We start from the raw sequence: 72,089 nt of genomic DNA, 5'->3' as shown, positions 1-72,089 counted from the left end.
CAGAGGCATGCTAGCACGGGAGACCTATTTCCGCTATACAATACTAGAGTACTCATGTTCCTACTACTACTAGTAGTAGTACAACTATGGTACACTTGATGGTCAAAATACTATTCATCCGGTCCTCACAGTGAAGTGACAACACCTTGCGCCTGACACTAGTCCAGGTGACGTGTTCAGGTTACCAAAGTCAGCCTCACCTTGTGTACTATGCAGTCTGTCACCGCCACTGTATAACACATTAGCATGCCTCGCCTCGTCTCCCTCTCCCCTAGCACCACTCCATCTCCATCTCCATCTCCATCTTACTGTGCCCCCACGTACGTCACCTCGCTCGCCTCCCCCAGTACCACTATTCCCTCGCTAGCCGCTCCAGCACCAACAACCTTCTCCCACGTAGATCAAGCCCCCCAAAAACCCCACCTTCCAAACTCCACCATGGCCGAACATGAACTGCACAACATCCATATGAGCCGCGATTGAAGCAATCTCCCCAGTGACATCCTTGACCTCTGTTGTTCGTGTATGGATATGTTGAGCGCCCTATGGCAGGCTGCATGCTCGAGGGACATGCACAAGGCCATTTTCGAAGCGAGGCCTAAGCTTTTCAAGACACCCTGCTTGCTGCTATCTGGTCTTGCGAGATTTGCTCACCATGATACGGAGGCATACATGGTCCCCTCGATTTCAATCCGATCTCCATTAGCCGAAACTTCTTTGCAGGTATGTAGTGTGTCGCCGTACATCATTTCCCTCGACTTCGATCCGATCACCATCACCGAAACTTCTTGGTAGGTATGTACTGGGTCAGCATGAACTCCCACTGGATGGCTGCCATCAGAGAAGACGGGAAAAAGTTGGTGCTCGTGAACTTCCAGACCTCCCATGAGATTATCCTTCCTCCGTTGGATTATATAGAGTTTTACCATCGCGGTCCAAGTCATCTAGATTACCACATTAGTTGGACAGACCTTGTTTTGCAGAAGATTGTACTCTGCCAAGTGCCCACACAACATGCGAATTACACAGGCTTCAAGCTAATTGCCTTTTTCGACCGCGGACTCGCCTATCTTGACATCGATGCCTTCTTTAGCTGGAGACAATGCATCTCGCAGTGGATCATCGTCAAAGATGATACACACTTTTGTGATGCTATTGAACACAATGGCATCATCTACGCGATCGACAAAGCAGATGGCACCACGTATTGCTGGGACGACGCGTGTAAGTTGTTTCCATCTAATGTTAATGATGACGCCATGACACTGTTTGAACTTTTTGTGATGATTGGCATATCCCTGTTTGAGCAGAATTTGAGTAGAACTATGGCAATATATTAGAGACGCCATAAATCAGGTATATTTGGAATGAGTTAATTCATGCGATTGTGACCATGTCATTACAACCAATTTGTACCCCTGAATAATCAAACGGTTAGGAATATATGCATATTCTCCCTATTTTACAGTAATCTATATACTACTACTAAATATGAGTGTGTATCAATGGCCATGTTAGTTTCCTCATTTTCATGATGTAGAAACATGCACCACACTGTTGGTTTCATCTAACCATACATTAGGGAAGTAAATGTACATATGGAGAACTCTATATTTGGAAGTAGTGAAATTCTGTAATGCTTACCATGTGTACGTACCTATATTCGCCCTTCAGCAATCAATGGCTAGAATAATACCCTCACAAAAAATTAGCCCATAGAACACAAGTATATAAAAATGCATGGTCTGTTAGTTACCTTGAAGAATTTGTTTGTGACGACAGAACATGATTACATAACATGCATGACATGGTAGTTTCCTGTGAAGAATCGATTGCGAGATAACATGAGTATAACCATGCATGGCACTTCTATATTTTTGAACCCATTATACATTTCCTTGTATTTTCCTCCCAGTTCCAACAGGGACATATCAATGTTGTTTCTTGCATTATCCTACTCATACTCTGAACAATGCTGATCTTACATTAACAATGTATGTCCTTTTTGATATGATGAAGTGTCCCTACATTTACTGCCCTTTGTAATCACACCACCTTTGCCAAAATCAGGGAAGCACAACTGGTTCCTCGCTCGATCAGACGACGACAAAAGACTGATGATCATTCAGACACATGAGCCAGAAAAGTTATATTGCTAAAACCCCACTATATACAAGCACCGTGAAATACGTGAGTATCCGGATAGTGGCTGTTATATCTATGAGGAGGATACCAGCTTGTTGGGGCCTTCGGGATTTTTGAGTTGGAGGCGGGTAAACAGCCTTGGTTCACACTCTCTGTTTCTCGGACTCATTTATCCGCTTAACCAGGAGATCACAGTTGGTAAGGACCTTGATGGCAGAGAGGCTCTGCTTGCTATGGAAAACTGTGTCTACATGGCGAGCCCTAGGAGTTTGGGAGCAAACTCCCCTGATTGTCAACGATACAACCTGCAGCCAAAAGAATGTGAGAATGACAAAGGCATCTGGATTAACTTTGATCCTTGGATGTCTCAAGTACGACAGGTAGTGATGTGGTTCAAGCCTTCAGGTTGATAGGTAACTGGGTTGTTGCATCGAAAGGGTGGAGTACTGGTGTCTCCGGATCACTGGTCGCTGAAGCAGGGCTGCAAATTATGATGGTGTTGGATCATCCCTCTTCGAATGACTTGTTGTCTTTCCTGCTTGTTCTGGCTTGGTAGTTCTCTCTTTTGTTATGCATATTCCTTATCATTTGGCCATCCTCGTCTATATCACTCTTACTATGTAATAGTTGCCTCTATTTAGAATGTCATTCTCGTCTGGATCAGGAGAGTCTGAGTGCTGCAGATGGGTGCGTTTTGGTGGTGTAGAAAGACTTCTTATGAACTATCATGTCTTGTTGTTTATGTCAGAAGTGGTCACTAGTCAGTGTTTGAATGTTGTATATATCGTTGTTTCGAACTGTTTATTGTCTTGAACTGCTGGTGGGCTAAATGAGGGCATAACCATTCTCCAGTGTTCAGAGTATATCTCCTTTTTTTCAAGTTATAATTTGAGCTCAGTGTCTTTTCGATGATGTACACTTGTTTGGGCCAGTGAGGTGTCGTTGAATATGGGCCGAGTAGTAATGCAATGCCAAACAGGTCAATTATGACTCTCAGGCCGGGCTTTCAAAAGATCCTAAAAAAGGCCGGGCTCCCCAAAAAAGAGAGAATTAGGACTCTTAGGCCAACATGTGGGCGCCACCGGTGTTTTTGTGCGCTCGCACGCCGAGAGCCTATTGGCGCATGTTCGTAACTCATGCTACATTTTCATCCCCAATCTCCCGCCCCCCCACCTCTGGAATCTCGATTCCTACTCCAGTTCCCCCAAATCCCCCTCATGTACTCCCTATACTCAAGCGCACTATCATGTCGCCGGTCAACACGGACCTCCGGGCTGGAGATCCTGAGGTCCGTCCTGCCTTCAGTCGCTGTGTGCTGTCGCTCAATAGTGGCATGTCGACGCTTGATGACTAGTTTGCCGGCAAAGTGCTGATGGTAATCATCAACAGCGACTGGCCTCCTGTCTCACCGGACGACCTTGTCAAAGCTCTTGGCATTGCGCATGACATCCAAATAAGTGACTTGCTCGTCGAAGTCTGCCCGCCACCGGCTGATTTCTTTGTCAGGTTCCGGACAACTTTCGACTTCAGTCGTGTATTCGAATCTTCCCGGCGTTTGTTCTGCGATGGCGCGCTGGCGAGCTTTGATCGGTGGCACCCAGGATGGGGCTCGGTGCCCTCTGAGGTTGAGTTTTTAACAAAGCTTACCTTCCACGGCATGCCTCGACGTGCTCGGAACAGCGAGTCCATGAATGAGCTTATCAACGACTTTGGAGGTGAGCTCGTAAGTATGTTTGTTCGTCCAGATAGCTGTGCTCTAACGGTTATGGTATGAATGAAGAAGCCGTCCACCATATAGAAGGTGATTGGTGTTGAGATATCGGTGCAGGAATCGGGGTTGTACTATTCGTCGCCACCAAGGCCGCCGCGGACCATGTTAGGGATGTACCTGTATCGAGTGTTCATGCATGTCGAAGAAGTGGTCAATCCATCAATCGCAGTCCTGCCGCCGCTGCTGGTGCCAGGGTCCATCGACGACGTCCATTACAGGAGTCAACGCCAGACTTTCCCCATGTTGCTCGGAACGATGGATGGCACAGGGCCTCCTCCATCACGCGACGGAGGCCACTGCTTCTTTCGGAGAAGAGGCAAGGCTGGCTGCCCGGATGTGCTCTAATTTGAGGTAACAACTGGATCTTGTCAGATACTAGTTAAATCCGAGCTATGGGTCTGAAGCACTGATGTGCCAGTACATTTGATTGTGACCTGTTCTAATTTTGTACCTGAACTTTTTTTAGAAAGGGCTATACGTCAACTTAATGTGCTAGCAGAACTTATTGTGTTGTCTGTCTGTTTTCTTGCACAACATTTAAGATATTTCCCCGTCATTGATAAAGACGATGAACCATTATGTACGAGTTCGTTTGTTTCAACATATCCCTACCCATAGCGATCCACTGCTTCCACCCTGATTGTGCCGCCTGTGTGAAATTTTTCTATGCAAGTTTAGTGTGCTATGATGTTCTATATGATTTTGTCAACTATATAAGTTTTTACTGAGCATCAGCAATGCATATGGCTGAAAGATGTATTTACGAGCATCGATCGATGGGTCTCTCTCTCTCTCTCACACACACACACACACACACACACGCACGCATGCACACACGCACACACGCACAAGTGGGACCCGTTGAATTATTTCTTTGCTCATGACAACTTTTAATTAGGTTCCACTGTACTCTAACTTTTTTCTTAAGTTATTAGTTGAGCTCAGTGACTTCAAAAAGTTGTACAAAGCCTTGTTTGGGCCTTTCCGGCGTCGCTGAATGTGGGCTGAGTAGCCATGTAAGGTTGTATTGTACTACAGAGGCCTTTTTTTTCAACATCAACAATGCAACTGGGCCGACAGTTGTACACAATATCCAGGTCAACTTGTTATTCTCTGCCCCGTTGGGCTGCAAATCTTTCCTAGGAGGGATGCATTAGGGTTAACAAGAAAATGGACTTTAAGAAATAATAAATGGGATGTAATTATAATAACTGGGCAGTAACTATAAAAAATGCACCAAACGCATAATTAGTTTAAAATATATATTATTTTGGGGATTTGTAATTTTTAATTTCATTACTTGTTGCGCGCGCAATATTTCGTTGGATTTTTATGCAATACAACTTTATTTTGAAATTATATTTAATCTGACTAGAAATTTCGGATCCCATCAAAATGTGGAATTTTTTTTGAATTCTGTTTTGAGCAGTTGGTTGAAATTATTAATCATTGTCCTAGCTAGAAAATGGGTTGTACTTTATCAAACTATAAATGGGCTATAGTAAATTCCATTAGAATTCAAAAATGGGTTGTGCATTCTTAGAAATCACAAATGGGCTATATGTTCTCTGCCACATACTTGCGGGCCTTCTAAGTTGACGCGTCCCCTAAAAAAACTAAGTTAACGCGTATGCAAGGCTTTGTCAGCTTATAGTCAACACACGGTTCTAGCAGCAGTGGCCGTTGGATGTCCATCCAACGGATGTCGTGCTTCTTCTTCAATCTCGGATATTCTTGCTTCAGCCGCCCAAAAAATGATTCCTCCCCCTGGCATCTGGGGTGCACCGTTTCAGAGGCTGACTTGTGGGCCTACTAAGTTGACGCGTACCAAGGGCTTTGTCAACTTGGTCAATATAAACGATTCTAACTACAATGACCATACGATGTCCATCCAACGGCCGTAGTACTTCTTCAACCTCTGGTCTTCTTGCTCCAGCTGCCCAAAGTAGCGCCGGTCGTGATGCGTGCTCCTGCCTCCCGTGGCCGGCTGTGATGCCGCGGAGGCCTCACCGCACCTACTACTGTCACCGCTTGCCAGGCCATCCCTCTACTCACTCACACCCCCTGTTATTCTGCGGGGACGGTAGCCTCACACTGCAGCCGAACCAGTGAACCGTCATACTCCTCTTCGCGTGGGCTTCCACTCCCGCGTCTTCCCGGGCTCCGCGTTGTCCCCTTCCCAGGCCTCGCCGTCATCCACCGCCCTGGTGCTCTCGGCGTGGCGTGGTTAACATGGTCAAGGAACGACTTCCATCGGAAGAGTACTGTACGTGGAGAGGTTGACAGCTAGTGTCGGTGTAAAAACCGGCAGATCTCGGGTAGGGGGTCCCCCCCTGTGCGTCTAAGGTCGATGGTAACAGAAGACGGGGGACAGGATGTTTACCTAGGCTTGAGCCCTCTCTACAGAGGTAATACCCTACTTCCTACTGGATTGATCTTGATGAATATGAGTATTACAAGAGTTGATCTACCACGAGATCGTAATGGCTAAAACCCTAAAAGCCTAGACTATATGATTATGATTGTGTCCTACAGACTAAACCCTCTAGTTTATATAGACACTGGAGGGGGCTAGGGTTGTACAAAGTCGGTTACAGAGAAAGGAATCTTCATATCCGAACGCCAAGCTTGCCTTCCACGCCACGTAGAGTCCCATCCAGACACGGGAAGAAGTCTTCTATCTTGTATCTTCATAGCCCATCAGTCCGGCCCATGTCACATAGTCTGGACGGCCGAGGACCCTCAATCCAGGACTCCCTCAGTAGCCCCTGAACCAGGCTTCAATGACGAGGTGTCCGGCACGCAGATTGTCTTCGGCATTGCAAGGCGGGTTCCTTCTCCGAATATTCCAAAATAGTCTTCGAACACAAGAATCGTGTCCGGCTCTGCAAAACAAGTACTAGACACAATTGCAGAGAGTATAATATTTCACGAGTTCAATCCGCTGACAATTCTTGTAGCGTGACATTATGTCATCGCCCGACCATTATTTCGAATCATTTTCTAGCCTGTCGCTCCATGTTTCGAGAGGCGGTTTCATTGGCACGTCTTCTCAAAGCAGAGATCGTGTCCCCTTATTGCGGGATTCACATCAACACGGGCGCGGGTAACCCAACCGTTCTATTGGCATGATTCCTTGGGAATAGGCATGTTTTAAGGCCGAGGAGGGGATGTTTGATATTTGTCGCCTTTATAAAGGGGCTAGGACCTGCCTTTTCCCTTCTACGCTAATCCTTTCCCCATCCTCTCCCACCTCGAGTTCCAGTACCCAAGGTTCAATCTAGTCTCTTCGCGCTTCCCCGTCATGTCCAGACCTAGCCTTCAAGGCCAGTGGGTGGCCTCCTTTGTCATAGAGGAGGATATCGCGAAGCTCCGGGAGGCAAGATATTTGACCATGGATATCCTCCACAGGCTTCCTGCTCAAGGGCAGGTTATTCCTACTCCCTGATCCAATGAGAGGGTCATATTCATCTCTCACCTCCTACGAGGGCTAGGGTTTGCTCTTCATCCCTTTGTTCGAGGGCTTATGTTTTATTACGGGCTAGATTTCCATGATCCAGCTCCGGATTCCTTCCTTCACATCTCGTCATTCATCATCGTGTGCGAGGCCTTCCTCCGTATTTCCCCACACTTCGCTTGTGGCTCAAGACCTTTAATGTGAAGCCGAAGGTAGTCGACGGGAAACAAGCGGAGTGCGGGGGTGCTGCAATAAGCAAACTCACCAATACTCCTTGGCCAAATGGCTCCTTCACAGAAAATTCCGACCTATGGCAACAGGAGTGGTTTTACATCACTAAACCCCGTGGTAAAAAGTGGGCAGCTACACCCGTGTTCCGATCTGGCCCTCCATTACAGCTTGCATCATGGATTAACAAGGGGTTGGACTGGGGATATATTGATGAAGTGCAGACGTTGCAAAGCCGCATTCGGAGCCTCATTGAAAAGGATACCGGTCTCCTCAATGTAATCTAAGTAATGCTAGTTCGTCGGGTCCTACCATGACAGCAACGTCCTCTTCGCATGTGAGAGTTCAATCCGGAAGGACCACGAACCCTTCAGCAGTTCTCTGGCACGACACTCAGAGGAATGTGGAAATTATTCTTCGGCGCACGAAAACAGTGGCCGGATACTACTGAAGACATCGGCCTTGACTGCAATCATCCGGATACCTTGGTAAGAACTTAACTCCCGAACACAGTTCAGTCAACTTCCTCATAACAATATACTGAGAAAATCATACTCGGCAAGGGCTGGATAAAGAAGGCGGAGAGAATTAGGTGTTCGGCCCCTCTTCCCGAAGACTTAGCTGATCCGGTGTTAACAAGGATGCTGGCTCCGGCACCCTATCAAGTGCCAGTGAGGGAAGACAAGGAGGAGAGCAAGGAGGCCCAAGGAGGACCTCATTCTAGAGGCATGCCCGACATCTTGTCCGAGGAGATCGGAACTCCCTCTTCCGAAGACGGAAGGGAAGGAAAAACTGACGCCCCTTCTCCTTGTGGGAAGAAAAGGACCGCCTCCGAAGACCTAAAGATAAGGGCTTCTAAGCGAGGGAAGATATCCCTCTTAGGGGGCTCTTGTTTAGGAGGTGACGTTGACACGCAATCTCTCCATAAAGATAGGCCCCTAGCTGAATCGTAAGTGAACAAGGGTGTTTTAAAACATATCCCGTTCTTTCCTGGTTGCAAGGGTAACATTTGAAATATATGTTTGCAGTTCGGCATGCATCCTTCATCATTAGTTCTCCTCTTTGGGGGATCTTCTTCCGGAGATGATGGAGAGCGAGACCCCTCCACCGACTTCTCCACCCAATAGGGCAGAGGACCCCGAGGTGTCGTCCTGGAGGATCTCTCCCGACCAACAAGCGGTGCGAGGGACAATGAAAACTAAGCCCGATGACACTTCGGTTGTCCAGGGTCCAGGGTGTGCGGTTCCTATGGGATCCAACAATAGAGGCCCCTGACTATCCATCTTACAGCCAGAGATGACTCATAAGTCGAGCAAACATATTCCCTTGAAGGGAATCTGTACCCCTTCAGCTGTTTCCAGGGATCCGGAGTTGCCGGATACATTAATGGACGCATTGCAAAATGCGTCTGTATTAGAGGAACATCGTACCTTGATGGGTACGGTAGTTGGAAGGATTCTGTCTGCGAAAAGCGGATTGAATGAAGCCTGTTAAGAGGCTTTGAGGTACGTAATGTAATATTTTCAGTTATGCTGTAAACGCAAAATACGCCTGTGTATAGATAGTAGCCCGTGAGACTCTGGTTGGCATCCAAAGGGAGGCAATCAGAGGGTCAAGAAATATATACCCAAGAAATGTTCTGACTAATTAAAACACAGGCTGTTACATCTGCGACGACTGCCCAAGCTACGGAGGTAGCACATCTGAAGCAAAAAGTTGATGTGGCGGATGATGACATCACACTTATTATCAGGCGGCTCGACGAGGTGCAGGGTATGTATTCGGGGCACTCAGTACATGTTATTATTATGATATGAGCGTGACACTGAGAATTTTATATGCATAACTGTAGATAGTGTCGCCGCAGTTGAGACCCTTCAGGCTGAGCTTGCCCGGGCCAAGGAGCAAGCTAGGATGAGTAATGCAGCTGCCGAAAATGCAGCTGCTGAATTGAAGGCCAAACAGGCTGCTCGGCGCCAGTGCGAGGAGAGAATACCTACTATGGCGCTTGAGCTAAAGGATGCCACTGGCCGATGTGAATTGCTCGAAAAAGATAACCAAACCAAAACGGCTGATCTTGACAAGGCCTTACAAGAGGCGAGAGAAGCACGGTGTTAGTGTAGAGCGGCTCGGGAGGAGATCTGACAAGCTGGGGAGATCGCGGCTGGTAAGCCCTTCTTATTGCAAACTAAATCAGGCAATCCAAAGTATGCCCCCCCTTAACCAGGTGTGGAGTTCTCTTGACGCATTTTTGGGCTTGCCGAAGAGTGTCTCCGATGCGACGCAGTTTTTCCAAGCGCAAGAAGGATACGTGGCAGAAAAGCTTTTCTGGTCGCAATTCAGCATGCCAAAGCGTCCATTGTTGCTGAACGAACAGATGACCCTATGGGCCGAGCTCCACATGGTGTCCGGATCTGCCATGAGGGACATCATAGTCCGGCTGTGGCCGACTGAGCTAATTCCGAATAGTTATTTCAGTTTGGTGCGGTGACTTGTTGATGCGGTGCCGCGTATCGACGCTGTTAAGCGGTCAACATGCATAGAAGGTGCAAGGATGGCCCTTGCCCATGTCAAGACATACTGGGCAAAGATGAAGGCCACCGATATTGCAGCAAGAAGTCCACCAGAGGGCAAGGACTGTCACATGCCAGAACATTATTTTGAAGATGTCCTAGAGGGTGCCCGCTTGATAGAGGGTCAGTGCTCGAAAGATATTATGTTCGAGTGAAGTGTATTGAAATTGTAAAAACAATATTATGATATGTATAAAGGCTATGTTTTTTATACTTTTGCCTAAAAAGTTTTTGGTGCCTCATGTGCAGCCATTTTTATATAATCTGAAAGTTTACCAGTCATCGGCTTCGGCCCCCTCGTGTATAATAATGGGGTGTTCAAAAAAGCATTTGATCACTCTTGACCCAACGTCTTGGTCCATTAAGGAGGTGTCAATGAGGTGAACCAGGCAATCAGACTATAGGGCTTTAACACTTTCACTTAGCCATAGGAGTTTGAAAGGGGGTCTACGATATAGCCCTGGTAGGTACGCAGTTATCCGAATATGGTGCATTTACATACGTGACCAAAAAAATGGTCCTTCGTTAATGCGGAAGGAATCGCGAAGATTTCGCTGAGTCATCGAGTGGTTGACCAGCTCTCGCCGCATCATGACAGTCAGTTTTCGACTTTCTCTACTGAGGTGCTCTTCTGGATGAACCAGGACACAATCGTAGTAGTTCTCCCTTTACTACCCTAGCCGATAGAGCGGAACGTAAGGTAGTAAGCACTGGAGCCGGGAAACCCAACTATTGACCAAAGACATGATTCGGAGCTGATGCATATAAGGCCGAACTCGCGACACCAAACACTCCCTATAGGTGTTTGGAATTTTCAACATATACCGGGCTGAATACAGCCCCTGGTAATGGACCCTGGTATCAAGGCACGTGTGGCAATCTGACGCGGGGAGAGAATGCAAGTGGTAAGAGAATAAAACTTCAAATACAATGTGAACCAAGCTGCTTCTGTAACATCCCTTGCTAGTACGGCGAGCCGTGTGCTTACAGATAATGTCGATAGCTTCTTTGGACATTTTACATGCCAAAAAAGTATAAAACAATAAGAGATAAAAGGTTTACATAGGGTCTTAGTCTAAAAAGAAACCTTAGTGTGGGGCCCAGCTACACGTCTATGCTGTTTTCTCCTTTGTGATGTGTCCTTGAAGGGGGTGTGTGTGATGGACAACTGTAAAAAAGAAAAAAAACCTGTAAATGGATCTGCTGTGGCTGTAAACGGAGCTGGTTTGTTTAATGAACTTTGAAAGATAACTTATAGAGTCCAGATAGGGTCGAGCCGAACTATGGACTATTTGTATGTAGTGTGCCCCCAGCGCTGCCCAAGGAATTTTGTGGGTATACTTGTGTATACGAGACATGTATGTTACCACCTTATGGGGTAGTCGATGGGGGCGTAACTGCTAATCGAGCTCAGATTTATGTGAGCTGCCACACTAAGGTGTGCGCAGGACACATTTAGCTGTGTCCGCGGTCTTAACGACTGATGAGCTATTCGGCTTGAATAGGCCGCATTGGACTTTGTCTACTAGGGCCACCGTGTACTCCTCCGCGCAAAGAGAGCGCTCCGTATTTCCATTGACTATGATGATGCCACACGGTCCAGGCATTTTGAGCTTTAAATAAGCATAATGTGGGACTGCATTGAAACGGGCAAAGGCTGTTCTTCCGAGTAGTGCATGATAGCCACTTCAGAACGGAGCTATGTCGAAGATTAGCTCTTCGCTTTGAAAGTTATCTAGAGAGCCGAATACGACCTCCAATGTTAAAGAGCCCGTACAATGGGCTTCTACGCCCGATATAACTCCTTTAAAGGTCATGCTGCTTGGCTTGATTCTTGAAGGGTCTATCCCCATCTTGCGGACAGTATCCTGATATATCAAATTGAGACTATTGCTGCCGTCCATAAGGACTTGAGTGAGGTGGTATCCGTCGATTATTGGATCGAGCACTAGGGCAGTCGAACCCCCGTGACGGATACTAGTCGGATGGTCCCTGCAATCAAAGGTGATCGGACAGGCCGACCATGGGTTGAATTTGGGGGCAACAGGCTCAACGGCATAGACATCTTGGAGTGCATGTTTGCGTTCCCTCTCTGGATATGAGTGACATAGATCATGTTTACTATTTTGATATCCGGTGGAAATTTCTTCTGTCCCCTTGTGTTCGGCGGTGAGTTTGCCGGCCTGCTTGAAGACCCAACAACTACGATTGTTATGCTTCGTAGGTTTAGCAGGGGTGCCATGGATTTTACAGGGCCTGTCTAAAATTTTGTCCAGGCTGGATGGACCATCTTTATTGCCTTTAAATGGCTTCTTCCGATGATCGGGTCTAGTGCCGCTGAATCCGGCGTTTACCGCTGTATCATCTGGGATTCCTTCATTGTTTCGACGTTTGTTTTTGTTGCGTCGTGGCTTTCCATTGCCATCCCTGACTTCGGATGTGCTAGGACCGCTGGTGGTGCTACGGGCTAACCAGCTGTCCTCACCCACGCAAAAGTGGGTCATGAGTGTAGTTAAGGCTGCTATTGTTCTTGTCCGAGGTGTCCAGCTAGCCATTCATCCCGGACACTGTGCTTGAAGGCCGTTAAGGCTTCAGCCTCCGGACAATCGACGATTTGGTTCTTTTTAGTGAGAAACCGATTCCAAAGCTTACGGGCTGATTCCCCGGGTTGTTGGATTATGAGTCTTTTCAGCCAGTGCCGAGCTGGTCCTTTCAGCTTGAGGGGTACGTATTTGATGGCATGGAGATCATCTCCGCGAGCCATGTGGATGTGAAGAATAAAGTCTTCTATCCACACTGCAGGGTCCGTCGTTCCATCATATGCCTTGATATTTTCGGGTTTAAACCCTTCTGGAAATTCGTGATTCAGCACCTCATCAGTGAAGCACAGGGGGTGGGTGGCACCCCTATATTTGGCTGTGTCGTGGCGTGAGTCCGACAGTTTTGGTGTTCCGTATCGGCTCCGAACTGGTATATGACTGGCATATTTGGCTTGATAACCACAGTCCCACGCGAGGGCACGGTCCCTGGATCCGTAGATGGATCTGGCCTTACCAGCCTTTTCGTTCAGGTCCTCACGCAGATCGTGTTTCTGGACCTGATTCGCGGTCTCTCTTCCTTTACGGGGAGGGGGTGCAGACTTGTGTATACCATTGCTAGCCACTTTGTCCCGTCCACGAGGTGGTCGGTCCGGCTTGTTGGCGGTATAGTTCTTCAGTACTATGGGCGCAATAGCCTCGTCCTTGAATTCGGGCAGCAGTTTACGCTTAGGATAGCCCTTGGTTTGGCGATTACAGCCATATTTTTCCTCAGCGTCTAGCACTTCATTCCATTTATTGTTAAGCATACCCTGTGTGGCTTTAAGCCGTTGCTTCTGCTTCTTCAGGCTCCATGCGGTGGCGATGAGCCTTCGATGGAGGCGCTCTTGTTTAAGGGTTCTTCTGGGATGACGAATTCATCGCCACCCAAGCTGACCTCCTCTTCGGAGATAGGTTGATAATTGCTATCTTTGGTGTCTCTATAGTCGGATAACGGCCCCGGACTGTGCTCGCCGTCCTCTCGCTTGTCCTGCTCCATCGTTGGATCGGCGGGGTCTTCGGCTCGGTCCAGATTATCACCATCATTAGTGACAATGTTGCTATTGTTTCCCTTGCCGGATCGAGATTGACGCTTCTGACGCTGACGCTTGGGATGTTCATCGATGGGTTTATCATTATCGCCATCGGCCTCCTTCTCTTTAAGTGTGTCCACCATGCGGACGTAGCCGTCCACCGCCCGGTTACGGGTGGGTATTGGTCTAGATTTTCTCTGGTTTCGAGGTCCATCCCTTCGAAGTCTTCGGAGGCGTAGTCAAGTAGATTGGTTAAATCTTTGACAGTGACTATGAAGTGGGTGGTGGGTGGGAAGCGGAATTTTTCGTCCTCTGCTTCCACTTCAAGCCGGACATAGTTCGTCTGAGAGTCTCCTGATAAGGAGAGAGATTTTAATGAGTTTAACACATCGCCTAGAGGTGAGTGCCGGAAGATGTCCGCGGAGCTGAACTCAAAGATTGGTGCCCGATCAGGTTCGATGGGCGTGGATGCACGCGGTCTGGAACCTATGACTGGGGACGAATCCGAGGTCCCAGTGACACAGGCCCCGCTCGAGGTTGGGTCTGTGTGCGTCTCCAATGTCGATGAGTCTGCGACTTCCGTGGCGGGGTTGAGCTTCCCGTCCTCGGACGACGCAATCTGCTCCGGGTCTAGGGCCAGAGCAGTTACATGCGCTATCTCCTGAGCATGGCCCAATGACAGATTTAAGTCATGCTCATCATGGTGGCAGGGAGCGGCTGTCATTGGCTCGAATCCATTGAACATCAAGTCTCCGCATATATCAACAACATAATTCAAGCTTCCAAACCTGACCCGATGGCCAGGGGCATAGCTGTCGATCTGCTCTAGATGGCCAAGCGAGTTGGCCCGCAGTGCGAAGCCGCCGAATACGAAGATCTTACCGGGAAGGAAAACCTCCCCTTGGACTGCATTGTTGTAGATGATTGATGGAGCCATCAAAACCTTTTGGTGACGACGCAACGGAACTCTCAATGAAGGCACCAATGTCGGTGTGAAAATCGGCGGATCTCGGGTAGGGGGTCCCAAACTGTGTATCTAAGGTTGATGGTAATAGGAGAAGGGGGACACGATGTTTACCCAGGTTCGGGCCTTCTCTATGGAGGTAATACCCTACTTCTTGCTTGATTGATTTTGATGAATATGCGTATTACAAGAGTTGATGTACCATGAGATCGTAATGGATAAAACCCTAAAAGCCTAGCCTGTATGATTATGATTGTGTCCTATGGACTAAACCCTCCGGTTTATATAGACATCGGAGGGGCTATGGTTGTACAAAGTCAGTTACAGAGAAAGGAATCTTCATATCCCAATGCCAAGCTTGCCTTCCACGCCAAGTAGAGTCCCATCCGGACATGGGAAGATGTCTTCTGTCTTGTATCTTCATAGCCCATCAGTCCGGCCCATGTCACATAGTCCGGACGTCCGAGGACCCCTCAATCCAGGACTCCCTCAGCTGGGTCCACGACCGCAGCAAGGAAGTGCCTCCTTATTACGCGCAAAATAATTATTCCTCCACCTGACAGCAGGGACCCACCAGATGGGCCACCGTATTTCATGAAAAAATGTTTCCCCCTGACTGCTGGGACCCACCTGCTATATCTTCGCACGCAAGGAAGTGCGTCCATATTACGAAAAAAAAACGATTCGCCCCCTGACTGCTGGGACCCACCAGCTACATCTTCGCATGCAAGGAAGTGCCTGATAGTCGGGACCCTCCTGGTCGAAGCGTACGTAGCATTGTCATTCTTGTCGCGAACGTGTATGTACATACTGGTCGATGTAGAGGCGCGCACGTGTCGTAGTAGAGGCGCGCACGTGTCGTAGTAGAGGTGCGCACGTAGCATGTACACGTACGTACAACGGCCAGGGTGCAAGAAAGTAAATACGGCCACATACGTACATACGGGCGGGGTCTCGAATGCCTACTCGTGCATACGTACGGCCAGGGCTCATGTACATGGCTTGGTCAGAACAGAGAAACTACATCATCATCGTGTTCATGGGGAGGCAACGGAATGCGTCGTGTTCATGGGGAGGCAATGGAATACGTTGTGTTCATCAGGAGCCAACCGGCTTGGACGGAATAGCCGATGGAAACGAGGCATGGCGTACCGTAGAATGGATGAAACGGCCTTGTGTTCGACCAGCCATGGTCGAAACGGGATCCTGTTCATCAGGAGGGGTCTGGCTACCGCAAAACAGAGGAAATGGACTTTTGTTGGACCTCCTACGGTCGAAACGGGGTCCTGTTGATCGGGAGGGGTGTGGCATACCACAAAACGGAGGAAACGGACTTGTGTTGGAGCGCTACAGTTGAAACGGGGGTCCTGTTCATCGGGAGGGGTGTGGCGTACCGCAAAACAGGACTCCACGGGATACTGTTCATCTCCACCGTTGACCTCCTCCAGCCTCCATGGGCTACTATTCATCCACCGTCGACCTCCTCCAGCCTCCACCTGCGACTGTTTATCCACGGGCTCATGTTCATCCAGCCTCCACCGCTCGTCCACCGGATACAGTTCAACCAGCCCTCTCCACGGGGTCATATTCAACCACCTCTCCATGGTCTACTATTCATCCAGCCCTCCACCGGATACTGTTCAACCAGCCCTCCACCGGATACTGTTCAGCCTTCCCTCCACGGGGTCCTGTTCATTTAGCCCTCCATGGGGTCCTGTTCATCCACGCCCAACCGGCTCGATCGATCGGGGTCCTGTTCATCTAGCGGCAACACCACGGGGTCCTGTTCATCCAACCCCTCACCGGGAACTGTTCATCCAAACCCCCCAACAACACTCACTGTTCATCTAGACGCAGCATCGTTCGACTTCAGTTAGCAGCAGTAGCGAAGGAATCGCTCGATCGGGTTCAGTTAACAGCCATTGATCGATCGCTCGGGTTCAGTAACACTTAGCCTGCAATGCAATCGCTCGAGTTCATCTAGGCTAACGCCTTACTCGGGTTGAGTTAGAGCCCAATGCCTCACACCCACGCGGGTACATGTACAAGAGAATCATGCATCAGTCGGCCCCCGACCACCCACCGTAACCGGGAACACCCCGATATTTTCCTCGCCCTCGCATCTACCACGATTTTTTTCTGTCATGGGTGGCCCAAAGAATGTCATGCAACTGCGTCTCCAGCCCGCCCAGGACAAAAAGCCCATTTTCTGTCATGATTTTTTTCATAGAAGTAGGAACCCACCACATCTATGATGATACCGGGTTTTGTCACAATTATCGTCATAGAGGTGTCATAAGCATGACAGAAAAAATTTCATTCGGCCCAAAATGTCACGGATGTGTCTTTTTTGTAGTGCTTTACTCGTTCCGTAATGCATCATCCTGTAATTAACTCATTAGTCACATTACTTGCAAGGCTTATAGTGATGAGCATTACCGAGAGGGCCTAGAGATACCTCTCCGATGCACAGAGTGACAAATCCTAATCTCGATCTATGCCAACCCAACAAACACCTTCGGAGACACCTGTAGAGCATCTTTATAATCACCCAGTTACGTTGTGACATTTGATAGCACACAAGGTGTTCCTCCGGTATTCGGGAGTTGCATAATCTCATAGTCAGAGGAACATGTATAAATCATGAAGAAAGCAATAGCAATAAAACTTAACGATCATTATGCTAAGCTAACGGATGGGTCTTGTCCATCACATCATTCTCTAATGATGTGATCCCGTTCATCAAATGACAACACATGTCTATGGTCAGGAAACATAACCACACATGTATCAAGTTTCCGGTTAATACAATTATAGCATGAATAATAAACATTTATCATGATATAAGGAAATATAAAGTAACAACTTTATTATTTCCTCTAGGGCATATTTCCTTCACTTTAGTCCTTTTCAGGTACTTCAAAATAGTCTTTATAGCTGCCCAACGACTGTCACCTGGGTTGGCCTGGTATCTGCTTGTTAGGCTTATTGCAAAAGCAACATCAGGCCGTGTACATATGATGGCATACATGATGGATTTGATTGCCGAGGCATACGGAATCCTACTTATCCTTCTTCGCTCATTAGATGTCGAAGGAGTCTGAGTCTCACTTAGCCTTATACCATGTGAGAGTGGCAAGAACCCTTTCTTCACCTCACTGATGTTGAACCGCTTCAACACTTTATCTATGTACATGCTCTGGCTTAAGCCGAGCAGCCTCCTCGATCTATATCTATAGATCTTAATGCCTAAAATATACACTACCTCACCAAGGTCCTTCATCGAAAACTTGCCATTCAATGACTCCTTATCCGAGTTTAGCATCGAAACATTGTTCCCGATCAACAATATGTCATCCACATACAAGATCGGAAACACTATCGAGCTCCCACTTAACTTCTAGTATAAACAAGTGTCCTCTTTGCTTTTGATTAAATCGAGACCAGTGACAACCTCATCAAAACGAATATTCCAGCTCCGAGATGATTGCCTCAACCCATAAATGGATCTGTTGAGCTTGCGTACCTTACTAATGCTAGTCATATTGACAAAACCCTTGAGTTGTATCATATACACGTCCTCGGTTAAATTTCCGTGAAGGAAAGCCATCTTGACATCCATTTGCCATATCGAGTAATCAAAATATGCAGCTATAGCTAGTACGATCCTCACCGACTTCAGCATCGCTATCGGCGAGGAAGTCTCGTCGTAGTTAATTCCTTGAACTTGTCCATAACCCATAGCGACAAGCCGAGCTTTATGGATCTAAACATTTCCATCCACATCGGTTTTCTTCTTAAAGACCCATTTGCAACCAATGTCAGTTATGCCAGGTGGCGGATCAACCAAGTCCCATACCTGATTCTCATCCATGGACTTTAACTCGGATCTCATGGCCTCCAGCCATGCCTCGGAATCTGGGCTCACCATTGCTTTCGCATATGTGGCCGACTCGTCGCTTTCTAGTAACAATACATCACGCACTATGCGCAATCTTTCCGACCTCCGTGGTTCCAATGGTGCGTCCACTACGGGTTCCCTGACTAACTCTGGTACGATCTCATCACCAGCCGAACCATCCCCGAGTGGTCCTCAAATTTCTTTGAGTCGGACCATCCTCCCACTGGCCTCCCGACTGAGAAACTCTTTCTCAAGTAAAACCCCATTACGAGAAACAAACACTTTGTTCTCTTGACGGTTCTAGAAGCTATATCCCAAGGTTTCCCTTGGATATCCCACGGATATGAATTTATCCGACTTGGGTGTAAGCTTGTCTGACATAAGTCGCTTGACAAATGCTTCACAACCCCAAATCTTTAGAAAACACAAACTGGGACTCTTCCTGGTCCATATCTCATCTGGTGTCTTGTCTACGAATTTTGATGGTACCCTGTTAATTGTGAAAGCTGCAGTTTCTAGAGCGTATCCCTAGAATGACAAGGGTAAATCCAATTTTCTCATCATAGACCGGACCATGTCCAACAAGGTCCTATTCCTCCGTTCTGACATGCCATTTCTCTATGGCATACCCATAGGTGTGAGCTGAGATACTATACCTCGGCTTTTCAGATGATCATCAAACTCCTGGCTCATGTACTCACCTCCACGATCTGATCATGGAAGCTTTATAGTCTTGCCAAGCTGATTTTCAACCTCGTTCTGAAACTCTTTGACAGCGGCGGAGGTGAAGATTTCCATTGATGACCGTCGGTGTCAAAACCGGCGGATCTCGGGTAGGGGGTCCCGATCTGTGCGTCTTAGGCTGATGGTAACAGGAAGCAAGGGACACAATGTTTACCCAGGTTCAGGCCCTCCCGATGGAGGTAAAACCCTACTTCCTGCTTGATTAATATTGAAGATATGAGTAGTACAAGAGTAGATCTACCACAAGATCATAGAGGTTAAACCCTAAGAGCTAGCCTATGATGATATGATTGTAATTGTGATCGGCCTTCTAAGGACCATCCTCTCCGGTTTATATAGACACCGGAGAGGGCTAGGGTTTACATGGAGTCGGTTACAAGCAAGGAAATATAACATCTGGATCGCCAAGCTTGTCTTCCATGCAAAGGAGAGCCCCATCCGGACACGGGCCGGAGTCTTGTGTCTTGTATCTTCACGCTTCAATAGTCCGGACGATGTACATAGTCCAGCTGTCCGAATACCCCCTAATCTAGGACTCCCTCAGTAGCCCCTAAACCAGGCTTCAATGACGATGAGTCTGGCGTGCAGTCTTGTCTTCGGCATTGCAAGGCGGGTTCCTCCTTCCGAATACTCCAAGGTTATTATCGAACACGTAGACCATGTCCGGATCTGCAAGATGATCTTCACACAACATTGTAGAGAACATAGCATAAATCCGTTCCGCTAGCAATCTTTGTACGTCGTGCCCTTGCATCGTGGCCTGGTCCAACACGAACCGGCGTTTCCTGCTCCACCTCGACTCGCGTCGCGAGGCGGTTTTATTGGCAAGTCTTGCCAAAGCAGAGATCGTGTTCCTCTTATTACAGGAACTTTCATCAATATGGGCGCGTGTGACCCACGGCGACCATTGGTATGACTCCGTGTATTTTAGATAAGTCTCAAGCGGTCACGCTAAGGACTCTCGATATTCATCCCTTTTATAAAGGGGTCAAGGCCTACGCCTCTTTTCCACCTCCCTTGCTCCTTCTCGCACCTCGAGTTCTAACACCCAAGACCCAAGCTCCAACACCCCAGATCCTCCAACATGTCCGGATCCGACGCAAAAGGCTGGTGGGTGGACTCCTCGATCCAAGAGGAGGACATTATGAAGCTTAGGGAGGTCGGATACCTGACCGCCGATATCCAGCACAGGCTTCCTGCCCCAGGGCAAGTCATCCCTACGCCGGAGCCTAATGAGAGCGTTGTGTTCGTTCCTCACTTCCTCCAAGGCATGGGCCTCACCCTCGACCCCTTTGTGAGGGGGCTCATGTTCTACTATGGGTTAGATTTTCATGATCTGGCTCCAGACGCTATCCTCCATATCTCGTCATTCATTATTGTGTGCGAGGCTTTTCTCCACGTCAACCCACACTTTGGCTTATGGCTCAAGACCTTCAGTGTGAAGCCAAAGATGATCGAGGGGCGACATGCAGAGTGCGGAGGTTCCATAATAAGCAGGAACGCGGAGGCCCCATGGCTAGAGGGTTCTTTCCCAGAAGTATCCGATGTATGGCAACGGAGGTGGTTTTATGTCACAGCTCCCAGAGGCACAAAGTGGGTAGCTGCCCCTGAGTTCTGCTCGGGCCCTCCGTCACAGTTAGCATCTTGGACCGATGTAGGATGAAATTTTGGGCCCGCTGGTGATGTACCAGAACTGCAGAATCGCATCCGGGAGCTTATTGAGAGGGACATAAATCTTGTCAGCATAATGCAAGTGATGCTAATCCGACGGATGTTGCCGTGCAAACATAAGCCTCTCTGGATGTGGGAGTTTAATCCAGAGGGTCCACAGACTATTAAGCACTTCTTCGGCCTGAAGCTCGAAGGGATGTGTAAATTATTCTTCGGACAACAAGTAAAGTGTCCAGACACCACCGAGGATGCGGGCCTAAGCTGCAATCGCCTAGATGCCCAAGTAAGTAACCTTAAAGCTGGACACTTCATTTATATTTACCATAACTATTATTTTGAAAATCCCTCCGTGGCCAGGAATGGCTCAACAGGGTGGAGAGAATCAGGTGTCTGGCGCCACTTCCTGAAGGTTCGCCTGGTCCAACCATCGCCAAGATGCTTGGCTGGGTGCTCAGCAAAATCTCCTCAGGGAAAGGCGAAGGAAAGGGCAGTGAAGCCGAACTTCACACACTATGCATCCAGACTGGGGGAATCGCTACCTCTCCTACGGAGGATAGTCGGGAAGGGGAGGTTAAAGCCTCCTCCCTGCGCGGGAGGAAGAGGGCCGCCTCCGAAGACTTGGAGGCGGAGATGCCCAAACAAGGGAAGAAAGTATCGCCAGGGGGCTCTGCCGCAACGGGCACCCTCACCGCGTCGTGCCCACCAACGGGCCAGCCCTCCATCGAGCTATAAGTTGATCGTTAATTCAAAGGTAGGATGTTTCTCCGATATTCATAACTGGGACTTCGTCTTTTATAGTCCGGTGAGCAGCTCTTCTCAATAGAGTTCGTCTTCGGGGGATCTTCCTCCAGAGATGATGGAGAGTGAGACCCCTCCCACCTCTCCGCCTCATGAAGCAGGCGACACTAAGGTGTCGTCACGGAGGAGTCCGGATCTGGCGAAGCCGGAAGGTAACACGTCACTCGCCCTGAGCCCGGAGCATTTGGCAACCACGGGGGGCGATGAGAAGGGTACGACGCAGTTCGATGTCCGGCCGGACGTACTGACAGGCCTTCTGGAGCGAGTCACGCTCTTGGAGGAGCCCTGCTCTTTAATGAGCATGGTGCTCATGAAGATTTCATCTGCTACCAGCGGTTTGAATGAGGCATTTACAAGCCTGCTCAAAGGCTTTGAGGTATGTAGTGAAAAATACACTATTTTTTGGTTGTGAAGCACGCGCTAGGTGTGCTCCCTATGGATAGTAGCCCCTGAGACTCCGGTTGCCCGCCATAGGTGGCAAACGGGGGATCATATAGTAATGGCTGCGCTGTACATGTGCACAGTTATATACGGATCCGGCAGCCGGCCAGTCTGTTGAAGTTGCCGAACTGAGGAGGCAGATCGGATCTATTGATGCCGATATCATGCTGGTAAACAAACGGCTGGAAGAGTCACAGGGTATGTGGTCTGCTTCCCTTATGATGCATAGGAAAATGCGAGAGGGGTATAATATTAATGCAATGTGTTTGCACTGTCGATGGTGCTGCTGCCCTAGAGGCCCTGAGGGCGGAACTTGCTCAGGTCAAGGAACAAACTCGGGCTAGCAATGCGGCTGCCCTAAAGGCGGCCGAAGAATTGAGAGCCGAACAGGCTGCTCATCACCGAAGCGAGGAAAAGATAGCCGAAATGGCTGGGGAGTTGAAAAATGCCGCCGACCGGTATGTACTCCTTGAAAAAGGAGAATAAGGCTAGTTCGGCCGAGCTAGACAAGGCACTTAATGCCGCCAAGGAGATGCAGACCGAGGTCCGGGGTATGCTGGAGGAGCTCCAACAGGCCGACAAAATCGTGGCTGGGGGCTCCTACTTACCACGGACGAAGTTTTTGGATTCGAAGTATGCTCCCCTGGCTGGGCGCTGGAGTCCTGCAGACGCATATGCGAACTTGGCGAATAGTACAGCTGACGCTGTCAAGTTCTTCGAGGGTCAAGGTGATAAAGAAGTGGAGAAGCTTTTCTGGTCGCAGTTCAATGCTCCCACTCGCCCGCTGCCGCTAAATGAGAAGGTGGCTGCTGTGGCGGAGCTCCACAGGCAGTCCGGGCTTGCAATGTGGTCTGTAATAGACCATCTTTGGCCGAAGGGGCCTGAGCCGGACAACTAATTTGGTTTAGTGCAGCAATTCCTTGGGGCCGTGTCTCGGATTGACGCCATGAGGAGGTCGGCGTGCATAGAGGGTACGCGGATGGCTCTTGCCCACGTTAAAGCCTATTGGGTGGATATGGAGGCCACCATTATAGCGACCCAGGATCCGGCGGAAGGCCAATATCCGGCCGAGCACTACTTGGCGCATGTCACAGAAGGTTCCCGCCTAATAGAGGCGTAGTGCTCGAAGAATATCTTGTTCGAATGATAAGTCGAATCATTGTAAAAACAATGTTTATTTTGATTATGTGGCTATATTTATACTTTTTGCCCGGAAGTATGATTGTGTCCCCTTTGCGACCGTTTTTATATACATATGAGTAGTCCGAAAGTTAGCAGTCGTTGACTTCAGCCCCCACGCATACAATGCGGGGGTGTTCGCGAGAAATATGCTTAATCACACTTGATCCAACGTCTTGGTCCATTAAGGAGGTGATCGCACGTCGAACTAGGCAACCGGACTATATAGCTGTAACACTTTTGCTTAGCCATGGGGGTCTAACAGTGGGGCTACTATGTAGCCCCTGGTAATTTCGCATGCATCCGAATACGGGCGCGTATGTACATGGCCAGGAAACGGCCCTTCGTTTATGCGGAGGAATCCTTAAAGATTCTGGTGAGTCGTCAAGTGGTTGAACAGTCTCTCGCTCTACATGACAGTTAGTTTTCGGCTTTCTCTACTGAGGCTCTCATCCGGAATAACCAGGGCACAATCGCAGTAGTTCTCCTTTGGCCTGCCTTAGCCGATAATAACGAAACGTAAGGCGGCAAACCCAGGAGCCGGGCAAACCCAACATTTGACCAAAGACATGATTTGGAGCTGATGCATATACGGCCAAACTCGTGACGCCGAACACTCCCGAGGGTATTCGGTCTTTGTAAAAGAAAATAGGCTGACGAGAGCCTATTATAAGCCCTAAATTTCCAGGTACGTGCGTTTTAATCTGTCGTGGCGAAATGCCAATAACAGCAGTATCCTCTGTGGGTATGGAACCCATGGGATGGTTAAACAACAAGAGGCAGTAGAAAAGGTTTACACAGGGGCTTAATCTAAAAAGAAACATGTTGAACGGGGCCCTGCTGCATGTCTGCGCCTTTGTCTTCGTCGTGTCGTATCCTGGAAGGGTATTGCACGAACGTTGTCTGTGAAAAAAGAAAACTCATAGGAGTGTACAACGTAAGTATGCGATTGATAATAAAAGTGTAAGATGTTGGCCTGCCAGTAAGGTTGAGCCAGCTGTGGGGCTGCATTAAATATTTACAGCCCCTGGCATCCGTTATGGGATTACATGTACGGTGCCCTGGTTCAGTTTAATCCGGGCTACCGGACCCGTCTAACCGTGTCTGTGGTCGTGATGACCAGTCATGTTTATTGATATTGGAGGCCGCTTACAGTCCGGCTGCCAGGGCCGTCGCGTGTTCCTCTGCACGTGAAGAGCGCTCTGTGATTCCGCTAACGGCGATGACGCGACGTGGACCGAGCATCTTGAGTGTAAGGTAGCCATAGTCCGGCAATGCATTGAAGCGGGCAAAGGCCGCTCTTCCAAGCAATGCGTGATAGCCGCTTTGGAAGGGTGCGATGGTGAAGAGTAGTTCGCTTCTGGAGTTACCTGGGGAGCCGAATGTTACTTCCAGCATGATGGAGCCCCTGCCGTGGGCTTCAATGCCTGGTATAACCCCTTCAAAGGTGGTGTTGCTTTGGCTAATTCTGTATGGGTTTATCCCCATTCTGCGGACAGTGTCCTTGTATATTAAATTGAGACTACTGCCGCCGTCCATGAGGATGCAGGTGAGACGGTATCCGTCGATTATTCGGTCTAGCACCAAGGCCTCTGATCCTCTGTGCCGAATACTAGTTCGTCCGTCCATGTGATCGAAAGTGATCGGACGAGACATCCAGAAGTTAGATGTGGGTACGATGGGCTCTACATCGTGCGTGTCTCTGAGCGCGAGTTCGTGCCTTCTCGTGAATGTGTGAGTCGCGTGGATCATGTTCACTATTTTAACCTCTGGCGGGAATTTTTTCTGTCCCCCAGTGTTCGGCTAGCGAGGTTAGTCCTTGTCTTCACTTGGTGTTTCCCTCCCCTTGTGTTCGACATTTAATTTGCCGGCCTGCTTGAAGACCCAGCATTCTCTATGCGTGTGGTTCGCAGGTTTCTCCGAGGTGCCATGAATTTGGCATAGTCTGTCCAGGACTCTGTTCAGACGGGACGGTCCCTCTTTACAGCCTTTAAATGACTTCTTTTGCTGATCAGGTCGAGAGCCCCTGAATCCGGCATTGATCGTTGTGTTATCCGGGCTCTCTTCCTTGTTTTGGCATTTGTGTTTATTACGCCGTGGCTTCCCGTTGCCATCCCTTATTTCGGATGTGTTGGGGTCGCTGGTGCTGAGGGAGTCCTGGATTAGGGGGTATCCGGATAGCCGGCCTATATACATCGTTCGGACTATTGAAGCATGAAGATACAAGACTCAAGACTCCGGCCCTTGTCCGGATGGGACTCTCCTTTGCGTGGAAGACAAGCTTGGCGATCCGGATGTTATATTTCCTTCCTTGTAACCGACCCCATGTAAACCCTAGCCCTCTCCGGTGTCTATATAAACCGGAGAGGATGGTCCTTAGAAGGCCGATCACAATTACAATCATACCATCATAGGCTAGCTCTTAGGGTTTAGCCTCTATGATCTCGTGGTATATCTACTCTTCTACTACTCATATCTTCAATATTAATCAAGCAGGAAGTAGGGTTTTACCTCCATCAAGAGGGCCCGAACCTGGGTAAACATTGTGTCCCTTGCTTCCTGTTACCATCAGCCTAAGACGCACAGATCGGGACCCCCTACCCGAGATCCACCGGTTTTGACACCGACATTGGTGCTTTCATTGAGAGTTCCTCCGTGTCGTCGCTTCGAGGCTTGATGGCGTATTTAATCGCTAACAACACGGTCCAGGACGAGACTTTTCTCCCCAGACAGATCTTTGTGTTCGGTGGCTTCGCACTGCGGGCCAATTCGCTTGGCCATCTGAAGCAGATTGACAGCTACGCCCCTGGCCACTAGGTCAGGTTTGGAAACTTGAACTACACGGCGGACATTCGCGAAGACATGATCTTCGATGGATTCGGGCCTGTGCCAGGAGCGCCGGACAGTCACGACGAGCACGGCCTAGACCTGCTGTCGGACAATGCTCGGGACATCATCCATGTAGCAGCCTCAGATCTAAATCCGGAGCAGGTTGCGTTGCCCAAGGACGGAGGGGTGGAACTTGCCCCGCAGGCCGCATACTCATTGGCGGTAGAGTCGAACACAATTCTCACCTCTGTAGAGTCCTATAACTCCGGGCCCCCGGACTCGTATCCGGTTGTTGGTTCCGGTCCGCACACTCTCGAGCCAGCCGAGCCAGGTTGGGCTGATACGTCTCCAACGTATCTATAATTTTTGATTGCTCCATGCTACTTTATCTACTATTTTGGACTATATTGGGCTTTATTTTCCACTTTTATATTATTTTTGGGACTAACCTATTAACCGGAGGCCTAGCCCAGAATTGTTGTTTTTTGCCTATTTCAGTATTTCGAAGAAACAGAATATCAAACTGAGTCCAAACGGAATGAAACCTTCGGGAACGTGATTTTCTCACCAAACGTGATCTAGGAGACTTGGACCCTGCTCCAAGGAACAACCGAGGAGGTCACAAGGGTGGGGGGCGCACCCCCCCTGACTCGTGGCCCCCCTGTTGCTCCACCGACATACTCCTTCCTCCTATATATACCTACATATCCCCGACAGATCAAATACGGAGCCAAAAACCTAATTCCACCGCCGCAACTTTCTGTATCCGCGAGATCCCATCTTGGGGCCTGTTCCGGAGCTCCGCCGGAGGGGGCATCTACCACGGATGGCTTCTACATCAACACCATAGCCTCTCCGATGAAGTGTGAGTAGTTTACTTCAGACCTTCGGGTCCATAGCTAGTAGCTAGATGGCTTCTTCTATCTTTTTGGATCTCAATACAATGTTCTCCCCCTCTCTTGTGGAGATCTATTCAATGTAATCTTCTTTTTGCGGTGTGTTTGTTGAGACCGATGAATTGTGGGTTTATGATCCAGCTTATCTATGAATAATATTTGAATCTTCTCTGAATTCTTTTATGTATGATTGAGTTATCTTTGAAAGTCTCTTTGAATTATCCGTTTGGTTTGGCCAACTAGATTGGTAGTTCTTGCAATGGGAGAAGTGTTTAGCTTTGGGTTCAATCTTGCGGTGTCCTTTCCCAGTGACAGCAGGGGCAGCAAGGCATGTATTGTATTGTTGCCATCGAGGATAACAAGATTGTTTTTTTATCATATTGCATGAATTTATCCCTCTACATCATGTCATCTTGCTTAAGGCGTTACTCTATTTTTAACTTAATACTCTAGATGCATGATGGATAGCGGTCGATGAGTGGAGTAATAGTAGTAGATGCAGAATCGTTTCAATCTACCTGTCTCGGACGTGATGCCTTTACACATGATCATACCTAGATATACTCATAATTATGCTCAATTCTGTCAATTGCTCAACAGTAATTTTTTCACCCACCGTAGAATACTTATGCTCTTGAGAGAAGCCACTAGTGAAACCTATGGCCCCCGGGTCTATTCTCATCATATCAATCTCCATTACTTTATTACTTGCTTTGTTTTCACTTTGCCTTTTACTTTTCACTTTGCATCTCTATATCAAAAATACCAAAAATATTATTTATCATCTCTATCAGATCTCACCCTCATAAGTGACTGTGAAGGGATTGACAACCCCTAATCGCGTTGCTTGCGAGTAGCTATCGTTTTGTGTAGGTATGAGGGACTCGTGCGTGATCTCCTACTGGATTGATACCTTGGTTCTCAAAAACTGAGGGAAATACTTACGCTACTTTACTGCATTATCCTCTCCTCTTCGGGGAAATCCAACGCAGTGCTCAAGAGGTAGCAAGAAGAATTTCTGGCGCCATTGCCGGGGAGTTTGCGGAAAAGTCAACCATACCAAGTACCCATCACAATCCCTATCTCTCACATTACATTATTTTCCTCTCGTTTTCCTCTCCCCCACTTCACCCTTGTCGTTTATTCGCCCTCTCTTTCCCAATCTCCTCCTCTCTTTCCCTTTCGCCTTTTTCTCGTTTGCCTTCCCGTTGCCATGGTCGAATCAAAAAGAACTAAGGGATTTCTCCCGAGTTCTAGTGCCATGGATAACCCCTCTATCCTTTCTAAGTTCATAAACAATGATGCTACGGAAAGACCCGTCGGGATCACCAATGAGAATTTAGATAATTTTGATGATGATGATTCCGGAATCTTTCTCTATTTACTTGATGAATCTTTAAAATATGCTTGGGTTAGGTTATTAAGGATTCGGGCTAGTTATGTGCCACAATATCAAATTGAGGTTTACTTAAAAAGTTTCTATGTTGGCTTGCCCGCTTCTTTCAAAAAAGTTCTAGATTCTATTTTTGAAGAAGGTTTTCTTGAAGGGGATGCTATAGATACCTATAAAAAATGAAAACCATATTTGGGCACCCCTTAAATGATAAAGTTGAATCAACTACCCTCTTGTGCTTTTATCAAAATGAAATTATCAAAGAGATGAAGTCTAGCTTAGATGCAAATTTCCGTAACATGCTTAATCTCACCTCATCCATTAATGGCAATGTCCTTAATCTGAATACAAGGACGAATGACATAGAAAGGAGATCCTCTCTTGCTACTTATGCATCAAGTGCCAAAGATGGCACTCGTTAGATCTATCCTTGCTTTTATGCCTAGCTAGGGGCGTTAAACGATAGCGCTTGTTGGGAGGCAACCCAATTTTATTTTCTGTTTTTTGTTTTTGCTTCTGTTTAGGAATAAATAATCCATCTAGCCTCTGGTTAGATGTGGTTTTATGTTTTAATTAGTGTTTGTGCCAAGTAGAACCTATAGGATAACCTACGATGATAGTTGATTTGATTCTGCTGAAAAACAGAAACTTTGCGCTCACGAGAAAACATTCAATAAATCATAGTAACGTGCTTTTGCATTGATTCTTTTTTCTGATGATCAATAAACAAATTTTCCAGTACGTCCTATTTTTGTAGAAGTTTTAGAGTTCCAGAAGTTTGCGTTAGTTACAGATTTCTACATACTGTTCTGTTTTTGACAGATTCTGTTTTTCGTGTGTTGTTTGCTTATTTCAATGCATCTATGGCTAATAAATTAGTTTATAAACCATAAGGAAGTTGGAATACAGTAGGTTTAACACCAATATAAATAAAGAATGAGTTCATTACAGTACCTTAAAGTAGTCTTTTGTTTTCTTTCACTAATGGAGCTCACAAGATTTCTATTGAGTCTTGTGTTGTGAAGTTTTCAAGTTTTGGGTGAATTATTTTGATGGATTATGGAACAAAGAGTGGCAAGAGCCTAAGCTTGGGGATGCCCATGGCACCCCCAAGATAATCCAAGGACACCAAAAAGTCAAAGCTTGGGGATGCCCCGGAAGGCATCCCCTCTTTCGTCTACTTCCATCGGTAAATTACTTGGAGCTATATTTTTATTCACCACATGTTATGTGTTTTGCTTGGAGCGTCTTGTATTGTTTGCGTCTTTGCTTGTTAGTTTACCACAATCATCCTTTCTTTACACACCTTTTGAGAGAGCCATACATGATTTGGAATTTGCTAGAATACTCTATATGCTTCACTTATATCTTTTGAGCTTGATAGTTTTGCTCATAGTGCTTCACTTATATCTTTTGAGTTTGATAATTTTTGCTCTAGTGCTTCACTTAGATATTTTAGAGCACGGTGGTGGATTTGTTTTAAAGAAACTATTGATTCTCATGCTTCACTTAGATTATTTTGAGAGTTGTTAATATCATGGTAATTTGCTTAAAGATAATATACTTGGTATTCAAGATATGTGAAACTTTCTTTTGAGTGCGTTGAATACTAAGATAAGTTTGATGCTTGCTGATTGTTTTGAGATATAGAGGTGATAATATCAAAGCAATGTTAGTTTGGGTGATTATGAATTTAAAGAATGCTTGTGTTGAAGTTTGTGATTCCCATAGCATGCACGTATGGTGAACCGCTTTGTGATGAAGTCGGAGCACAATTTTATTTATTGATTGTCTTCCTTATGAGTGGCGGTTGGGGACGAGCGATGGTCTTTTCCTACCAATCTATCCCCCTAGGAGTATGCGTGTAGTGCTTTGGTTTTTGATGACTTCTAAATTTTTGCAACAAGTGCATGAGTTCTTTTGATTAATGTTGAGTCCATGGATTATACACACTCTCACCCTTCCACCATTGCTAGCCTCTCTAATACCGCGCACTTTTCGCTGGGATCATACACCCACCATATACCTTCCTCAAAACAGCCACCATACCTACCTATCATGGCATTTCCATAGCCATTCCGAGATATATTGCCATGCAACTTTCCACCGTTCCGTTCATATGACACACATTACTTTTGTCATATTGCTTTTTGCATGAACATGTAGTTGACATTGTATTTGTGGCAAGGCCACCTTCATAATTTTCATACATGTCGCTCTTGATTCATAGCATATCCCGGTACACCGCCGGAGGCATTCATATAGAGTCATATTTTGTTCTAAGTATTGAGTTGTAATTGTTGAGTTGTCAGAAAAATAAAAGTGTGATGATCATCATTATTAGAGCATTGTCCCAGTGAGGAAAGGATGATGGAGACTATGATTCCCCCATAAGTCGAGATGAGACTCCGGACGATATATATATAAAAAAGAGGCCATAAAAAAAGATAAAAGGCCCAAATAAAAAAATATGAGAGAAAAAGAGAGAAGGGACAATGCTACTATCCTTTTACCACACTTGTGCTTCAAAATAGCACCATGATCTTCATGATAGAGAGTCTCATATGTTGTCACTTTCATATACTAGTGGGAATTTTTCATTATAGAACTTGGCTTGTATATTCCAATGATGGGCTTCCTCAAAAGTGCCCTAGGACATCGTGAGCAAGCAAGTTGGATGCACACCCACTTAGTTTCTTTTGTTGCTCTTTCATATACTTATAGCTCTAGTGCATCCGTTGCATGGGAATCCCTACTCACTCACATTGATATCTATTAATGGGCATCTCCACAGCCCGTTGATACGCCTAGTTGATGTGAGACTATCTTCTCCTTTTTTGTCTTCTCCACAACCACCACTCTATTCCACCTATAGTGCTATGTCCATGGCTCACGCTCATGTATTGCGTGAAAATTGAAAAAGTTTGAGATTACTAAAGTATGAAACAATTGCTTGGCTTGTCTCGGGGTTGTGCATGATTAAATACTTTGTGTGATGAAGATAGAGCTTAGCCAAACTATATGATTTTGTAGGGATAACTTTCTTTAACCATGCTAGTTTGAGAAGACATGATTTCTTTGATTAGTATGCTTGAAGTATTATTACTTTTATGTCAATATGAACTTTTGTCTTGAATCTTTCGGATCTGAATATTCATACCACAATTAAGAAGATTTACATTGAAATTATGCCAAAGTATCACTCCGCATCAAAAATTCTTTTTTATCATTTACCTACTCGAGGACGAGCAGGAATTAAGCTTGGGGATGCTTGATACGTCTCCAACGTATCTATAATTTTTGATTGCTCCATGCTACTTTATCTACTGTTTTGGACTATACTGGGCTTTATTTTCCACTTTTATATTATTTTTGGGACTAACCTATTAACCGGAGGCCCAGCCCAGAATTGTTTTTTTGCCTATTTCAGTATTTCTAAGAAACAGAATATCAAACGGAGTCCAAACGGAATGAAACCTTTGGGAACGTGATTTTCTCACCGAACATGATCAAAGAGACTTGGACCCTGCTCCAAGGAACAACCGAGGAGGTCACGAGGGTGGGGGGTGCCCCCCCTAGGGCGCGCCCCCCGCCTCATGGGCCCCCTGTTGCTCCACCGAAATACTCCTTCCTCCTATATATACCTACATATCCCCGACAGATCAAATACGGAGCCAAAAACCTAATTCCACCGCCGCAACTTTCTGTATCCGCGAGATCCCATCTTGGGGCCTATTTCGGAGCTCCGCCGGAGTGGGCATCTACCATGGAGGGCTTCTACATCAACACCATAGCCTCTCTGATGAAGTGTGAGTAGTTTACTTTAGACCTTCGGGTCCATAGCTAGTAGCTAGATGGCTTCTTCTATCTTTTTGGATCTCAATACAATGTTCTCCCCCTCTCTTGTGGAGATCTATTCGATGTAATCTTCTTTTTGTGGTGTGTTTGTTGAGACCGATGAATTGTGGGTTTATGATCCAGCTTATCTATGAATAATATTTGAATCTTCTCTGAATTATTTTATGTATGATTGACTTATCTTTGCAAGTCTCTTCGAATTATCCGTTTGGTTTGGCCAACTAGATTGGTAGTTCTTGCAATGGGAGAAGTGTTTAGCTTTGGGTTCAATCTTGCAGTGTCCTTTCCCAGTGACAGTAGGGGCAGCAAGGCACGTATTGTATTGTTGCCATCAAGGATAACAAGATGGGGTTTTTATCATATTGCATGAATTTATCCCTCTACATCATGTCATCTTGCTTAAGGCGTTACTCTGTTTTTAACTTAATACTCTAGATGCATGCTGGATAGTGGTCGATGAGTGGAGTAATAGTAGTAGATGCAGAATCATTTCGATCTACCTGTCTCGGACGTGATGCCTATACACATGATCATACCTAGATATACTCATAATTATGCTCAGTTCTGTCAATTGCTCAACAGTAATTTGTTCACCCACCGTAGAATACTTATGCTCTTGAGAGAAGCCACTAGTGAAACCTATGGCCCCCGGGTCTATTCTCATCATATCAATCTCCATTAATTTATTACTTGCTTTGTTTTTACTTCACCTTTTACTTTTCACTTTGCATCTCTATATCAAAAATACCAAAAATATTATTTATCATCTCTATCAGATCTCACCCTCGTAAGTGACCGTGAAGGGATTGACAACCCCTAATCGCGTTGGTTGGGAGTAGCTATCGTTTTGTGTAGGTACGAGGGACTCGTGCGTGATCTCCTACTCGATTGATACCATGGTTCTCAAAAACTGAGGGAAATACTTACGCTACTTTACTGCATTATCCTCTCCTCTTCGGGGAAATCCAACGCAGTGCTCAAGAGGTAGCATGGGCTCCGGTAATGGAGTTTACTACTGCGGACATCTTTCAGCAATCGCCCTTTGGCGACATGCTGGACTCATTAAAGTCTCTCTCTTTGTCAGGAGGCTCTGGGCCGAACTATGTCCGGCTTGAGTGGGAAGCAGGTGACGAAGGAATTCGCTGCCCACCCACCACCCACTTCATAGCCACGATCGATGATTTAACCGACGTGCTTGACGTCGACTCCGAGGACATTGACGGTATAGACGACAATGTAGGACAAGTACACGAGCCACCTCTCATAAGATGGTGGACAGCCACCTCCTCATACGATATATATATGGTGGACACTCCGAAGGAAACTAATGGCGAAGAGGCAGTGGAGGATAATCCCTCGGGAGGAAAAGCAAAACATGGGCGTCGTCGGCAACGCTCCAAGCCCCGCCACATCAATACCGGCCCCGGAGATGATCTGGATAGTGCCAAAGAAGAATACATCCCTGATCAGCCTACCTTCAAGCAGGCCGGACAGGCCACGGTGGGATACTTGGAGAGGGACAACTATACACCCCCTCCGAAGATGAGGTAAGCCCCAGCAATGACGAATTCGGCATGCCTGACGATCCAGTGGAACAAGTTCGCTTCAAGCGACGGCTCATGGCCACGACAAGGAGCCTGCAAAGGAAGCAAGAGCAGCTTAAAGTCGACCAGGATTTGCTAATGGATAGGTGGACCAAGATCCTGGCCACCGAAAAGTACGGACTCGGCCGCCCTAACAAAGGGCATACACGGCACAACTGGCTACCTCAACCTAAGCAGGAGATACAAAGGCACACAACCCGACGTCCGCACACCACTAGGGTCCAAGACAGCAAGAAGGATACACGAAGAGGCATCCTCAAGCCTCGACGCAATGGTCATAAAGGTCAAGTCAGTGAAGCTGGTGCCAAGTTCAGCAACTCCTAGTCCGGTTAACGGACAAAGAACAGCTCAAGCCTATTCGGCCCGAGCCACAAACTCGATCAACCATGTGAAATTCATGGTACTCCAAGAAAGAGGGCAAAACATACCAATAGAGAATGCCGGATCTTCAAAACAAAGCGACCGGTCGTGTGTCGGAAACAATGAAGGGAGACGTCTAGTCAAGAGACCCCCCCAGAGCACAACAGTACGACCGATCGCCCCCTATCATACAAACCACAACAATTCAATTGCCGTACCCCTAGACCTAGTAGTCCAGGGGCTCCATAACACATAAAGCCCCCGAGGGTAGGAATCTAAAAATAACACCTTCTACAAGATGTCAGGTGCAAAGGCCAAGTTCATTGGCCCACCACTCTAACGGTTGTTTTCAGATAACCAAAAAATGCCACGTCATCGGTGCATTCCCCTCGTACGGTAACCCACCGTCTGCTAATGGAATGAACCACGTTGACTATATTCCACGTGGTAAACCATTAGGCCAACACCGGTGATATACTCACGCCTACGTAGAAGGCCGAACCCCGCCCCTAGAGCGGAAATCATAAAGCTGCCGGAGTAGCAAGTCATGCATACCTATCAATATTTTGATATGACAACCAACTATCCGGACACCAACTGAGGAGTCCGCGCTGCTTCCCGGTATAGCGGCTGGGGTCACCAGGGTCCGATCAGGAACCTTTAGACCAACCACAGGAGGACGTTCGACTGCCTCCGAGCATTTACCTTCACAAACTAACTTTTATGCAGAACAGGATTGGCGGCGTGGAATCGGCCCGGACACACAAGGACAGGACCATGCAGCTAGAAGGCAGTTCGGATTCACTTTCGATCCATTCACAGCCCCCTCTAGTCCGGCCATCACAGGTTCCGCCAAAAACCATCTCTTTTTTCATAATCATAAATCGCACTCATATGCATAGACATATCATCCTACTGCAATGCGTAGACTTAAATAACATGCACCGGCCGTCGTTTATCATCGACGCCCCTTTGCCCCAAAACGGCAGCCACACTTCGTGTTACGCCTGGTTATGCCAGGGGCTTCATAGTACGGCAATTAAGTCCGACCACCTTCTCGGTCGCTCGACACCCCGAACTTATAACACTATATGCATAAGCTCCGAATCATGTCTTGGGTCATTGGTTGGGTTTGCCCGGCTCCCATGTTTTGGTACCTTACATTCCATTCCACCGGCTAAGGTAGCGCTAGGAGAACTACTGTGATTGTGTCCTGGTTCTGCCGGACGAGCACCTCAGTAGAGAAAGCTGAAAACCGACTGTCATGATGCAGCGAGAGCTGGTCAGCTGTTCGAGAGGTTGTAAAATCCTTAAAGATTTATTCCGCATAACACCATCATAAATGCAGATTGCAACGGATCGGTCTTCTGATCAGGCGCCAATAGAGCTCCTAGTTCGTCCTTTCGAACACTAGGGGCTGCGCCGACCATACTCGAATTCCTATGGCTAAGTGAGAGTAGTAAAGCCCTATAGTCCGATTGCCTGGTTCGTTGTGAGAAACACCTCCTTATAAGGACCCAATCATGGGATAAAGAGTGTTCAGAAATATCCCGAACACCCCCGTATTTCTCACGTGGGGGTTGAAGCCGACGACTGGCCAACTTCAGAATTTACATACGATAAACAGCAGCATAGGAAGAACATATGTTCAAACGAAACAGGCAATATATAATAAAAGTGCCATTATCCCATATTACAAATATTGGCAAGAATGTCCTTAGGGAAATATAATGCCTTTGGTGCACTTATCCGCCGCTAGGCGGTCCCCCTTCAGTACACCTTCATAGTACAGTTCGGTCTTGCGATGCTCCTTACCCTCCGGTGGCCCCTCAGTCATTAGCTTCTTCGCATCAAGCTTCCCCCAATGCACTTTTGCATGGGCAAACGCCATGCGCGCACCTTCTATACAAACTGATTGCTTGATAGCATCAAGCTGAGGACAGGCGCCCACAATCCGCTTTACGAGTCCAAAGTAACTGCTTGGAATTGGCTCTGCAGGCCACAGCCGGACAACCAAGTCCTTCATGGCTAGTTCGGCCGCGTGGTGCAGTTCGACCAGCTGCTTCAGCTGATCGATAAAAAGCACCGGATAGTTCGGCGCCAAATATTGTGACCAGAAGTTCCTCTCCGCAGACCCCCTCTCCTCGGTCCAGTAAAATTGGGCAGCGTCTGATATGCTGCGAGGCAGGTCCGCAAACGCCCCTGTAAAATCAAGAATTCAGCTTGTCGCTTAGAGTTCTCCCCACTATCACGTAATAATGGCTATAAATACAACAGGCCTTACCAGCCGCAACTTTCCAGGCCTCCTGAATGTCCCGTACATCACCTCGGGCTTCTTCCCAAGCATCTTCTGCGGCTTGGAGAGCTTGGGCGAGTTCGGATTCTTTCCCTACTAGACTCTGCTCCAAGCTCTTGCTTTTCGTCACAGCCTCCTGGAGCTCCCGCTCAGTTGTGATAACCCTGGCCTCGTGTTTTTCACGAAGCGCCTGTTCGGCGGCAGCCTTCTCGTGGGCATCAGCCACTGCCTTCTTCAGCGCCTCATATTCATCACTCGCTCCTAGGGCGTACAACATAAATACTTTTCAATAGGCACACTTATTCATTCGTGCCCAATGCAAGACAATGTTTAAACATACCTTGCTTCTCCTCTAATTACTTCTTCACACGGCCAAGTTCTTCCTCGTCCCGTTCTAGGCTCTGCTTCAGTTCGGACACTTCTGCATCATGAGCGGCCGTCTTCTCTGCAGACACCTGTTTTCAAACAAAGGGGTATACATCATTAAACAAAGGTTCGCACTACAAAAGAGGGTTTGATCCCCTGCCCGGCTCTCTTTTGCTGGACAGTGTATCATAGGCTACTCCTCATATCATGATGGTTCTTCAAAGGTTCCTTAGAAACCATACCTCAATAGCCTTTATAAGGCCAAGACAGGACTCATTCAGCCCGCTTTCGGAAGCCTGAATCTTTCCAACCACCATACTCATGAGGGTCTGATGTTCATCAATGATAGACGCGTTCTTTAACGCTGTCGATAGACCGCCCAACAGCTCTGCGTAGACGGAGGTTGCCGCTGGAGCAGGCAAACCTCCCCCCGTGGAGGGAGGCCGCTCGCCCGATCCTGGAGCCTTAGAGGCCTCCAGGACCTTATCCGGATCTGAGTCTCTTTGAGACGACACCTCGGTGTCGCGCCTGGACTTCAGAAAAGGAGCCCCCGGAGGCGTCTCGCTCGCCACAGCATCCGAGCTCAATGAATCCTCTGATGAGGACTGTCCGGCAGGAGATCTCGCTGGGTTGTACGAGATGTGGCGACAGTTAAGACTACTGTACCCAACGACCCTGGATGCGTAGGCGCATTCGGCTTTCAGTTACTTATGATTTTTCCAGGGGCTGGGCCTTGGGATCCCACTCCGGGCTGTTATCGGCAGCCGGGGTGGATGCCTCTGGATGGGAACCTCTCCCCCTCTTGGGCGATTCGGCCTCCAGGGACGGGGAAGCCGCACGCTTCTTCCCGCCTTCAGAGCGAGGCTCGTCCTCCTCTGCTTCCTCCTCTTCGTCTTCGGAAGAAGGAGCATCGCTGGAGCCTTCGAAGTTGGCGTCCGAAGCCTCGCGACAATGGAGGCCACTCTGGGTCTTCTTGACCTTCTTGGAGGCCTCCTTCTTTGGCGCCTCGTAAGGCGCAAGGACCAGCATCGTCGTTAGAAGAGGTCCGGCCGGTTCCTCCGGTAGCGGGGCCGGACAATGCATCTGCTCCACCTTATTTATGCATCCCTGAGGCCACGATGAAACACGATTAAAATGTCTCCCTCATGACATGCCAGCTGAAGCATGGATGGACAGGGCGTGGTTGTAACTTACCGGGCTTGTAGAATGGGATAATTGATACCCCCGGTCCTCGGCGGAGTCCGACCATGATTTGCCGGACTTGAAGAGCACCTTCAAGATATCCTCGTGGGAGGAATCATAGAGCTCCCGAAGGGTCTGGTGCTCAGTTGGGTTGAACTCCCACAAAGTGCAGACTTGACGCTGGTAAGGGAGAACCTGGCGAACTAGCATCACCTGGACCACGTCGACAAGTTTGACGTCCTTGTCAACCATGCTCTGAAGGCGCGTCTAGAGCAGTGACAGCTCATCGGGCGAGGACCAGTTCGGGCCCTTCTTGGGCCAGGACGTGAGCCGTAGTGGAGCTTCGGATCTGAACTCAGGAGCTACAGCCCACTTTTTACCGCGTGGTTTGGTGATATAAAACCACTGCTACTGCCACTCCTTGACGGAGTCGTTGAAAGTGCCCTTCGGCCAAACGACCTTGGGCATCTTGCTCACCATGGCACCGCCGCACTCGGCGTGTTCGCTACTCACCACCTTGGGCTTCACATTGAAAATCTTCAGCCACAGGCCGAAGTGAGGCGGAATCTGGAGAAAGGCCTCGCACACGACGATGAACATCGAGATATTGAGAAAACAGTTGGGGGAAAGATTATGAAAATCAATCCCATAGTAATACATGACTCCACGGACAAATGGGTGGAGGGGAAACCCGAGCCCGTGGACAAAATGGGGAAGGAACACAACTCTCTCGTAAGGCTCCGGAGTAGGGACAACCTGTCCCGCCATTGGGAGACGGTGGCCAATCTTCTTGGCCAGGTACCCGGCTTCCCGGAGCTTCTTGATATCCTTCTCCCGGACGGTAGAGGCAATCCATCTGCCTCCTGCTCCAGATCTGGACATCTTTGGAAAACCCCTCTTCAATGAAAAAGTAAAGTGCTTGGGCGTTAGGGCTCGAGCAGAGGGGAATGAGTTAGCGGCAGGAGAAGGTGTGGGTAAAGAGGAAGAGGCCTTTTCTCTTTGTAAGAGGTGGTAAAAGCTTTTTGCGCCTCCCCACTTGCCTGGTGGAACCCACTCACCTCCCACTCGCTGCTATTAGCGGTGCGGTTGGATTACCCATACCCGTATTGATGAGAATCCCGTGATAAGGGGACACAATCTTTGCTTCAACAAGACGTGCCAAGGAAACCGCCTCGCAATATATGCTGAGGCTGGATGTGGGAAAACGGCTCGGATAATGACCCGACCTTGATGCCATGTCGCACTGTCTAGAAAGTTGTCAGCAGAGTACATTTGTGAAATATCGTTCTCTCTACAGCGGTATGTGAAGATCATCTTGTAGATCCGGACATGGTCTACGTGTTTGATAATTATCTTGGAGTATTCAGAAGAGGAACCCGCCTTGCAATGCCGAAGACAAGACTGCACGCCGGACTCATCGTCATTGAAGCCTGGTTCAGGGGCTACTGAGGGAGTCCTGGATTAGGGGGTATCCGGACAGCCGGACTATATACATCATCCGGACTATTGAAGCATGAAGATACTAGACTCGAGACTCCGGCCCGTGTCCGGATGGGACTCTCCTTTGCGTGGAAGACAAGCTTGGCGATCCGGATGTTATATTTCCTTCCTTGTAACCGACTCCATGTAAACCCTAGCCCTCTCCGGTGTCTATATAAACCGGAGACGATGGTCCTTAGAAGGCCGATCACAATTACAATCATACCATCATAGGCTAGCTCTTAGGGTTTAGCCTCTACGATCTCGTGGTAGATCTACTCTTGTACTACCCATATCTTCAATATTAATCAAGCAGGAAGTAGGGTTTTACCTCCATCGAGAGGGCCCGAACCTGGGTAAACATTGTGTCCCTTGCTTCCTGTTACCATCAGCCTAAGACGCACAGATCGGGACCCCCTACCCGAGATCCGCCGGTTTTGACACCGACAGGTGCCTTTACGGGCTAGCCAGCTATCTTCATCCGTGCAAAAGCGGGTCATAAGGCCTGTTAAGGCGGCCATTGTCCTTGGATTTTCTTGGCCGAGGTGCCGGGCAAGCCACTCGTCGCGGATGCTGTGTTGGAATGCTGCTAAGGCTTCAGCGTCCGGACAATCGACTATTTGATTCTTTTTAGTGATGAATCTGTTCCAAAGCTTGCGGGCAGACTCTCCGGGTTGTTGGATTATGTGACTTAGATCGTCTGCATCCGGAGGCCGGACATAAGTCCCTTGAAAGTTGGCCCTGAAAGCGTCCTTGAGTTCCTCCCAACTCCCGATTGAATTTTCGGGGAGGCTTTTCAACCAATGTCGAGCTGATCCCTTCAATTTGAGGGGAAGGTATTTGATGGCGTGGGGGTCATCCCCACAAGCCATGTGAATATGCAGGATAAAATCCTCGATCCAGACCCCTGGGTTTGTCGTTCCGTCGTATGCCTCTATGTTCACAGGTTTAAAGCCTTGTGGGAATTCATGGTCCAATACTTCTTCGGTGAAGCATAGGGGGTGAGCAGCCCCTCTGTATCTGGGCGCGTTGTGGCATGTAGTTGGTTGTTGTTGTTTCTGGTGCTTATTCCGAACTGGTATTTGGCTTGTATGAGCGTTTGGGTGACCATAGTCCCTCGCCGGGGTGTGTCCCTTAGATCCGTAGACGGACCTGGCTGCACCAGCTTTCTTATCCAGATGCTCATGTAGATCATGCGCAGTGTCGGTAGCCGCTCTGTTGTGGTTGTGGAGTGGTACGTCTGGTCTCCTGGTCATATTATTCTTTGGTGGAACGGCCTCGTCGTCGAATTCTGGCAGTAGCTTGCGTTTTGGATAGCTTTTTTGTATGGCGATCGTCGCCATATCTTTCTTCAGTGTCTAGCACTTTATTCCATCTGCGACTGAGCTTTTCCTGTGCGGCTTTAAGCCGTTGTTTCTGCTTTTTTAGACTTCTTGCTATGGCCATAAGCTTTCGGTGGAGGTTGTCTCGTTCCATTCGTTCGTCCGGAATGGTGAATGCATCGTTGTCCGGACCGTGTTCCTGTTCTGGGGCGGTTTCATGAGCTCATCACTCCGGATCATTGTGATCGGGTATTTGCTCCGAACTCGGTTTGGCGTGACCTGGCTCGTCCTGCTCCATCGCTGGGTCCATGTGGTCGTTACTGCCTTCGGGGTTTACTAGTATATCGATCCTTCTTGCGCTCTTGTCGCTATTTTTACTGTTGCTGGACTTTGAGCGGCGCCTGCGCCGCTGTTTTGGCTTTTGCCCGGGTGTTTTATCGTCCGGATTATCGCCGCCATCCTTTTTGGGCGTATCCACCATGTATATATCGTGTGACAAGGTAGTAGTCCCGCGCCCCAGAGATTCTGAAGCTTCTCCTGCATCATTGTCCATACTGTCGATGTCTTCGGAGTCGAAGTCAAGAACGTCGGTTAAATCATCGATCGTGGCAATGAAGTGGGTGGTGGGTGGGCAACGAATTCCTTCATTGCCTGCTTCCCACTCAGGCCGGACATAGTTCGGCCCAGATTCTTCTGACAAAGAGAGAGAATTTAATGAGTTTAGCATGTCGCCAAAGGGCGAGTGATGGAAGATGTCCGCAGCGGTAAACTCCATTACCGGAGCCCAACCTGGCCTGACTGGCTCGAGGGTATGTGGACCGGGACCAACAACCAGATACGAGTCTGGGGGCCCGAGGTTACAGGCCTTAATAGAGGTGAGACCTGTGTTCGCCTCCACCGCCGATGAGTATGCGGCCCGTGGGGCGGGGTCCACCCCTCCGTCCTTAGGCAACACAGCCTGTTCCAGATTTAGATCCGGGGCTACTGTAGGGATGGTATCCCGAGCATTGTCCGACAACAGGTCTAGGCCGTGCTCCTCGTGACTGTCCGGCGCTCCTGGCACAGGCCTGAATCCATCGAAGATCAAGTCTCTGTGAATGTCCGCCGTGTAGTTCAAGTTTCCGAACCTGACCTGGTGGCTAGGGGCGTAGTTGTCGATTTGCTCCAGCTGACCAAGCGAATTGGCTTGCAGTTCGAAGCCGCCGAACACAAAGATCTGTCCGGGGAGAAAGGTCTCGCCCTGGACCATGTTGTTGGCGATTGAAGACGCCACCAAGCCTCAAAGCGACGACACAGAGGAACTCTCAATGAAAGCACCAATGTTGGTGTCAAAACCGGCGGATCTCAGGTAGGGGGTCCCGATCTGTGCGTCTTAGGCTGATGGTAACAAGAAGCAAGGGACACAATGTTTACCCAGGTTCGGGCCCTCTCGATGGAGGTAAAACCCTACTTCCTTCTTGATTAATATTGAAGACATGAGTAGTACAAGAGTAGATCTACCACAAGATCATAGAGGCTAAACCCTAAGAGCTAGCCTATGATGGTATGATTGTAATTGTGATCGGCCTTCTAAGGACCATCCTCTCCGGTTTATATAGACACCAGAGAGGACTAGGGTTTACATGGAGTCGGTTACAAGGAAGGAAATATAACATCCGAATCGCCAAGCTTGTCTTCCACGCAAAGGAGAGTCCCATCCGGACACGGGCCGGAGTCTTGTGTCTTGTATCTTCACGCTTCAATAGTCCGAACGATGTACATAGTCCGGCTGTCTGGATACCCCCTAATCCAGGACTCCCTCAACAACGGCGGAGACCAGCGGCGGGAGGTCGCTGGCAACAAGAGGACAATCTGGAGACCCGAGTTGGCAGAGCAGGACACGCGCAGGCGAATAGGATTCAGAGTAATTTCCAAAATTTGACCCGTCGGTATATATATCCTGATACTGTTGGTGTGACCGAGTGGAATAACTCAGTGGAACCGAGATATAGAATTGCAAGCGGTTACTGCAACTTGGTGTGACCAAAAAGTTCTAATCAGTTGCACTGAGATTGAAAACTTAGATCAACTGAGTGAACTCGGTATGACCAAAAAGGATGAATCGGTCAGACCGAAATGCACAGAGAGGTTTTGGAAGTTTAATTCTATGACGAATCGATGACTCCGAGTGCTCCTCACCCAGAGGGTTCGAATCTGACTTGATCAAACTTTGTGATGTAGCATTAATGGAGTTTGAGACGAGAAAAGCATAGATAGCTAGAGGAAGTTCTTAGGCATTCTTGTCCATCCATTTTGCAAGAGAAGAAGAGCCAAACAATCAAAGCAAAAAATGGATGTCCTTGAATGACAAAAGTATGCAATCAACATGCTCACACAATAAAATGGAAAATGAAACATGTGGCAAAGCATGCACAATCGTTCTAGCATCTATCAAACAATTGGCGATGATTAGGTCATCTATATATGAGTATATTGACTTAGGAGTCAAATGAGAAAATTTGATCATAGGTCATCTCATCGTTTAAGCACAAGTTGGGTTACCGCTTTTACATAAAGCATTGTTGTGTTCACACCATTAGAGTTGCTTTAGCTCAATTCTTAGAGTAAAGCTCCCCCTAGATGTGATATCCCCTCTAAGAGGGATGAACTAACCTTCGGTTTTGTCGATGATGACTTCATGTAGATGTTGAAGATGCGGATGCTCATTGTTGATGTAGATCATTTGGAGCAATCCATTGGAGTGAGTTGCACTTTCAATACTTACATGGGTTAGTCCCACAAGGAACAAATAAGGATATCCATAGACATTGAGTGAAGCACACACATGATGATGTCCATGAAAGCATTAGATTACCATGTCCCTTGCCTTACCAACAAGAGGGTTTGTGACTCCTTGAACTGGTGCAAGATGTGGAAGTTGTTTGCACTTGTTCTTGCCAAAATGAATATGAGTGAAGTATGTTGGCGGAGTCACCCTTAAGAACTCTCTAGTTCTTCTTCTTGGGGATCCACATCATCTTGATGGGAATCCTTGAGGTTGAAGATGTACTTGATGAAGTAGAACTTGATATAGTCTTGGGAACAAACTTGACCAAGGCATTTGGAGCATCTTCAAATGCATAAATCTCCTCTTGAAGCTTGTCCTTGCCTTTTAGCTTGTGGTCTTGTGGTGGAAGATCATCTTGAGCTTGTCTACCCTTAAAGAAAGTTGGATCATACTTCTCTTGTTGAGGAACAAACTTCGTCTTGGGGCATTGATCTTCTTACCACTCAACACCATTGGCATTGAACTTTCATTCAAAACCAACACCTTGATTCTTCCGGTGCCTTCCTTGCTTGCGTACAATTTCCTCAAATTGTTTACTTCCGGCAAGGCTCTTGTAAACACCTTTCTCTATAATTCCCTTCAATAAGCTATTTTCTTGCTCAAGTGTAACTTGGCTAAGAGAATCATTAGTGGAATCAAGAGAACTACTAGAAGCAACAATATTGGATTTAGCATGATTATTATTACTACTAGGAGAAGAATCTTTCTTGCCCTTGTTGCTAGATTTTACTAGTGGCATGTAAGTAGACAAGAGTAAATGCTTGGCAATGTAAGAAGAACTTTTCTTCTAAAGATCATCATTGATGGCCTTTAAGAACCCATGTTCTTGCTCAAGATTGAGCTTCTCGAAGCGTAGCTTCTCACGAGTTTTTAGAAGTTCTCGATGATCTTCTAAAGTAGTTTCGTGATCTAACTTAAGAGTGTTTAGTTCTTTATTTAGATGCTCAATCTCCTTCTTATCATTGCCATTCGTTTCATCTTGATTATCATGATTAATAGCATTTTCATCATAGTATTCATCACTAGAGTTGTCAACAAGTAAATCATCATCACTTAGCAAATCATCTTCATCACTATTGAAATCAACATAATCAGGGTGTGATACTTTGGGGCTTTTAGCCATGAAGCATCTTCCAATTCCTTCATTTGGTGAGTCAAATATGTCATAGGAGTTGGTTGACACAAGTGCTAGACCGGCAACACCTTCATCTTGAGTATATTCGAAGTCGGAGTGATAACTTCTCTCGGAGTGGTGGTTGGAGTCGGAGCCGGATACCCATTCACCAACATGAGCTTGATGTCTTCGTTTTGTGTAGCTCCTTGATGACTCGTCCTTCCTTTCCAAATCCCTGCTCCTTCGAGAGGTTCTTCGTTCATAGCGACTCCTTCTCTCTCTTGGAGGTGATTCTTCCCTTTTGCTTCTCCTTTTAGGTGAGTCTTCTCTTCTTTTGTAGGGGGCCATACACTCATTGGAGTAGTGTCCAGGTCTTCCACAATTGTAGCAGTTTCGCTCACGACTAGAAGATCTTTTGTCATTGTAGGACCTTGACTTGGAACTTCTTTCCTTGCTTCTACTCTTGTAGAATTTGTTGAAGTTCTTCACCATTAGGCTCAATTCTTCATTGAAGGCTTGTTTCTCACTTGATGATGTAGGAGCATCACATGAGGCTTTGTAAGCACCACTAGACTTGTTGTAAAGCTCTTCTTTATCCTTGAGTGACATATCATGAGCAACAATTCTTCCAATGATTTCGGTTGGCTTGAGATCTTTGTAGTTTGGCATCATTTGGATCAAAGTGCACACAATATCATATTTTCCATCCAAGGCTCTCAAGATCTTTTTGATGATGAATTGTCGGTCATCTCTTCACTTCCTAAGCCGGCAATCTCATTTGTGATGGGAGCAAGCCTAGAGTACATTTCAGCGACACCTTCACCATCCTTCATTTTGAACTTGTCAAGTTGACATTGAAGCACATCCAACCTAGATTCCTTGACGGAGTCGGTACCTTCATGCATATCAATCAAAGTATCCCAAATTTCCTTTGCATTCTCAAGACGACTGATTTTGTTGAATTCTTCATGGCACAATCCGTTGAAGAGGATATCGCAAGCTTGAGCATTGTATTGCAACTTCTTCAATTCTTTCGCGGTAGCTTCATGATTCAGTTCTCTCCCATAGAAGAATTCACCTTGCAAACCAATACACACAATATCCCAAACGACGGGGTTATGTCCAAGAATATGCATTTTCATCTTTTGTTTCCCACTAGCAAAATTAGTACCACCAAAGTAAGGACCTCTACGATGGTAATTTCCCTCGCTAGACGCCATACTCTCCTAGGTTATGAAACCAAGGCTATGATCACCAAAGTTATGGAAATTAAGGCAAATGGAGACCAAAGCTCTGATACCACTTGTAGGATCAAAAGTATGTCTAGAGGGGGGGGGGGGTTGATTAGACTATTTGACCAAATAAAAACCCAACCTTTTCCCAATTTTAATTCTTAGCAGATTTTAGCAACTTACCACTAGTCAAGCAATCAACCTACACATGCAATTGTAAGAGTATAGCAGGGGAATGTAAATCATTGCATATGAAGGTAAATGGGAGGAGTTTGGAGGGAGTAAACACAATGTTGACACGGAGATTTTTGGCGTGGTTCCGATAGGTGCTGCTACCGTACATCCACGTTGATGGAGACTTCAACCCATGAAGGGCTCCACCCATGAAGGGTCCAGGAAGAAGCAACCTTGTCTATCCCACCATGGCCATCACCCACGAAGGACTTGCCTCACTTGGGTAGATCTTCATGAAGTAGGCGATCTCCTTGTCCTTACAAACTCCTTGGTTCAACTCCACAATCTTGACGGAGGCTCCCAAGTGACACCTAACCAATCTAGGAGACACCACTCTCCAAAAGGTAATAGATGGTGTGTTGATGATGAACTCCTTGCTCTTGTGCTTCAAATGATAGTCTCCCCAACACTCAACTCTCTCACACAGATTTGGCTATGGTGGAATGATGATTTGAGTGGAAAGCAACTTGGGGAAGGCTAGAGATGAAGATTCTTGTGGTTGGAATGGAATGTCTTGGTCTCAACACATGAGTAGGTGGTTCTCTCTCAAAAAATGAATGGTGGAAGTGTAGGCACGTTCTAATAGCTTTCTCCACGAATGAAGAATGGGTGGAGGGGTATATATAACCTCCACACAAAATCTAACCTCCACACAAAATCTAACCATTACCGACATATTCCCAAACTCGGTGAGACTGAATGGTGAAACTCGATCAGACCGATTCAGGTCAAAATATGAACGTTAGGATTTTCAGTTGGACCAATATGATCAACTTGGTGGGACCGATGCACTAGGATTAGGGCATAACTTAATCTCGGTGAGACCGATCACATGAACTTGATGGGACCGATTTCAGTAATAGGCACACAGGGGTTTGGTTAGGCAAACTCGGTGGGACCGATTCGCTCATTTCGGTGGGACCAAAATGTTATGAAAAGGAAACAGGGATTTTGCATTGAGAACTCAGTGGGACCGATCGCTCATTTCGGTGAGACCAAAATGTTACAACGGGAAACAGAGAGTTTGCAATCCCATCTCGGTGAGACCGAGATCCCAATCGATGAAACCGAAGTGATTAGGGTTTGTGGCAGTGGCTATGTCAAATGAACTTGGTGGCGCCAGATATATCAAATCGGTTGGGCCGAGTTTGACTTTTAGGTTTAGGACATATGTGGAAACGAGGAAGTGGTTGAGGGTTTTCGAGCATATCACTAAGCATTTTGAGCAAGCAAGCCATTAAGCAACACCTCATCCTATTTTAATAGTATTAGCTTTCCTATGGACTCAATGTGATCTTGGATCACTAAAATGAAAATGTAGAGTCTTGAGCTTGTTGCCAATATGTGTCCTTAGCATTCTGAAGGGTCCACATCTCTAGTCCATGCCATGCCAATTATTGAACTTTCTGAAATGATCATCTTGAAAGAGCATTAGTTCAATGAGCTATATGTTGTTAAGAACTACCAAAACCACCCAGGGATTAGTTGCACTTTCAATCAGGAATGACAAGTTACTTGATATTAATGAGGGATCTTTCTATCATTCTAACATGCATAGAAAAGAAGAAGCATAACAATCACAAATAAACATATATTGTGAAATAGTATGGCTCCTTCATGGATGTTCTTCCAGGTCGGCTCCGACTCTGATGACCATCTAGGAACTCCATCTTTTTTGTCACGCTGGGACGCCAAGTAACCAACCTGATCTCTATAATCCAACTACTACAACAAGTAATGAATTTTACATAGAGTCACAAGTCGACATGCATGTCATTATACATTATAATGACAACACTTTGGCTCCTCCCGGCTGACAAACATGACGTGGAGGCCATGTATAAATTACACACATGCATCACATACACACGAGCCATACTATTCACATCAAACCTGCAAAACAAAGTTACGCATAGAATCACATTCTACCGGTTTGAGTGATCATGTACGAAATACAAGGCACTACGCACACGGTGGTCCGATTCGGATTTTCTTATCTGACCATACAAGGCATACTATTCACACCGAATTTTCTAACCTGACTGATCTTATTGACCATCATGAGTCCGATTTGGATTTACGTTTCACTGTTTACCCCGTTGGCGGATACCGACCGGTAGGGGTAGGTTGTGTCCCGACCTCATCGACTCTGATCATCAGAAAACATAGCCACATCATTCCCCGTGTGCAATTGATCTCATCAACCGTGCACATAGCCGATTTCATAAATGACAACAGATCTCATCTATCGCCTCCACATATGTAATATACATACTATCTGAATCCAAATCCTATTGCAGAGGCTCTGATACCATTATTGAGTTCTACGGAAGGGTGCGTTGACTGCAAAATTAAAATTTTCCTATGCACAGAACAACCAGGAACATGCTACGAGAATGGATCACAAATCATTACCACTAGACATGTAGTGCCGTGCAGCGGAAGAAGAGTTGGGGCAACGCGTCCACGTGGTTCGTCTCCTTCTCAGCCGATCTCCCTCGAACAGCCGGCCGTCGGATCCCTCGTACAGGTTTGCCGGAGCGGCACAAGTGCACCGCCTCTAACGGTATCCGCGTGTGTAGGAGGAACATTGTGTCGTGGACTGGTAGGCCCGATCACACAACCGGCGGCGAGTGGAGGTGTCTATTCGCTGTCGGTGTCAAAAGAGGCATATCTCGGGTGGGGGGCAAGCTGTGCGTCTAAGGATCAATGGTAATAGGAAGCCAGGGGACACAGTGTTTACCTAGGTTTGGACCCTCTTAAGGGAGGTAAAACCCTACTCTTGCTTGATTATATTCGACAAGTATGAAGATTAAAAGAGTTGACATACCTCGAGATCGTAATGGCTAACCCTAGATGTCTAGCGTATGAGAATTCCAATGATGCTGAAGAAGTTGCCCTCTACAGACTAACCCCTCTAGTTTATATACACAACGGAGGGGTCTAGGGTTTGTACAAGGTCGGTTTATCAGGAAAGGAAGCTTCCAGACTCTATTCTTGTCGTCCACCTATTGAGAAGTCCCATCTGGACAGGGTGGATAATCCACAGCTTGATCTTGTACGGCACATCCAACCCGGCCCATACTCCTGGGCCGGACACCTGAGGACCCCCTACTCCAGGACTTGCTCAGTAGCCCCCGAACTTGCCTTCAATGATGATGTAGTGCGTGGACGCAAGTCTTCGGCTTTGCAAGGCGGGTTCTCCATCATATTCCGGATTGATTATAGTCTGCCATCGGTTTCTGCGTCCAGTCTTTATGATTCCTTCCCGTCGTCACCTCGATTTCCACGCGTTTTAGTGAATGTGAACGGTCCGTTACCCTTGTATTTTAATATCCCTAACAGCCATAGGCCATGCCTATATAACGAGGTTAGATCTTCAAAACGCCATCTCGCACCACTCCAAGAGCAACAAAGCAAACCACGGAAAACTTCAAACAATGGCTAGTGTCCATGTCTCCTCCTCACGTCCTCATGGCCCTCAAGAGGGGGATTGGCAAAGTTGCTCCGTATCTCATCAGCTCAATCGGCTCCAGACGCAAGGATACCCCCCCCCCACAGATCTAGTCCCCATACGGGCAGGGTTGACTTCTATGGGTGATGACGCATTGCCAGAAAATTCCCCCAATCCCAGCCAAGGAGAGAGGGTGTGCTTCATCTAGTTCCTCCCGAGGGGCGTGGCATTCCCAATCCACCCCTTCCTCAGGAGTCTACTGGAATACTACGAGATCCAACTGCATAACCTCACACCAGATTCTATTTTGCACATTTCTGGTTTTGTCGCCCTTTGTAAGCTATTTTCGGGCTGCGAGGCTCATTTTGAACTGTGGAGAAAGTTCTTCTGCCTCGCCCCCCACCACCAGGGCGGAGGGTCCATATTTGACGTGTGTGGAGCCGAAGTATGGTACATAGCCGGATCCGGTTACCCAGTCGGGACTCCGAAGAGGGGGTCCGACGAATGGTTCTTGGAATGGTTCTACATTGATGATGTTCCCTTCCAAACCCTGTTCAGCGAGGGCTTCCCAAATTCTCTAGTGCCCCTTTAAAGAAGTTATTCAGCTGGCACCCCAAGTCCCCTAGACAAGAGGATAGTCCAAAAGTAATGAGATTGGTCAGCAAGGTCAGATTATTGACCCATTCTGGACTCTCCATCATTGAAGTCATGGCTATCGCAACAAAGCGATGTATCCAGCCTCTTCAGTCCAGGGTGGGTCCTTTATGGAACTACAACGGGGAGGACGATGCATCTTGCTATACACGAAAGGGTCCGGATAATCAACCCGCATTGGTTGCCATGCTTATGGACCTTTATAAGGGAGAGGAAGAAGACTTCTGTTGGTGTCAAAACTGGCAGATCTCGGGTAGGGGGTCCCAAACTGTGCGTCTAAGGATCGAAGGTAACAAGGAGGCAGGGGACACGATGTTTACCCAGGTTTGGGCCCTCTTAATGGAGGTATGCCCTACTTCCTGCTTGATTGACTATGATGAATATTGGGGTTACAAGAGTTGATCTACCTCGAGATCGTAATGGCTAAACCCTAGATGTCTAGCCTGTATGATTGTGTTCTTGCCCTACGGACTAAACCCTCCGGTTTATATAGACATCAGAGGAATCTAGGGTTGTATAGAGTCGGTTATAGAAGAAGGAAAATACATGATACGAATGCCAAGTATGCCATCCACACAAAGGAGAGTCCCGTCCGGACACGGGGAGGTTCTTCTATCTCGTATCTTCGTGGCCCATCAGTCCATCCCACATCACATAGTCCAGACGCCGAGGACCCCTTAGTCCATGACTCCCTTAGTAGCCCCTGAACCAGGCTTCAATGATGATATATCCGGCACGCGGGCTGTCTTCGGAATTGTAAGGAGAGTTCCCCTTTTCCGAATACTTTAGTCGTAGTTTTCCGCACACAAGAACTGTGTCCGGCCTTTGCTTAGCACGTACAACCCCAAGCTGTAAAAAGTAACAACTTCAAAAATAAGTCACATCCATGGTCCACTTTTTCGGTAAGATGTTATGTTCTGGCCTTTATAATTGTTCTAAACCGTTTTACAGCCTCGTTTCGTATTTCGAGGTATGGTCAGTGATACGTCCCGTCGAAGCAGAGATAGTGTCCCCTTATTACGGGATTCTCATCAATAGGGGTTTTGGGTAATCCAACCGTGTCGTTCGCACATCCCCTTGGGAATAGGCGAGATTTAAGGCTTGTGAGGGGGCGCTTGCTATTCGCTGCCTCTATAAGAGGACAGAAGGACACATCCGTTCACCCCACGCCTTCTCCTTCCTCTGCCTTCCAATCCCCCGAGCTCCAGTGCCCAAGTTCCAAACTTCTCCCTCCGTGCCAACCTCTTTAGCAATGGCCAGATCTGGCTTTCAAGGCAAGTGGATGGCCTCTTCTGTAACAGAGAAGAACATCCAAGATCTACGGGATGCGAGGTACCTGACGGTGGAGATAAAGCATAGGCTTCCAACCCCGAGGCAGATCATCCCCACCCCGGAGCCCAGCGAAAGGGTGGTTTTTATCCCCCACTTCCTCCGAGGGCTCGGATTCGCCGTGCACCCCTTTGTCCGAGGTCTTATGTATTATTACGGGCTATATTTCCACGATCTGGCTCTGAATTCCTTCCTCCACATCTCGGCGTTCATCGTCGTGTGCGAAGCATTCCTCCGTGTTCCTCCACCCTTCGACTTATGGCTCAAGGTTTTTAATGTGAAGCCGAATGTCGAAGGCCGGCATGCCGAGTGAGGCGGCGCCATGGTGAGAAATCTCAACAAGGTTACCTGGCCCAAAGGAAGATTTGTAGACACCGTCAAGGTGTGGCAGCAGGAGTCGTTCTATATCACCAAGCCCCACAGCACCAAGTGGGACGCTTGTCGGGGGGACGAACCCCGGGCAGGCAACGAAACCCGAATCTTTTTCAAAACAACAGGGCCCGCATTGCCCCTCAAGCCGACACGCGCCTGGCCGGGTCGCTCCACCCGGCAAGGCCCGTGACCCGGCCAAGCCCCGCAACCTGGCCAAGCTCTTCGACCTGGCAAGACATGTCGACTCGGCCCCAACAACCAGCGCAAGGCAGCTGAACCCGGCGCGACCAAGGCTTCCCCAACAAGCTAGCTCCACCTGTGGCATGCTCCGCAATCCAGCCACGGGTCAGCTCCCATCCCATCCAGGTCGTACGATGGGACAAGACTTCAATCATCGATGACCGAGGCAACAGTGTCCCGCCCATGCCTATGGTCAGCCAGAGCGAGGCAACAGTGCCCCTCACCTACCCGCTGACCAGGGCTGGCATGGCTACAGTGCCCTCGCCCTCGCCGATGACGATAACAAGCGGCTACCTGACGGAGTGCCACTGTACATGACTCGAGTCGACCTCACCCTGACGATCGACAAGACGGTGCACAGTTCCCCTAGGCATGCGGGGCCAGCACCTAGGGGAACCCGACGAACCACAGGCCCCCAGCGGGACCCAGCCTGGGTTCCCAGACGCCAACAATCCGGACCCACCAACTCGCAGTGTTACCATTGTACCCCTGGGGGGTTGGTCTATAAAACCCCCCAGGAGCCCACGCATATACGGGCATGTCATGTATGTAGAGAACAGGAGCAAGCAAGCTCAGAACTAGCCACCCAACAGCAACCTCAGAGAGAAGGGGCAGCCTAAGCCTTGGCCAACTCCCTTCCCATCCCATACAGCTCCAGGAGCGACATTGTACTATCGAACATCAAACTACACTCGGTGGGACTAAGGTATTATCTCTCCGGAGAGCCCCAGACCTGGGTATGTACGGCGTCCCACGCCCGCTCATGCCAACCCCGCCTCTGGAGTCCACTAGCGCCCTCGAGCCTCCTACTCTCTTTACCATCCCTTGGCATCTGCCGTGCGCCCACCACGACAGTTGGCGCGCACCGTGGGGCAGCTCGAGGAGCTGGCCGGGAGCATGCTTCAGACGGGGCCCTTCTCCTACTACGACGAGTCCTTCACGCTGGCGGATGGCATCGTCGGCGCGCTCGCCGCCTTCTTTGCCACGCTGCTCATCTTCGATGCGCTCGCGGCCGACGAGTACCCCAGCAAGGTGCTTAGTTACTCCGACTCCCCCCTCTCCCTCAGCGGTGGCATTTCCGCCGGGGCGATGGACGTCCATGTGGAGGTTTTCGTCACCGGCGATGGCGCCTCCTCCTTGTCGAGCAAGTCGAGGAAGGCTGCCAAAGCCAGGGCCGCAGCGGAACGGACCGAGCCATCTGATCCGTTGCGGGCCGTGGTGCAAAGCCTCCGCATCCCCATCGGCACCGATGTCGACACCACCAACGTCGCTGAAGCCTGAACTCAGCTCGAGGAAAGGCGCCAGCAGATGCTGGACCTGTCCAAGATGCTCGCCGCCACCAAGCGTCGCCTGGACGCCGCTCACCTGGAGCACAACGCCGCCTACGGATTTGCGCCCGCCGCAGCCGAGCCAAGTCGGGTTGCCGATGTGCGTACTCGGGGAGGAGTGATCGGCCGGGCCCTCGGCGCTGCCAGGACCGTCTATGAGACCCCAGTGGAGAACATGCGTGCTGCCCAGGCAGCCGCTGTCGGCCTGGACTGGCTCACGGGTGAGGAGCTGTAGCAGCGCATCGGGCGGATGCGTGAGCTCCTCAACGCGGCCAACACGCAGCAGGATCGCCTCAACCAGCTCGCCAAGCCGGCGGGATCTGGCTCCGCCTGCCTTGGCGGACCTGGCGAACTCCTGCACACGGCTTCCTCGCCGCCCGGCCAGGCGCACTCCGGCCAAGCCCGGACTCGGCGCGAGCCAGCCGCCACAACCGCCGGCGTCCTGGGCAAAGAGCTAGCCCCGGAGACCCAGCATGGACCCGCCAGCATGGCCGGCGTCCGGCTCCAACCGACCCCCCCTCCCCGAGGCCTGGCCGCCAGTCGACTCGGCCCGCGTGCCATCGATGACGCCGACACTCACCATCGCCTCGATCAACTCGCTCGCTCCCTGGAAGTGGAGGAGAGCGGTGCTATCGGGCCGGCGTGCTTCGGCCCATGCATCCGGGACGAGCTCTTTCCCAAAGGGTTCATGCTCCCCCGCGACACACCCAAGTACAACGGGACCGTGAAGCCAGAAGACTGGCTCACCAACTACACCACGGCCATTGGCATCACCGGTGCTAATCGCCGTCTCGCCATGCGCTACGCACCGCTCATGCTCCAGGGGTCGGCCCGCACGTGGTTGAATAGCCTGCCGATGGGCAGCATCAACATGTGGGTCGATTTCGAGGAGGCCTTCGTCCGCAACTTCACGGGGACCTACAAGCGACCGGGCCGCCCTCCATGTGCGTGCAGGGGCCAACAGAGACCGGTTGCGAGTACCTCGCACGCTGGACCGAGCTCCGAAACAGCTGCAAGGGCGTCCATGAAGTCCAGGCGATCCAGTACTTCGTCAACGGGTGCCGAGACGGCACCCTCCTCAAGCACAAGCTCTTGCGCTCTGAGCCGACCACCATTGCCGTGCTCATGGTAACGGCGGACAAATACGCCAACGCCGACTCTGCCATGAAGATCTAGGTGGCGCTGGACAAAGCCGGCAAGAGAAAGCCGGTTCCCCCTCCGAAGCCGGCTGGCAAAAGCAGCCGACAGCAGCATCACCAAAACAACAAGCGCAAGGCTGACCAGCCGGTGCAGCGCCATGACAACCGGCTCATCGCGGCCGCCGAGCCCGCGGCCGACACGACGGCGAAGCGTCGGCAGACCGGCAAGATGGCATGGGAGCCTGCCATGAGTTTTGAAGAGATGCTCGACGCCCCCTGCAAGCACCAGCGGCGCGAGACCGTCCACGCACATGCTCCGGCAGTGCACCATCACCAAGCGCATCATGAGGGGCGATGTCCCGCCTCCTCCGGCTCCGGCTCTAGGCGCGGGGCGGCCGCCTCCGCCTCCACCGCCACCTTCAGCTGGCGGCTCGATGTGCGACGCTGCCTTCCCGGACCAGAACGCGGCCTACATCGTCTTCACCAGCCTCGGCGACGACAAGCACAATGAGCACCTCCTTCGGTAGGAGGTGAATACCGTTGTCCCGGCCAGGCCAGGATTCATGCACTGGTCGGATCACCCGATCACCGGGACCCGAGAGGAGCACCCGACAGTGATGCCGAATCCGGGTGGTTATGCCCTCGTCCTCAACCCCACCATCGTCACGCAGCGAATGTGCAAGTTCTCCCGAGTCCTCATCGACGGTGGCAGCAGCATCAACATCCTCTACTGCGACACGATGACCAAAATTGGCCTCAAGGCCGAGGACCTCGAGCCGACCCGGACGATCTTCCACGGCATCATACCCGGCCTCTCCTGCTCTCCCATTGGCTGGGTCCAGCTCGACGTCCTGTTCGGTGACAGCGGCCACTTCCGACGCGAACCAATATGGTTCAAGGTGGTGGACCTGTCCAGCGTGTACCACGCGTTGCTGGGCCCGCCCGCACTCGCCAAGTTCATGGCGGTTCCCCACTACGCGTACCTGAAGATGAAAATGCTGGGTCCCAAGGGCCTCATCACCATTACCGGTGACTACCGCAAGTCCCTGGAGTGCACCCGAGACTGCGCCAAGTTGGCCGAGTCACTGGTCATTACCGAGGAGCGGCGCCAGCTCGACCGAATCGTCGCCATGGTAGGCAAAGCCTCGGCCACGTTGATCCCGACCAGGGACCCGGCCGATGAAGCCGCCTTCAAGCCCTCCAAGGAGACCAAGAAGGTGAAGCTGAACCCGGAAGACCCCAGCTGTAGCAAGTACGTCATTGTAGGCGCCTGCCTCGACAGCAAATAGGAAGGCGAGGCCGTCAACTTCCTCCGTGAGAATCGGGATATCTTCGCATGGACCCCCAAGGACATGTCGGTATCCCGAGGAAGTACGCCGAGCACAAACTCCACGTCCGCAAGGACGCCAAGCCTGTCCATCAATCCCTGCGACGATTTTCCAAAGAGAAGAGAAGAACCATCGGTGAAGAGATCGCCAAGCTTTTGGCGGCCAGCTTCATAATGGAAGTGTTTCACCTCGAGTGGTTGGCCAACCCAGTCCTCGTCTTGAAGAAGAACAAGACCTGGCGCATGTGTATCGACTAGACCAACCTCAACAAGGCCTGTCCCAAGGATCCGTTCGCTCTCCCGTGGATCGACCAAGTCATCGACTCGACCGCCGGGTGCGAGCTCCTACCCTTCCTGGGCGCTTACTCCAGCTACCACCAGATCAAGATGGACCCAGCTGACGCCCTGAAGACGTCCTTCATCACGCCCTTTGGGGCATACTGCTTCATTACCATGTCGTTCGGCTTGAAGAACGCCGGCGCCACCTTCCAACGCTACATGCAGAAATGCCCGCTGCCGCAACTAGGCCGCAATATCCACATTTACATGGATGACATCATGGTGAAGACCAAGCAGCACCTCACGCTCCTCGACGACTTGAAGCAAACATTCACCAATCTCCACGAATACAAGGTCAAGCTTAACCCGGAAAAATGCGTTTTCAGCGTCCCGGCCGGAAAGCTACTCGGCTTCCTCGTCTCGGAACGCGACATCGAGGCGAACCCGGAGAAGATCAAGGCCATCGAGCGCATGCGCAAGCCAGCTCGGCTGCGCGATGTCCAGAAGTTCACCGGATGCTTGGCCTCGGTCAGCCGGTTCCTAAGCCGGCTGGGTGAGAGGGCGCTACCCCTATACCAGTTGATGAAGAAGACGAGCCCGTTCGAATGGAACGACAAGGCAGACGAGGCCTTCCAAGACCTCAAGCACATGCTCTCCACCGCACCAGTCCTGGCCATGCCAACCGACAAGGAGCCGTTGTTGCTCTACATAGCCGCGACCTCGCGGGCGGTCAGCATGGTGCTGGTGGTCGAGTGACCAGAGAAGGGCAAGATCAAAGCCGTCCAGCGCCCGGTCTACTACCTGAGCGAGGCGCTCTCCACCTCCAAGCAGAACTATCCGCACTACCAGAAGATGTGCTACGGCGTGTACCTCACTGCCAAGAAGCTGAAGCAGTACTTCCAAGAGCACGTCGTCACCATCGTCAGCATGGCGCCTATCGGAGAAATCATCGGGTGCTGGGATGCCTCTACCCGGGTCGCCAAGTGGGCACTCCAGCTAGCCGACCACACCATCCTCTACGAGCCCCGCACCATGATCAAGTCTCAAGCCCTGGTCGACTTCCTCGCTGACAGGACCGAGACCCAGTACTTACCACCACCTCCCGACTCGATGCATTCGCGCATGCATTTCGACGGGCCAAAGATGTGACCCGGCTTGGGGGACGGCATCGTACTGTCGTCCCCGAAGGGCGACCGACTCCAATACGCGCTCCAGATCCACTTCGCCGCCTCCAAGAACGTCGCTGAGTACGAAGCCCTTGTGCACGGCCTCCGGCTTGCCAAGGAACTCGGCATTCGGTGCATCCTATGCTACGGCGACTCGGACCTTGTAGTGCAGTAGTGCTCCGGCGAGTGGGACACCGGCGACTCCAACATGGCAAGCTACCACTTCCTCGTCCAGAAGCTGATCGGGTCCTTCGAGGGCTGCGAGTTCCTCCACGTCCCACACGCGAAGAACGAAGCAGCCGACACGCTCACCAAGATCGCATTGTCCCGACAGTCCATCCCGTCCGGCATCTCCCTCGAGCACATGCGCAAGTCGTCCGTCAAGCCGTCGCCGGACTCCGAGTCCATCCACATTCCAGATGACCCGGCCGCACCTCAACCCGGCCCGGGGGCTGCTCAGCTTGATCCGGCCGACATCACCCCGTACCCGGCCGCCGCCGTTCCCAACCCGGGGGCTGCTCAACCCGGCTCGGGGGCGGTCGACCCAGAACCCACCCTGGCGACCGTCTATGCCGTGGTTACGGCTCCATCGTGGGCCCTCCCAATATCAGAGTTCCTGGAGAACAAGGTTCTCCCAATGGATGAGACTGAGGTCCGGCAAGTGCAGCATTGGGCATCCGCCTACATCATATCAACACCGAGCTCGTCAAGCGCAGCTCCACCGGCGTGTACCAGCGCTGCGTCGAGCAGGATCGAGGCATCGACGTCCTCCAATACATACACCAGGGCGAATGCGAGCACCATGCCGTGTCGCGATCCCTGGTGGCCAAGGCGTTCCGCCACGGTTTTTACTGGCCCACGGCCCTCGAGGATGCCGAGTCACTCGTCCTAAAATGTGAGGGGTGCCAGCGCTTCAGCAAACGCAGCCACCAGCCGACGTCAGCACTCCGCACCATACCGATCGCCTGGCCCTTCGCGGTTTGGGGACTCGACATGGTGGGACCCTTCAAAACCGCTCGAGGTGGCATGACGCACCTGCTGGTGGGAGTGGACAAATTCACCAACTGGATCGAAGCAAGACCGATCAAGAAACTGGATAGGCCAACAGCCGTCCGGTTCATCAAGGACATAGCGGTTCGCTACGGCATACCGAACAGCATCATCACAGACAACGGCACCAACTTCGCCAAGGGCGCGCTCGAGCAATACTGCTCCGCCTCCGGCATCTGCCTCGACCTGGCCTCCGTTGTGCATCCGCAGTCCAACGGGCAGGTCAAGTGGGCCAACGAACTCATCCTGTCCGGCGTCAAGCCGCGACTCATTGAGCCACTAATCCGTTCACCCGGCAGCTAGCTCGACGAGTTGCTGGCAGTTCTCTGGAGTCTCCGCACCACGCCAAAGCGGTCGACCGGGTTCACCCCGTTCTTCCTCGTCTATGGAGCCAAAGCCGTCATCCCGACCGATGTCGAGTTTGACTCGCCGCGCGTCATGATGTACACCGAAGCCGAAGCCAGAGAAGCCCGCAAAGATGGCGTCGACCTGCTCGAAGAAGCACGCCTCCTGGCGCTCAGCCGTTCGGCCATCTATCAGCATGGCCTAAGGCACTACCACAACAAGAAGATCAAGCCCCTCGCGTTCAGTGAGGGCGACCTCGTCCTCCGACTCGTCCAAGAGCAATCTGTAGGACCTTGAGAAGAAGTAAGTAATTCTAGAGGGGGGGTGATTAGACTACTTGACCAATTAAAAATTATGCCTTTTCCCAATTCTAGTCTTTGGCAGATTTTAGCAATCTTAGCATAAGTCAAGCAATCTTCACACAATTCAAGCAAGCATGCAAAGAGTATATGAGCATCGGAAATTAAAGCATGCAACTTGCAAGAATGTAAAGGGAAGGGTTTGGAGATTTCAAACGCAATTTGGACACGGTGATTTTTGAGCTATGGTTCCGATAGGTGGTGCTATCGTACATCCACGTTGATGGAGACTTCAACCCACAAAGGGTAACGGTTGCACGAGTCCACGGAGGGCTCCACCCAAAAAGGGTCCACGAAGAAGCAACCTTGTCTATCCCACCATGGTCGTCGCCCACGAAGGACTTGCCTCACTAGCGGTAGATCTTCATGAAGTAGGCGATCTCCTTGCCCTTACAAACTCCTTGGTTCAACTCCACAATCTTGTCGGAGGCTCCCAAGTGACCCCTAGACAATCTAGGAGACACCACTCTCCAAGAAGTAACAAATGGTGTGTTGATGATGAACTCCTTGATCTTGTGCTACAAATGATAGTCTCCCCAACACTCAACTCTCTATCACAGGATTTGGATCTAGTGGAAAGAAGATTTCAGTGGAAAGCAACTTGGGGAAGGCTAGATATCAAGATTCATATGGTAGGAATGGAATATCTTGGCCTCAACACATGAGTAGGCGTTCTTCCTCGTCTATGGAGCCGAAGCCGTCATCCCGACCGATGTCGAGTTTGACTCGCCGCGTGTCATGATGTACACCGAAGCCGAAGCCAGAGAAGCCCGCAAAGATGGCGTCGACCTGCTCGAAGAAGCACGCCTCCTGGCGCTCAGCCGTTCGGCCATCTATCAGCATGTCCTGAGGCACTACCACAGCAAGAAGATCAAGCCCCTCGCGTTCAGTGAGGGCGACCTCGTCCTCCGACTCGTCCAAGAGCAATCTGTAGGACCTTGAGAAGAAGTAAGTAAGTCTAGAGGGGGGGTGATTAGACTACTTGACCAATTAAAAATTATGCCTTTTCCCAATTCTAGTCTTTGGCAGATTTTAGCAATCTTAGCACAAGTCAAGCAATCTTCACACAATTCAAGCAAGCATGCAAAGAGTATATGAGCATCGGAAATTAAAGCATGCAACTTGCAAGAATGTAAAGGGAAGGGTTTGGAGATTTCAAACGCAATTTGGACACGGTGATTTTTGAGCTATGGTTCCGATAGGTGGTGCTATCGTACATCCACGTTGATGGAGACTTCAACCCACAAAGGGTAACGGTTGTGTGAGTCCATGGAGGGCTCCACCCAAAAAGGGTCCACGAAGAAGCAACCTTGTCTATCCCACCATGGCCGTCGCCCACGAAGGACTTGCCTCACTAGCGGTAGATCTTCATGAAGTAGGAGATCTCCTTGCCCTTACAAACTCCTTGGTTCAACTCCACAATCTTGTCGGAGGCTCCCAAGTGACACCTAGCCAATCTAGGAGACAACACTCTCCAAGAAGTAACAAATGATGTGTTGATGATGAACTCCTTGATCTTGTGCTTCAAATGATAGTCTCCCCAACACTCAACTCTCTATCACAGGATTTGGATCTGGTGGAAAGAAGATTTGAGTGGAAAGCAACTTGGGGAAGGCTAGATATCAAGATTCATATGGTAGGAATGGAATATCTTGGCCTCAACACATGAGTAGGTAGTTCTCTCTCAGAGATGGTAAGTTGGAAGTGTAGGTTTGTTCTGATGGCTCTCTCCATGAATGAAGAGGAGGTGGAGGGGTATATATAGCCTCCACACAAAATCTAACCGTTACACACAATTTACCAATCTCGGTGGGACCGAATGAACAAACTCGGTCGGACCGATTTAGTAAACCTAGTGACTGTTAGTGATTTCGGTGGGACCGAAATGCAACTCGATATGACCGATATGGTTAGGGTTAGGGCATAACGTAATCTCGGTGAGACCGATTACACAAACTCGGTGAGACCGATTTTGGTAATAAGCTAACCAGAGAGTTGGTCAGGAAAACTCGGTGGGACCAATTACTCAAACTCGGTGGGACCGATTTTGGTAATAAGTTAACCAGAGAGTTTGCATTGTAATCTCGATAGTAGCGATTGCTCAAACTCGGTGAGGCCGATTTTGATAATGGACATACACAGAGAAATAACAATCCCATCTCGGTGAGACCGAGATCCCTATCTGTGAGACCGATTTGCCTAGGGTTTGTGGCAGTGGCTATGACATCTGAACTCGGTGGCGCCGGATAGACAGAATCGGTGGGGCCGAGTTAGACTTTAGGTTTAGGTCATATGTGTGGATGTGGGAAAGTAGTTGAGGGCTTTTGGAGCATATCACTAAGCACCGTGGAGCATGAAAATCATTGAGCAACACCTCATCCCTTCTTGATAGTATTGGATTTTCCTATAGACTCAATGTGATCTTGGATCACTGAAACATAAAATGCAGAGTCTTGATCTTGAAGCTTGAGCCAATCCTTTGTCCTTAGCATCTTGAAGGGGTTCCACATCCCTTAGTCCATGCCACTCCATTGTTGAACTTGTCTGAAACATACTAGATAAAAGTGTTGGTCCAACAAGAGATATGTTGACATTAATTACCAAAACCACCCAGGCAGCACTTGTGCTTTCAATCTCCCCCTTTTTGGTAATTGATGACAACATACATCAAAGCTTTAGATAAAGATATAGAGAATAGTAAGCAAAGCTTCGGAAAGACATGTAACCATCAACTGCTCCCCCTACATGTATGCAATCATGTGAATATGGAATATAGAAGCATGTGAATGCATGAACATGACAGAGTAAGCAATGTGTTACATGTATCTTGGCCATATGCATCAGAGCAAAGAATATTAAACTAAATACCTTCATGCTCATGAGTCCTTCTTGGAAACAGTATGTACAGCAGCAAGAATTCCTCATACACATGATTGTGATGCATATACTTACCTTGTGGTCTTGAGTTGGCTTAGGATGGAATGAACCTGCGTAAACAAGGTTAGATAACACAGATACACCTACTAGCCAGAGCAAACAGAAGAAACCACAAGAATACCAAGACTGGGATGACATGTAGAGAGTGAGTACTAAGTACCACATTGGATTAGACATGTCCCCAAAGGTAAAGATATGCAATGAATTTAAATGATTTCTTTCCCTTAGCTGTCTTGCTCCCCCTGAATCTAGCATGGGATACTGGGAGAAGATAGGGAACAGAAAATCAGAGCTGAAAGGAACAAATGAACAGAGCTTATGCAAATAATCACAAATGAACATGTCTTTCCCCTTAAGAAGACATGTGGAATCTCTCCTCTTGAACACCAAGCATCTGGGATCCTTGAGGATTACTCTCTTCTTGAGTATTCTCTCCCCCTGGAGGTCTCTCTCCCCCCCTGTGGAAGTGATTCTCTCTCTCCCTTTGGAAGTGATAAGCTTTGATGTGATCTCTCTCTCCCCCTTTGACATCAATTTCCAAGAAGGGACTTCTGGAATTTGTCGTGAATGGGTTAGGTCCTTGAGTCACAGTACAAAGCACTGATAAAAAAATGCGATGCGTGTAGAGGACAAGATTCACTGAGTGGAGCTGGATCATAAGTAAAGATGAATAAGTGACAAAATGTTTTTCCTGTTGTGAAGTCGGTGGCACCGAGTGGTATGATTCAGTTGCACCGAGAGAATTCGGTGGGACCAAAAACAACAAATCGGTGAAACCGAGTTTGTTGCAGAGAAAACATTTGTCACCTCAGCTCACTAGACTAGTAAGATCTCACAAGGATTTGCATGGAATTAACTGAATGATATGCAATGAATTGGATGCTGGAATATGCAAAACAGACAGAAAAAAAAGAAATCTAGATGAAGTTTTTTTTGAAAGGGGAAACAAACATGCATGAGACAAATGCAAGAGCACAGAAAAGAACACAAGAGAACTTCATCTAGAGATGGTCGGCGACAAAGTCACCTATGCTAGAGTATATTGACTTAGGAGTCAAGTGAGATCACTTGATCATAGGTCATACTCATCGTTTAAGCTCAAAAATGGGGTTTCCATTTTTCGTCTAAGCATCTTGATGTATTCACATCTTGTCGAGTTCCTTTAACACATGTCTCGGAGTAAAGCTACTCTAAGATGGAATAACATACCTTGGGTGGTGGTGTTGATCATGTAGTTGAACTTGTGTGGGTTGCTCAAGGTTGATGTAGCTCATCAAGAGTTGGGAGCACCACTTGGAATTTTGAGTTCATCTTCCTACATGGGTTAGTTCTTGCAAGGAAGAGCACTTGTGTATCCAAAGTTGACTATAATGAAACTCAACATAGAATTTGTCAAAGGATATGTTTGAATGGTTCCGTGCTTCCTTGTCTTCAACCACCAATATGTAGAACCTTTGGAGATGTTGAGATTGCTCAATACGTGAGTGTGTTGCAATCTCATAGATTTAGATTGTAACGCCCGGATAATTATGCTACAGTAAAACTCTCCTAATGATGCCATGTCATCTATGTTACTGTTGCTAATCAAGTGGTAGTTCCAAAAAAATTGCAAATTCAAAAATGAATTAGTGGCAAACACCCAAAGTTTTCAAAGGTCAAAACAAAAATGTTCGATGGGTGCCAAATATTGCACTGGTAATTATTGTGGAGAAAACAATTTTTTAGAGAGTAACTAAATATTTTAAAGTGAAATAAAACAGAAGAGAAAAATAAAGAAAAGAAAAGGAAAAGAACCCCCCCCCACTGGACCAGGCGGCCCAGCTCACAGGCCAGGCCGGCCCACTTGGCCCAGCTTGCCTACCGCCGGCCTAGCCCCCCTGCCTCGTCTCCCTTCCTGTTCCCCCGACCCGGGTCGGAATAGGGGCGCGTCGCCACCGGACCCCCTCACCGGCGTCGAGGAGAGGATAAGGCCGCCACGCCCCCGCCTCCTCGATCCCGCCTCCCACTCGCCCCCACTCTCGCCGTCGGTTCCTGCACCACTCCCTCACCCCTCAGATCCACCTCGCCACTCCCCCTCGTTTCCCCATCGCAGCCGAACGCCACCGCCGCCATGGCTCCGGCCTAGCCACGGCCACCGTGCCCACCTCGCCGCCCCTCTGTCCCCAAGGGCTACCGTCATCCGCTGCCTCGACCGGTGCATCCCGTTGGAGTTTGGAGCCACCCCAACACCCCCGACGCCACCGTCTTCCTCCTCTGGTCCGACAAGCTTTGCCGCTGTTCTTCACCGACTCCGGCCGCGCCGTCGACTCTGCGGCTCCTAAACCCCCCAAGGGCCTTTCGTGTGTGCCGCTCGGTGAGCTCCACCCCTCCTGCTCTCCGTTTGCTCTCTCGCACGCCCTAGCTAGCTGCCGTCGAGGCGCCCGAACGCAGCGCCGCGGAGCTTGTCGCTGACGAGTCTCCGGTGACCAAATGGTCACGAGCCCGTGCCGGTTGCACTCCCCACGCCTCGTAGATCCTCCCCAACCTCCCCGTTTGTTCGCTAGATCGCACTAGCTCCAATCTTCTCGAGCTCCCGAACGCGTCACCGCCCGCGCTTGTCGCCGGCAGCCGCCCGGTGACCATTTGGTCCCGGGCTCGTACCGCTGTGCTCGCTGGTGCACGTAGGCCTCACTCCGCCCTTCTATTTGCCCAGTAGCGTGCCGCATCGCCGTTGCCGTTGCTCGCCCGAAACATCTCGCCACCGATGAGCTCGATGCGCCCTTCTCCGGCCACCCCAGCTCGCAAGACCACCACCAACCGACGTGTCGTCGTCTTGCCGTTCTAATGCGCCTGGCCGCGCTTGATTTGGTGCCCCATAGGCGAAATACGATGCTCGCCGGTATTCGGCCGCTGCGCGTGAGCTCGCCGGAGCTACTCCAGCGGCTCCGCTGAGCTGGCACACCAGGGGTCCACCCATGGATCACTGCCTGTGGGCCTAGGGGCCCCAACTGGCCACGTTGACCGAAGTCAACTATGCTGACTTGCAGCTACTGCCACTGACAAGCGGGCCCCATCCCATAAAACGAATAAAAACAAATAGATAAACTGCTAATTAATTAAATTAATTAATTAAAACCTAATCTCTCACTGACTACTGGGCCCCACCTGCTAATAAACCCATTTAGTTAGTTTTAAAACTCTGATAATGCCCCTGACAATGACATGTGGGTCCCACTGGACCCACCTGTTTGGTTTGACTGGTCAACCGACCAGTTGACCTACTGACATCACTCTGATGTCATGCTTGCGTCATCAAACACTGTTCTGGATAATGTTGGCTTTAGATAAATAATTAAAATCAGAAAATGATTTAAATCTTTAGAAAATCATATCTTTTAATCCGTAACTCGGATGAGAATACTTTCTACATGAAAGTTACTCAGAAGGACGAGACGAATCCAGATACGCAGCCCGTTCGTCCGCCACACATCCCTAAACTATCGAACTCTCAACTTTCCCTCTCCGGTTCCTTTGTCCGGAAACACGAAACACCGGGGATAATTTCCCGGATGTTTCCCCCTTCGCCGGTATCACCTACTACCGTGTTGGCCCCCCCTAGCAATGCTCATTGTCATGTCATGCATCGTCATGCATATGTTTGCATTATATTGATTGTTTCTTCCCCCTCTTCTCTCACTAGACTCCGCTACCGACGCTGCTGCTGCCCAGTTCGACTACGGAGTTGCCGACCCCTCCTACTTGCCAGAGCAACCAGACAAGCCCCCCCCATTGATCACCAGATATCGCCTATTCTTCTCTATACTACTTGCATTAGAGTAGTGTAGCATGTTACTGTTCGGTTACTCCTATTCTGTTGCATAGCCTGTCATTGTTGCTACAGTCATTTATACCTTACCCGCAATCCTAATTGCTTAGTATAGGATGCTAGTTTATCATCATTGGCCCTACATTCTTGTAAGTCTGCCTTGCTATACTATTGGGTCGTGATCACTCGGGAGGTGATCACGGGTATACTCTATACATATATACATACTATGCAGATGGTGACTAAAGTCGGGTCGGCTCGTTGAGTACCCGCGAGTGATTCATAGATAGGGGGCTGAAAGGACCTTTTTCCCGACGGCCCTCTGTGTGGATCTCTGTGGCGGAGCGACAGGGCAGGTTGAGACCACCTAGGCGACAGGTGGGCCTGGCCCTGGTCAGCGTCCACAATTATTTCATAATAACACGCTTAATGAGATCTTGGTATTTGATCTGAGTCTGGCCACTGGCCTATACGCACTAACCAACTACGCAGGAAATGTATGGGCACTCGACGTCGTGGTATCAGCCGAAGCCTTGTTGACGTCAGCGACAGAGCGGCGCGCGCCGGATTGGACTGGAACGCCTGCTCTTGTATTAGGGAGGCTAGGTCTTCTTCCGGCCGCCCTCGCAACGTGCAGGTGTGCAACGGGCGATGGGCCCAGACCCCTGCGCGCATAGGATTTAGACCGGCGTGCTGACCTCTCTGTTGTGCCTAGGTGGGGCTGCGATGTGTTGATCTTCCGAGGCCGGGCATGACCCAGGAAAGTGTGTCCGGCCAGATGGGATCGAGCGTGTTGGGTTATGTGGTGCATCCCTGCATGGAAGTTTATCTATTCGAATAGCCGTGTCCCTCGGTAAAAGGACGACCCGGAGTTGTACCTTGACCTTATGACAACTAGAACCGGATACTTAATAAAACACACACAGACAAGTTCCATAGACATCCCGGTGATCGCTTTTCCACAGGGCGATGAGGGGAGGATCGCCGGGTAGGATTATGCTATGCGATGCTACTTGGAGGACTTCACTCTACTCTCTTCTACATGCTGCAAGACGGAGGCTGCCAGAAGCGTAGTCTTTGATAGGACCAGCTGTCCCCCTCTTATTCTGGAATTCTGCAGTTCAGTCCACTGATATGGCCTCCTTACACATATACCCATGCATATGTAGTGTAGCTCCTTGCTTGCGAGTACTTTGGATAAGTACTCACGGTTGCTTTGCTCCCTCTTTTCCCCCGTTTACCTCTTCTTCTCGGATGCCGCAACCAGACGTTGGAGCCTAGGAGCCAGACGCCACCGTCGATGACGACTACTACACTGGAGGCGCCTACTACTACATGCAGGCTGCTGACGACGACCAGTAGTAGTTTAGGAGGATCCCAGGCAGGAGGCTTGCGCCTCTTTCGATCTGTATCCCAGTTTGTGCTAGCCATCTTATGGCAACTTGTTTACTTATGTCTGTACTCAGATATTGTTGCTTCCGCTGACTCGCCTATGATCGAGCACTTGTATTCGAGCCCTCGAGGTCCCTAGCTTGTATTATGATGCTTGTATGACTTATTTATGTTTTAGAGTTGTGTTGTGATATCTTCCCGTGAGTCCTTGATCCTGATCGTACACGTTTGCGTGCATGATTAGTGTACAATTGAATCAGGGGCGTCACAAGTTGGTATCAGAGCCGACTGCCTGTAGGAATTCACCTTCCACACTCCTTGGCCGAAGTCGAGTCTAGTCACTACAAAACTTTTACTAACTTGGTTGTGTGCCTTACGGGCCCACGTCGCCATTGGGTGGTATTAGGATCTTTTACTCCTCGACCTTTACTCTGTGGCTCTGAACTCTCTCCTACTCGGGTTAAACAAATTTACTAACTCTGACATTAGGATCCCGTTACCACGTTCACCCCAAAGTTGGATAAGCCATAGTTATTCTGTAGGATAGTATTTTGAATAGTGCCCATATTATCATTTGACTCCATTGAAACATCTTTGTTTTCAGATGGAACCCACGAGGCAGGTCGTGCGCCACACGGCGGCCATTGGTGCCTCAGGATCACCTGCTGTGCTAGCTGAGATGATGACCTATCCGGGTTATCACTGGCACCCTGAGTACACCGTCTACGAGGAGTACCAGGACTTTAACCAGGAGCAGTATCGTGCCATCGTCCACCTCTACTCTCGGGAGTATGAGTCCACTACCGTGCTGCACACCGCTGATGGTGTTGGAGTGACCATCGAGATGGCAGTCCACGATGCTGCTCATGCTGCTTTGACACGTCTTCGTGGAGAGTATCGGACGTTGGACACTTCCCCTTTCAGGCACATTCCAATCGCATCTGATGTTGGTGCGGAGGGATACTACACTGTTGCCTACTCCACCGTCACCCGAGAGCCCTTCCACCATCAACACCTGGTGCTGCATGCTGATGGGCTGGACCGAGCTAACAGAGCTCTTCGCCACGAGTTGTACACCACTCGTCAGCACCTTTACAGGGCTCTGACGCTGTTGCACCCCTTTGTCCGATCTGGAAAGCTGCCGCGTTCTGCGATCTACCCAGCCAGTACCGTGATGCCCCACGGTGTCGGTTGACCAGAGGTGGGAGGCTACTCTCCTGCACTTGGTCCTCTTCTGCCACCTGAGCGTCGGGTTCTACACCAGAGTATCCGCGGCCCCCAGGCCACTGACGTGGAGGACTATCTGTTGCCTCACTACCAGTTGTCAGGCTACAACTACCTTCACAGTACCTCCTGGGACTGATGTAGTCTTGCTCATTAGTATTAGATGCATTCGCCGCGAGCCTGCGTGCCGCCTATGATGACTTAGTCTATGTACTGAACTATGTATACTGAACTCTATGTCCGACCCCTTTTGTAAGTCATGCCGACTACTATGTAGTATCTGTCGTGCTCCTTTCATTATGCATGTTTCATCATGAATGATTCTTGTCTATGCAAATTTCTCAATGCTGAACTACCCCTGTTATATATTAGCAGGATGGTTAGACCAGCTGGTCGTCGTCATGGCGGCAACACCCCACCAACGCCTGAGTACATGGCTGGTATGGTCCAACAGCTCGAGATGAATCGCCAGTTCATGGAGAATATGATGGCTCAGTTCCCTCGCCCCAATATGAACGAGCAGCTAGCCCAAGTGACTCTGCAGGATTTCATGCGCCTCAACCCAACCATGTACCGCAGCTCAACTCAGCCGTTGGATGCTGATGACTGGCTCCGTGACATCACCTATGAGATGGAGTCTGCTGAAGTAGCCCCTGCCCGCTATGTCACCTTTGCTTCCTTCTTTCTGAAGGGACCCGCAGCTCAATGGTGGGACAACCACAGGCGTACTCTGCCAGTTGGGACAATCATCACCTGGCCAGACTTTCAAGCTGCCTTCCGTGCCCGCTTCATTCCTCAGGGGATCATGGATAGGAAGAAGCGTGAGTTCCGCAACCTCACCCAGGGCAACAAAACTGCGGAAGCTTATCAGCAGGAGTTTCTGGACTTGTCCCGCTATGCTAAAGAAGACATTGCAACTGATGCTCGCAGATAGGAGAAGTTCCGTGACGGCCTTCAAGCTGACATCAAGCTCACACTTCTAGTGCATGACTTTGCCGATTTCGCCATCTTGGTGAACAAGGCCATCAATGTCGAGACTCGTCTGTAGGAACACCAGAGCTCTCAAAGGCGCAACCGTGACACGGGCTCATCTTCGGGCCCGCCCTCGTAGAAGCGTAAGATATGGATCCCAAACAGCATGTACCGTCCAAATGCGCCTGCCCCAAGGCAGACCTATGCTGCACCTCGTCTGCCTCCTCCACCATCTAGGCAACCAAGGCTTCTAGATTCACCACCCCGAGCTCCTGCTCCCACTCCCAATAATGGTCTGTGCTTCGGGTGTGGTCAGCTAGGACACCGTGCTAGGGAATGCAACCAGAACCAGAATCAACTGGCCCTCCTAGCAGCTGGTCGTGGTAACAACCAGCCCCGCAACAACAATGCCAAGTCTTATGGCCGTGTTCATGCCAACCACGTTGATCTGAATGAAGCTCAAGACCAGCCTGGTACTGTGATGCGTACACTCCTCGTAAATTCAGTACCAGCATCCGTTTTATTTGATACAGGAGCATCGCATTCATTCATGTCAGAAGATTTTGCCTTCATGCATGGCATTAAAAGCGAAGACATGGACGCTTCGCCGTTAGTACACACCCCTGCGGGCCAATGTCGGACCTCCATGATTTGCAACGACGTCCCCGTTGAAATCGAAGGACTAGAATTCCTTGTCTCTCGCATCATACTGAAGTCCTGTAGCATTGATCTCATTTTGGGAATGAATTGGTTAAAAGCGCATACTGCTTCTATAGTTTGCGCCACTAAGACCGTCCATCTGCTACACCCTTCCGATGAAATAATAAGCTACAATGCTCGTCTGGTTCAGAATGCCGAGGCAAGGCTTTATGCGTTGAACGCATTGAATGCCGCACCCCTCGAGGGCATTGAAAACATTCCCATCGTTCGTGAATTCCAAGACGTCTTTCCTGAAGAACTTCTAGGGATTCCCCCTGCTAGAGTTGTCGAATTCATCATTGATTTCAAACCAGGCACCACTCCTATAGCCAAACGACCTTACAAGATGCCGCCGCATGAACACATTGAGCTTAAGGAGGAAATCGACAAATCTCTTCGAATTGGTTTCATTCGCCCAAGTTGCTCTCCTTGGGGAGCACCTTCTCTCTTTGTCAAGAAGAAGGATGGGACAAACCGATTGGTCCAAGACTACCGCCCTATTAACCAGGCTACCATTCAGAACAAATATCCTCTTCCTTGGATCAATGTTCTATATGATCATCTGGCTCGTTCGTCAGTGTTCTCTAAACTCGACTTGAGGTTGGGCTACCACCAGATCCGTGTTCGTGAAGAAGATATCTCGAAGACCGCATTTGTGACTCGCTATGGTTCATACGAGTACACCGTCATGTCTTTTGGATTAACCAATGCTCCAGCCACCTTCTCTCGTCTGATGAACTATATCTTTTTGGAATACCTCGACAAGTTTGTCGTGGTTTATCTGGATGATATCCTTGTATATTCCAAGAATGAAGAAGAACATGCTGAACATCTCCGTCTTGTTCTGGTAAAGCTTAGAGAGCATCAACTCTATGCCAATTTCTCCAAGTGTGAATTCTGGCTACCCGAAGTAACCTATCTTGGGCATGTCATCTCTAAGGATGGTATGGCCGTCAACCCTGAACGAGTTCAGGCTATTCTCGATTGGACTCCTCCGAAGAATGTCAAGCAAGTCAGAAGTTTTCTTGGACTCGCCAGCTATTGCCGTCAATTCGTCGAGAACTTCTCCAAGATCGCTAGACCTCTGACTAACCTGCTTCATAAGGGCATCAAATTTGAGTGGACAAAAAAGTGTCAGGAAAGTTTCCAGGCACTCAAAGACAAGTTGACCTCTGCCCAGTGCTTTCTCCTCCAGATACTAAGAAGGACTTCGTCATTTATTGTGATGCTTCGCGTCAAGGCCTTGGCGCTGTCCTAATGCAAGAGCGCAAAGTGATTGCTTATGCCTCTCATCAATTGCGCCCTCATGAAGAGAACTATCCTATTCACGACCTCGATCTTGCTGCTGTTATCCATGCACTGAAACAGTGGCGACATTACCTTCTCGGTAATCGTTGCAAGATCTTCACCGACCACCAAAGTCTGAAGTATCTGTTTACTCAACCAGAATTGAACCTCCGTTAGCAGAGATGGAAGGAGATTGTTGCAGATTTTAACCTGGGTATTTCGTATACCCCAGGCAAGGCTAATGTAATGGTTGATGC

Source organism: Triticum aestivum, chromosome 3B, assembly GCF_018294505.1.
Source record: "Triticum aestivum cultivar Chinese Spring chromosome 3B, IWGSC CS RefSeq v2.1, whole genome shotgun sequence".
NCBI classification, from domain to species: domain Eukaryota; kingdom Viridiplantae; phylum Streptophyta; class Magnoliopsida; order Poales; family Poaceae; genus Triticum; species Triticum aestivum.
This window is presented reverse-complemented; position numbering follows the sequence as displayed.